At 42.0% G+C, this 72,089-nt stretch overlaps 1 protein-coding gene and 1 non-coding gene across 3 annotated transcripts; both read left to right on the plus strand.

The window, feature by feature from the left end:
• Positions 1–25,930: 25,930 nt before the first annotated feature.
• Positions 25,931–34,207, plus strand: LOC100523107 (melanoma-associated antigen D4). Of its 2 annotated transcripts, none has more exons than XM_021081427.2 (13): positions 25,931–26,081; positions 27,743–27,953; positions 28,261–29,100; positions 29,455–29,661; positions 29,766–29,829; positions 30,069–30,148; positions 30,570–30,661; positions 31,305–31,384; positions 31,468–31,510; positions 31,923–31,985; positions 32,942–33,056; positions 33,368–33,803; positions 34,005–34,207. In XM_021081427.2, exons 2-12 carry the CDS (start codon positions 27,744–27,746, stop codon positions 33,800–33,802), a joined length of 2,229 nt encoding a protein of 742 aa, XP_020937086.1. In that variant the 5' UTR covers positions 25,931–26,081; position 27,743; the 3' UTR covers position 33,803; positions 34,005–34,207. The 2 variants fall into 2 exon arrangements, with proteins under 2 accessions (XP_020937086.1, XP_020937085.1); XM_021081426.2 differs by lacking the exon at positions 25,931–26,081 and adding an exon at positions 26,651–26,766.
• On the plus strand, positions 32,571–32,699 carry LOC146394599 (small nucleolar RNA SNORA11). Its single transcript, XR_014835922.1, has one exon. It is a non-coding gene; the product is annotated as a small nucleolar RNA SNORA11 (small nucleolar RNA).
• Positions 34,208–72,089: the final 37,882 nt, after the last annotated feature.

Raw genomic sequence — 72,089 nt, forward strand, 5'->3', positions numbered from 1 at the left:
AGTCTTTGTTTCTTTTTCTATAGGGATACCAGTCGTAGGATTAGCGCCCACCCTAATTGAGTATGACTTCATGTTAACTTGATTACATCCGCAAACTATTTCTGAATAAGGTCACATTCATTCACAGGTACATATATTAGGCGAGGAATAACTTAACCCACAACAGTCTATAATGAGAATTTACTCTCTTTTTCTTCTTCCTCTAAGTAAATTGTCTGCTTTTTCTGGTTTCCTTTAAGATTTTATTTTTGTCTTTGTTTTTCAAGAGCTTCAGTATTATATACCTAAGTGTGTATTATGGGGTGTGTGTATGTGTGTGTGTTTTGAATTATTCATGCTTGGCATTCTCTGAGCTTCTCGAATCTGTGGTTTTGTGACTACCTTTAATTTCTGGTAAATATCATCCATTATTTCTTTAAATATTTTTTCTTTCCCATTCTCTTTTCTCTTTCTGTAAGTTCAGTTACATGTGTGTTCACTATTTCATATTGTTTCACATTTCTCGGATTCCCTATTCTCTTTTTATTTTCACTCCTTTTTTTTTATGGCCACACCAGCAGCATATGGAAGTTCCCAGGCCGGGGATTGAATCTGCACCTCCTCAGCAACCTGAGCCATTGCAGTCGGATTCTTAACTCACTACGCCACAGGGGAAACTTCTTTCACTCTTTTTTTTTTTTTTCTGCATAACAATTTGGGAAATTTCTATAGATCTTTTTTCAAGTTAATTGAATCATTCATTGGCTACATAAATCTACTGATAAATCTCTCAAAGGCATTCTTCATATGTGCTACCATAATATTTTTTATTTCTACAATTTTCTTTGGGTTATTATAGTTTCCATGTCTTTTCTGAAATCACCTCCTTTTGCATGAGATCAACTTTTTCCATTAGTCTTTAATGTATTAATCATATTTTAAATTCCAACATGCATGTAATATCTGAATCTGATTCTGATAATTGGTTTGTTTTTTCACTTTGCCATTTTTCTGTTTTTTTTTCCTTATGACCCCATTCACCCACTATTTAACTTTTGGTATTCATTGTAAATCCTTATTGAAAACCCGTTTTATTTAGGATGGTATATATGGAGGAAATAAGCTTCTGATGTGGGAATAAGTTATTTTTACTCTATTCGACCTCTTTTCTCACAATGGCTACCTGTGTTGAAATTTACTGTTGCTGTGGATAGTAGAGGCTTGAAATTCCTATGGGGTATTGTTTTTTTTTTCTCCAGTATTGGCTTTAGGTATTCTCTTTATCCTGCTCCCAAGAGAGAGTCTGTCTCTTGCAGTTCTCCCAGGTGTAATCCAATGTGACTGCTGAATGTTTTTTACTGTGGTGATAGGGTGTGGGGAACTGGGGGTGGGGATTATGAGATGTTCTCACTATGCCACAGTAGTTGGAGAACACAGTGAGTCTATCTCTTAGTGATGTGGCCTTTACAGGCTTTTCTATCACTTCTGGAAGCCTGTAGTTTTTAAAACCCTCATTTCTTTCCCCCACCTGAAGCAAATATCCACCAATATTCTCTGTCTACAGCTTGAGGAACTTCCCCCTACAGATTAAGACATTCATTAAATTTTTTACCTAGGTGAGATTATGGACCTGGATCTGGGCACATTTCCATTCCTCCAGCCACAAGAATATTTCACTAGTGCCCCTAGGTGATATTCTGCACCCTTATAATTAAGAGTTTTATTCACTAAGGTAAAGGGATCTGGGTGGATTTCCCAGTGACTTGCACTTCCCTGGTCCCAGCCTGCACTATGAGGGAGGGAGATGGTTTCTCTAGGTTCTTCTTGATCCTCATTTTCAGAGTAAGGTGGAGTTTCTCCAAAAACTTGCAAAATGAATGGGAAACTCTGTTGCTCAGGTCATTGTGTCTCACTGAAGGTGCCTCTCTCTCTCCAAATTTTGGCGTGGCTGTCAGTTCTGTGAATTCAGCTCTATGTCGGAATTACATAAATTCATTAATATACTGTTTATCCAGCTGTTTTTCTATATCTCTACACCTTTGAGCTGAAACTGGAAGTTTAGCCTTCATTTTTGAAAGGTACTTGTGCTGTGTGTAGAATATTGGTTTGACAATTTGGGGGTTTTTCTTTCAACAAGGTAAAGATGTCACTCACTTCACTTATTGTTTGAGAATCCTGCTATAATTTCCTCTTATTTTTTTTTGTAGGCAATGTTTCTTTTTTCTGTGGTTGTCTTCCTTACTTTGTCTTTGGTTTTCAACAGTTTGAATATCATATAGGCCTAGATGTGTGTGTGTGTCTGTGTGTATGTGCATGTGCATGCATGTGTGCTGGCATTTACCTTGCTTAGTGTTCTCTAAATGTCTTGGTTTTGTGGCTTGGTGTTCTGTTATTAATTTAGTTAATTTGTGATCACTATTCCTTCAACTATTAATTCTGATCTACTCCCTCTTTTCGTTATGAAATTCCAATTATATATATATTGCACTCTTTGATATTGTCCCCACAGCTCTTGAATATTCCATTGTGTTTTTTAACTCTTTTTTTCTTTTTCTATTTGAATTTTTATAATTTCCATTGACCTATCTTCAAGTTCACTGATTCTTTTATAGCTGGTTTGAGAATATTGATGAGCCTGTTGAAGGTATTCTTCATTTTATTTCTAGCATTTTATTTGTTTCTTTCTTACAGTTTTTAATACTTCTACGTAAACTATCTATTTGATCTAGCATGTTGTATACCTTTTCCATTAGAGATTTTAACATATTAATTATAGCAAGTTGGACATGTTGTATGGGATAGTAGATACAGAGGTAAATATTTTTACACTTGTATATGAGCTTTTCCCTCCTCTTGGCCTTTACTGTGGAGATGTGTTTTGATGTACTCAGGAGTTGCAGTGCAGTTGCAATTTGTTGTTGCTATGGTTACCAGTATTGAAGATTATTGTTGCTTTGGTTACCAATGTAAAAGGGGGATTTTTCTGTTGCTACGGGTACCAGAGCCTTAATATTCTTCTAGTAATTTCTTTTCTCTCTCACCATATGTGCTTCTCTCTGAAGTGAGTGTGTCTCTTACGGTTTTATTATTGTTACTGTATACTCATTAGCTTAGTTCTGGAGAGTGAGTTGGCAAGATTAATGTATTTGATCTTTTTTTTTTTTTTTTTTTTGCTTATTTTTAGGGCTGCACTTGCAGCATATGGCAGTTCCCAGACTAGGTTTCAAATCAGAGCTACAGCTGCCAGCCTACACCATAGCCACAGAAATGCAGGATCCAAGCCACGTCTTCGACCTACACCACAGCTCAGGGCAACACTGGATCCCTAACCCACAACCTCATGTTTACTGGTTGGGCTCGTTTCCACTGAGCCACTAAGGGAGCTCCTGTATTTGATCTTTTGATTTAGTCTTAGTGTTAGGCAGGGACTGTATACCTGAATCTCAAGGATATGGACTTCATAAGTGTTCTTGCCTCTCCTCCAGTTGCAATGATGGGCTTAAAAAACATTCCTTCCCCTCCCCCTGGGGAGAGCCTTGTTTCTCCCCATTACCTTACCCTATCTGCTGTGGGTTTCTACCGTGTCCTCAAATTGTTCTGATGTTCCCTTCCTCTTACATACTAAGGCTTTTGTTCCTTAGGAGAAATAGGGGAGATAGATCAGGGCAAGGTTTTGGTGGTGACCCATGTGTCCTGCCTCAGTTGCACTGGAATTCTATCAGGGTCCTCAGGATACAGGTCTTGATGTCTTTCCCCCTGCAGATTAATTTTTTGATTGAAATGGAGAGACGAGAGGTAGACTGGGTTGGATTTCATAGTGGTTGTTGTTCATTTCTCCCAGACAGCACAAGGAGGGAGTTTTTCTGGTTACTCCCTAAGGCTTCCCGTGAAATCTTGGTGAGGTTCCTTGAAGAGAAACCTGCCAAGAGTGAGGGATCCCCCATGCTTGTGGCCTCTAGTGGTTTTATACACTCAATCTTGTCCAGAGTAGGCCTTTAACAATTTGTTAAACTTCCTTACCCACTTTTATGGTATCTGGTGGCATATTTCCCAAGTTAGCAGATAATGAGGTACTGTTTCTGAAGATTCCTGTCTGTCTAAATTGTGAGTTTGCTTTTTGCTTTGTTTTCTAATAACTTTTTCTGTTTTCTGAGGAGTTTAAGATAATTTGTTAATCTGCAGTTCTTCTGCTGTTTTTTGCCATAATAATATTAACAGTGCCCTTTCAATTTTGTATACCTTTGAACTGAAAAGAGACGTCAACACTGTAAATCAACGATAATTTAATAAAAATAAAATGAAAAATGTGATCGCAGTCTACTTTGCAATAAAAAAAGAAGTCAGTAGATGAGTTAGCTTTACATCAGAATTTGGGTGTAATTGGTAAATTGTTATTTCTACATATGAATGAAAATATGAGACATTTGTGTTTGGCTGATGTCTCAATAAGTTTTTGAGACAATTGAATGAGAAAATATAATACCATGGAGTTCCCATCGTGGCTCAGCAGTTAACAAATCTGACTAGCATCCATGAGGATGCAGGTTCAATCCCTGGCCTTGCTCACTGGATTAAGGATCTGGTGTTGCCATGAGCTGTGGTGTAGGCCACAGATGCGACTTGGATCCCACATTGCTGTGGTTCTTGCATAGGCTGGTGGCTACAGCTCCGATTGGACACTTAGCCTGGGAACCCCCATATGCCATGGGTGTGGCCCTAAAAAAAAGACAAAAAGACAAAAAAGAAAAGAAAATATAATATCTGATAATAAATACTTGCTATGGTTTCTTTTAGATGTTGCACACACTCATTCTGCTGTTACCATTGCCCATCCATTGTCACACATTCACTCAGATATCAGTGGTGACTATTCTTACAGTGTACCCATGTGCACAAATTCATTCAGACATAAAAACCCATTGAACCCTCCTTTCTTCCATAACCCAGGGCCCAACATAAACACCTACTTCTCTGTCTCAAAGCTGCTGCTATTCTGTTTTCCAACTTAGTGAAAGGCACCAGCACCTCCACTTCCCAGTCACTGAAGCCACAAGCCAATCTGGAGCCATTCTTGGATTCCCTACACTATCTATCTCTCATCAAGAATTTTAAAGCCAACCTCTTTTGTGCATCTGTATGCTATTCTTTCCTTAGCAACCCAATTACCATTTCCTTATTTTAATGTTACTTGGGCCACTATACCAGCATTCTCACTGACATCCTTCTGACCCATCATCCATCCTATAACCAAATGGTCTTCATGATGTAAAAATCTGACCACACCACTACTTTGACTAAATACTATTTATTAATGCTTCCCAGTTCCACTTAAGATAAAGTCCACATTATTTAACATGGCTTTTAAAGCCTTTCTTGACCTAGTCTCTGCATATCGCTTCTCTTGTGTGTCTAGGTGTCTCTTCTCATATGGATGAGACAGGCCTACTAGCCAGTGACTCTGTTTTAGTTGCCTCTGTTTCTCTGATGACTAGCAACAGGTTTGGGATACAGGTCTTCAATAAACACAACTTGATGTTATACACTTACACATCACGCATAATATATTTCAGATATTACTATAGTCATGTAATCATAATACTTCCATTAGCACATTCCAAAATATACCCCAAATATGACAGAAATATGAATCAGGTTATGTTATACTTTTAACCTTGTTTTTTTCTATCAGAAGTGTGTGTGTCCCTCAGGTGTCATAAACAATGATTCCTTGTTTTTTATATTTGTCCAGATGTTACACACATCACACACATCCATTTAGATCATACTTATAGAGTGAAATGTCACACATAAAAGTTGTATACATTTTCACTGTCCTACAGTAGAGACACTCAGATGACAGAAACTCATACTGAGAAGCCATAAACCACTCAAAAATCACACACACTCACTCTAGGGTAACATATGTTTATGCACATTATATACACTTTAACTCAGATGAAACCCTCATCCTGATATTACCCAAGTATTGCAGTATTGCACATATACACATTTTTACCCAGTTTTTTCACACATTCCCTCATATGTTATGCATGAAGGTCTATACACCAATGTTACACTACAACTCTAATGTCAATATTAGAAAGCACTCTAAGTACACACTTTGAGAAACTTACCTCATCGGAAAACATAAATAGAACAAAAAATTAGGAGGTTAGATAAGAGAGTACAATCATTTAATCAATTGTGAAATGTATGGAACTCAGACATCAGCTGAGATCTCTATGCACCTTTAGAGTCATATAATATTGTTTTAAAAACTGCATTCAGTAGGTCATATGAGAATCACACCTTCTGCTTAAGGTTTCTGTGAATTTCCGGGAATATTGCTTTCCCATCATCACATTAGACTTTGAGTGTCTGCTTTCATTATCCCACCAAAATGTCAGTCCAGATTATGAACTCGAATCCTTTTCACAATTCCCTCAAAGAAGTGGAAGAAGTAATATAATTTAGTCATGATTTGGAGAGCAGAAAACAACTTCAGCAATGCAAATAATGTGACAAGGAGCAACTCTATCCAGGAAAATCTTTCAATAATTTAACTCCTGAAGATTTTTCTCTCCCCATGTTACCTCTCTCATTATGTTAGCAATACCTTAATACCAAATTAATCACCCCCTCTTCCTAGTCTCCCTATCTTCACTATAGCACATTCTTCTTATTTTGTTCCTCAGAATTAAAATTCTACTTGGCAGAGTAATTCATCTTTCTAACCTCTACTCTCAAATTTATCACTAGGCCCACTTTAGATCCTTGATGGTCCTCAGAAAAACAAAAGGACTACTGAATTATTTTAAAATATCCACCATCCTTAGAAGGCAAGGTTATTAATAAGTAGATTTTTTCCTCTCTGTTACATAAATATACAAAAGTAAATATTTTATGTACCAATACATATAAGTAAAAAGGAAATTTGAAAAAAGAACTGCAACTACAGTTGTAACAAACTCATAAATGACAAGTGTAAAAACACTACTCGAGGGATAAATAGAGGCTTACACACATAGAGAGGTATTTATTAAACAGGTTGTAGTCAGAGAAAAAAATCACACTAGGAATGCTCACATGATATTTTTTTATTGTGGTAAAATCCATACAGAAAAATTTAGTTTTCTAACTATTTGAAAGTGTATAAGTCAGTGTCATTGAGTATATTTGCAATTCTGTGCAACCATTATCACATAAGAAATTTAACATAGAAAATTTGGGGGAAAACTGCAAGAGCAAAAGATAAAGAGTGATATGCTATTAGGGAGCTTATGCTGCTAATGTCCTGAAAATATAGTTTTTGCACTTGTACTTATTTTATGTATTAACATTCTGTCACTGTAAGTTCAAATGATGCAAAGAGGTCCTTTTATAACCTGTGTTATAAATACCATGACAAAAGAATAAAGAAAAGTGAAAAGAGCCTAAGGCACTGATAAGACAATTTTTTTTTATTAAAAAAGGGACTCATTATTGTTGCAGAAAGAAAAGAGAGAGAAAGGATACTCAAAGTAATAATGGCTGAAAACTTCACAAATTTGATAAAATACATGGATGTATAAGTCCAAAAAGTTCAACAAACTCCAAGTAGCTTAAATCCAAATATATCCGTACTAAAACAAAATGTAATCAAACTGTCAAAAGTCAAATACAAAGAAAGCAGCAAGAGAAAAGTGATTTGTTGTGTACAGTGGATCCCGAATATTATCAGCAGATTTCTCAACAGAAAACTTACGATCAGAAGACAATGCGATGATGTATTTAAAGCGCTAGGGAAGAAAATCTGTCAACCAAGAATTATCTATCTGGCAAAACTTCCTTCAACAATGAGGGAGAAGTCAAGACATTCTCAGATGAACAAAATTTAAAGGAATTTTTTAATCACTAGAACTTCCTTACAAGACATAATAAAGGGATTCCTATAAACTGGAATAAAAGGAAACTATAAATTGAAGCCATATGAAAATATAAAGTTCTCTGGAGAGATAAATACATGCACAAATAAAAAACTGTACTCTTATAATTGTAGTTTGTAACTCAGCTTTTTATATTCCACAGGATTTAGAAGATGAATACATGAAAAAAATTATAAATCTATGTCAATGGATGTACAATATATAAAGATGTAATTTGTTTTTTTTTTATCAAGGATCTCATAGCTAACCCTTAACAACTGATTTTTTTTAATATATTTTTTTTAATTTTCCCACTGTACAGCAAGGGGGTCAGGTTATACATTACAATTACATTTTTTCCCCCACCCTTTCTTCTGTTGCAACATGAGTATCTAGACAAAGTTCTCAATGCTATTCAGCAGGATCTCCTTGTAAATCTATTCTAAGTTGTGTCTGATAAGCCCAAGCTCCCGATCCCTCCCACTCCCTCCCCCTCCCATCAGGCAGCCACAAGTCTCTTCTCCAAGTCCATGATTTTCTTTTCTGAGGAGATGTTCATTTGTGCTGGATATTAGATTCCAGTTATAAGGGATATCATATGGTATTTGTCTTTGTCTTTCTGGCTCATTTCACTCAGGATGAGATTCTCTAGTTCCATCCATGTTGCTGCAAATGGCATTATGTCATTCTTTCTTATGGCTGAGTAGTATTCCATTGTGTATATATACCACATCTTCCGAATCCAATCATCTGTCGATGGACATTTGGGTTGTTTCCATGTCCTGGTAAAGATGTAATTTGTAATAGGAGGAATTTAGCCCAAGATGGTGGAGTAGAAAGACCTTGAGTTAACCTTCTCTCATAAGCCCATCAAAACGACAACCATTTGCAGAACACAATCTAAGAAAAAGACCAAAACCTACTAGAGAAGATCTTCTACAACTGAAGATAATAAAGAAGAAACCAAAATGAGACTAGTTGGAGGGGAAGACTCATGATATAATAAAGTGCCATAACTCTATGCGGGTGACCCACAAACTGGAGAATAATTATAATGCAGAGGTTCTATCACAGTACTGAGAGTTCTGACCGCCTTGTTAAGCTCCCCAGCCTGGGGGTCCTGCACTAGGAAGGTGAGCCTCTAGAGCATTGGGCTTTGAAGGCCAGTATGGCTTAATATGTGGACTTCAGGAGATAGAGACTTCACCATTAAAGGGCACACACAAAATCTCATGTGTATTAGGACCCAGGACAAAAGCAGTAATTTGATAGGGGCCAGGACAAGACATACCTGTTGGTCTTAGCAAGTTTCCTGGAGAAGTAGGGGATGGCTGTGGCTCACCCTGGGGACATAGGCTTGCAGTATCCATATTTGGGAGCTCATTCTATCAGATGAAAGCCAGTGCTGGCAGATGCCATTAGCTCATTGGCACTGAGACCTGGCCCCCCTAAATAGCCTAGAGGTGCCAGTTCTGGGGCATTTCAGGCAAAACAACTAATAGGATGGATACACAGCCCCATGCATCAGCAGACAGGCTGCCTAGAGACTTCTTCATCCCACCTCTGCCTATAGAGATGCCTCTACAGAGGGCCACCCAAGGACCAATGTCTAGCATTCCTCACCAGTGGGTAGGCACCGGCACTGACCTCCAGGAAGCCTGAACCAACATCTAGACCAGGCTCACCCACCCAGAGGCAAACACCAGATGCAAGAAAACTACAATATCATAGCCTTTAGACCCAGCCTACCCAAAGCAGGTCAGATGCTACCCTGAGCCTAGCTGGGCCCTGAATGCACAATAGGAGGCCAAAAAAAAAAACACTTTGGAACACCCTGGGCCAAGACACAATTGTGTCAGGAACCACTCATCCCCTCAATTATCTGACAGCAGCTCTAGGATCCATGAAACCTGCAGCCAGACTCCAGGACCCAGCTCTGCCTGTCAGTACTTTGGCACTAATCACAAGAACTGGCTTCACCCACAGGTAGTTTGCCAACAGTCCTGGAGTCTTCTGGAACCTGACTCCAGTTATCAGTGAGTCAGCACTAGCCCTGGATAGTCCTGGGGTTCTGCAGTCAGCTCTCTCATGACCAAGCCCCACTAACCAGCAGTAAGTTCAGGAAACTAACCTATTACATATATAAAAATACCAGTAGCAATTTAGACAAAATGAGGCAACTGAGGAACATGTTCCAAACAAAGGAACAAGATAAAACCCCAGAAGAAGAACTCAGTTAAGTGGAGATAGGCAATCTACCTGAGAAAGAGTTAGGGTAGTGATTATAAAGATGATGAAAGAACTTGGGAAAGGAACAATGCATAGAATGAGAAATTAGAAGTTTTCAATGAAGAATTAGAATATATAAAGAACAACCAAAGAGAGATGAAGAATACAATAACTAAAATTAATAGTATTTTAGAAGGAATGAATAGTAGACTAAATGATACAAAGGAATGGATTAGTGAGCTCAAAGACAGAGTAGTGGAAATCACTGCCACTGAACAGACAACAGAAAAAATAATGAAAAGAAATGAAGACAGTTTGAAAGACCTCTGGGACAACACTAAGCACAATAATATTCACAGTATAGGGGTCCTAGAAGGAGAAGAGAGAGAGAGAACATATTTGAAAACGTAATAGCTGAAAACTTCCCTAACCTAGAAAAGGAAACAGTCACCCAAGTCCAAGAAGTTCAGAGTTCCATGCAAGATGAATGCAAATAGAAATACAACAAGACACATTGTAATTAAAATGACAAAAATTGAAAATAAAGAGAGAATATTAAAAGCAGAAAGGGGGAAGCATCAAATAATGTATAAGGAATTCCCATAATGCTATCAGCTGATTTTTCAGCAGAAACTCTACAGGCCATTAGGGAATGGCACAATATATTCAAAGTGATGAAAGGGGAAAACGTACAAACACAAATACTCTGTCCAGCAAGGCTCTCCTTCTTCTGTGTTGGTGAGATCAAAAGCTTTACTGAAAAGCAAAAGCTAAAAGAGTTCAGCATGGCCAAACCAGCTTTACAGCAAATATCAAAGGAATTTCTCTAGGCAAAAAAAAAAATAAAGACCACAACTAGAAACACAATTACAAAATGAAAAATTTCACTGGTAAATGCAAACATACAGTAAAGGTAGGAAACCATCCACCTACAAAGATAGTATTAGGGAGGTTAAAATACAAAAGTAGTAAAATCATCTATATCCACAATAAGCAGCTAAGGGATACACAAAACAATTAAATGTAAAATATGATATCACGAACAGTATTTGTGAGAGGAGAGCACAAATACTGGGTATCTAAAACAAATTTGAAATTAAGAGATGATCAACTTAAAACAATCACATATATAATATATTGACTGCTATATAAAAACTTCATGGTAATCATAAAACAAAAATTTTAAAATAGATACACACAAAAAAAGGAAAAGAGATCCAAACATAACACTAAAGATGGTCATCAAATCACAAGGGAAAAAAACAAAAGAAAGAGGGGGAAGACCTACAAAAACAAACCCAAAACAATTAACAACATGGCAATAAGAACACATATATAGATAATTACCTTAAATGTCAATGAACTAAATGCTCCAACCAAAATACATAGAGTGGCTGAATGGATACAGAAACAAGACTCACTTCATGTCTATGAGACACAGAGACTGAAAATGAGAAAATGTATTTCATACAAATGGGAATCAAAAGAAAGCCAGAATAGAAATAATTATTACATACAAAATAAACTTTAAAATAAAGACTGTTTAAGAGACAAAGAAGGATACTACATAATGATCAAGGAATCAATCCACCAAGAAGATATAACAATTTTAAGTATATATACACCCAACATAGGAGCATCACAATACATAAGGCAAATATTAATGGGCAAGTAAGGAGAAATATACATTAACTCAATAAATGCTATTGGATTTTCACACCTCACTTACATTGATGGACAGATCATCCAGAGAGAAAAATCAATAAGGAAACACAGACTTAAATGACACATTAGACCATATGATTTAAGGGATTTGTATAGCATTCCATCCAAAAGCAGCAAAATACATGTTCTCAAGTGCATATGGAATATTCTCTAGGGTAGATTATATCCTGGGCCACAAAATAAGACTTGGTAAATTTATTTATTTATTTATTTTTATTATTTATTTTTTTCCACTGTACAGCATGGGGATAAAGTTATCCTTACATGTATACATTTTCCCCCACCATTTTTTCTGTTGCAATATGAGTATCTAGACATAGTTCTCAATGCTACTCAGCAGGATCACCTTGTAAATCTATTCTAAGTTGTATCTGATAACCCCAAGCTCCCAATCCCTCCCACTCCCTCCCTCTCCCGTTGGGCAGCCACAAGTCTATTCTCCAAGGACTTGGTAAATTTAAAATTGAAAATCATATCAAGCATCTTTTCCAACCACAATGCTATGAGACTAGAAATCAAGTACGAGAAAAAAACCCTGCAAACAACTCCACAAACATGTGGAAACCAAGCAATATGGTACTAAACAACCAATGAAACACTGATGAAATCAAAGAGGAAATAAAAAATATCTAGAGATAAATGACAAGGAAAACATGATTATCCAAAACCTATGGGATGTAGCAAAAGCAGTTCTAAGAAGGAAAAATTTACCTCAGAAAACAGAAAAAATCTCAAATAAACAACCTTACTGTACACCTAAAATAACTCCATAAAGAACAAACAAAGCCCGAAGTTAGTCAAAGGAAAGAAATCATACAGATAAGAGCAGAAATACATGAAATATGAGACTGAAAATCAAGAGCAAAGATCAAGGAAACTAAAAGCTGGTTCTTTGAAAATATAAACAAAATTGATAAATCTTTTGCCAAATTCATCAAAAAAAAGTAGAGGGCCCAAATCAATAAAATCAGAAATGAAAAAGAAGTTATGACAAATATCAGTGAAATACAAAGATCATAAGAGTCTGCTATGAGTGACTGTATGCCAATAAAATGGGCAACTCAGAAGAAATGGACAAATCTCCTGAGATTAACAGGAAGAAATAGAGAATATGAACAGACCGATTACCGGTACTGAAATTGAATCAGTAATTTAAAAACTCCCAACTAGCAAAAGACCAGGATCTCACAGGTGAATACTACCAAACATTTAGAGAAGAGTTAACAACTACCATTATCAAACGATTTTAAAAATTGCAGAGGAAGAAACACTTCTAAACTCATTGGATGAGGACACCATCACCCTGATACTAAAGCCAGACAAAGTTATCACGAAAAAAAAGAAAATTACTGGCCAGCATTACTGGTGAATATAGATACAACTATCTTCAAAAAATGTTAGCAAACCAAACCCAACAATACATAAAAGAGTCATACACCATAATTAAGTGGGATTTATCCCAGGGATGTAAAGATTTTAAAATATCCACAAATCAATCAATGTGACACACCACATTAACAAACTGAAGAATAAAAACCATAATATCATTTCAATAGATGCAGAAAGAGCTGGTAACAAAATTCAACATCCATTTATGATAAAAAAAACTCTCTAGAAAGTGAGTATAGAGGAAACATAGCTCAACATGATAAAGGCCATATATGACAAACCCACAGCTAACATCATACTCAATGGTGAATAGCTGAAAGAAAGCATTCCCTCTCAGATAAGAAATAAGAAAAGTAAGCCTACTATTGCCACTTGTATTCAACATAATTTTTGAAGTCCTAGCCAGAGCTATCGGACAAGAAAAAGAAATAAAAGGAATCTAAATTGGAAAAGAAGTAAAACTGCCACTGTTTGCAGATGACATGATACATATATATAGAAAAATCCTAAAAAAAGGTCACACTTATCAATGAATTCTGTAAGATAGCAGGATATAAAATTAATGTACAGAATCTGTTGCATTTCTATACATTAACAAAAAACTATTAGAAAAACGAATTAAGGAAACAACCCCACTTAGCATCACATCAACAAGAATAAAATACCTAGGAATAAACCTACCTAAGGAGATATAAGAGCTGTACTCATAAAACTATAAGACACAAATGAAGGAAATTAAAGATGACACAAACAGATGGAAAGATATATTGTGGTCTTGGATTGGAAAAATCAGTATTGTTAAAAAGACCATACTAGTCAAGATAATCTTACAGACTCAATGCAATCTCTATAAAATTACCAATGACATTTTTCACAGAACTAGAACAAAAAATTTTAAATTTTGTTTGGAAACACTAATACTCCAAATAGCCAAAATAATTATGGGAAAGAATGGCTGGAAGAATCATGTTCCCTGACTTCAGACTATACTACAAAGCAACATTCATCAAAAGAATATGGTACTGGTACAAAAACAGACACATAGATGAATGGATCAGAATAGAGACCCCAGAAATAAGCCTATACACTTAAGGTCAATTAATTTATGACAAAGGATGCAAGAATATACAATGGAGAAAAGAAAGTATCTTCAACAAGTAGTGTTGGAAAACCTGGAAAAGAATGAAATTAGAACATTCTCTAACACCATATACAAAAATAAATTCAAAATAGATTAAAGACCTAAACATAAGACCAGATACTATAAAACTCCTAGAGGAAACTATATCCAGAACATTCTTTGACATAAATCCAGCAATATTTTTTGTATATGTCTCATAAATAAAAGCAAAAATAAACAAATGAGACCCAGTTAAATTTAAAAGTTTTGCACAGTAAAAGAAATAATCCACGAAACAAAAAGACAACTTACAGAATGGGAGAAAATACTTTCAAATGATATGACCAATCAAGGGTTAATATCCAACATATATAAATAGCTCATACAATTCAACATCAAAAAATAAATAAATAAATAAATAAAATAACTCAGGAGTTCCCATCGTGATGAAACAGAAACGAATCCAACTAGGAACCATGAGGTTGTGGGTTTGATCCCTGGTATCACTCAGTGGGTTAAGGATCTGGCATTCCCATGAGCTGTGGTGTAGGTCGCAGATGCGGCTCAGATCTGGCATTGCTGTGGCTGTGGAGTAGGCCGGTGGCTGTAGCTCCGATTAGATCCCTAGCCTGGGAACCTCCACATGCCACCAGTGCAGCCCTAACAAAGACAAAAGACAATAAAATTAAATTAAATTAAATTAAATTAAAAGATTAAAAAAACAATTTTAAAATGGGCAGAAGAACTGAATTTTTCTAGAGAGGAAATGCAGATGGCCAACAGGCACATGAAAAGATTCTCAACATTGCTAATCAGGGAAATGCAAATCAAAACCACAATAAGATATCACCTCACACTGGTGAGGATGGATATATCAAAAGAAATACCAAGAGCAACTGTTGGTGAGTATGTGGAGTAAAATGAACTCTCATACAATGTTGGTGAGAATGTAAATTGGTGAAGCCACTATGGAAAACAGTATAGAGGGTCCTTAAAATATAAAAATACTACTACCATATGACTCAGTAATTACACTGTTAGGTATATATTTGGAGAAAAACTAAAACGCTAATTCAAAAAGATACGTGAATCCCAATGTTCATAGCAGCACTGTTTACAACTGCCAAGATATGGAAGCAACGTTAAGTTTCCATCAGCAGGTGAAAGGATAAAGAAGATATGGTACATGTATACAATGGAATTCTACTCATCTCTTTTAAAGGAATGAAATTTTGCCATTTGCAGCAACATCAATGGACTTAGAGGGCATTATGCTAAGTGAAATAAGTCAAAGAAAGACAAATACTATATGATGTCATTTATATGTGGAATCTAAAAAATACAATAAACTAATAAATAAAAAAGAAGCAGGAGTTCCTTTTGTGGTGCAACAGGTTAAGGATCTGGTGTTGTCTCTGCAGCAGCATGGATTGTTGCTGAGACACAGGTTTGATCCCTGGCCTGGCACAGTGGGTTAAGGATCCAGCATTGCCGCAGCAGCTGTGGTGTAGGTTGCAGCTGAGGCTCAAATTCAATCTGTTGCCCCAGAATTTCCATATGCCATGGGTGTGGCAAAAAAAAAGCTGAAAAAAATGTAATTTGTGATATTAATAATGTAAAGGGGGGGACATGGAGCTGTAAATAGGTAGAGATTTGTATGTGATTGAAGTTAAATGCTTTAATTTAAAATATTCTTATACCTTTAGGATGTTATATGTAATCCTCGGGGTAACCACAAAGAAAATATCTATAGACTATACACAAAATAATGTAATTAGGGAATCAAGTCATGTCACTACAAAAAATAAACTAAACACAAAGGAAGGGAATAACGAAGTAAATAAGGGTAAAAAAACTGTAAGACATTTCAAAACAAATAACAAAATGGCAAAAGTCATTCCCTATCAATAGTTACTTTAAATGTGAATGGATTAAACTCCCCAGTCCAAAGGTATAGATTAACATAATGGATTTAAAGTCCAACTGTATGCTGCCTACAAAGGACTCATTTTATTTGTTTTTGTTTTTGGCTTTATTGAACTGACAAAATTAAAAGATACTTAAAGCATAGATCACAGTGATTTGTCATATGTCATTGTGAAAGGATTTCCCTCCTCTAGCTAATTAACTGATAAATCACCTCACATATTTATCTTTTTGTGTGTGTGAGAACATTTAAGTTCTATCCTCTTAGTAAATTTATTTTATTTTATTTTATTTTATTTTATTTTGGTCTTTTTTGCCATTTCTTGGGCCGCTCCCGCGGCATACGGAGGTTCCCAGGCTAGGGGTCTAATCGGAGCTGTAGTTGCCAGCCTGCGCCAGAGCCGCAGCAACGCGGGATCCGAGCCGCATCTGCGACCTACCCCACAGCTCACGGCAATGCCGGATCCTCAACCCACTGAGCAAGGGCAGGGATCGAACCCGCAACCTCATGGTTCCTAGTCGGATTTGTTAACCACTGAGCCACAAGGGGAACTCCGTAAATTTCAATTATATAGCAGTTATCAACTCTAGTCACTATGTTATATACATCAGAGCCTTAGATATTATTCATTTTACAGCTAAAAGTGTGTACACTTTCACCAACCTCTCCCTATTTCCCCCTCACCCAAGCTCCTGAAAATCACCATTATATTCTCAATTAGTTTGCTTTTTACTTTCCACATAGGAGTGGTACCATTTGGTATTTGTCTTTCTCTGTTTTATTTCACTTAGCATATTGCCTTCAAGCCCATCCATGTTGTCACAAATAGCAATGTATCCTTCTTTTTCATGACCAAATAACATTTTATTATATATGTATATACCACATCTTCTTTATCCATTCATCCATTGCTAGACATTTAGATTGTTTCCATGTCTTGGCTACTGTGCATAATGCTGCAATGAATATAGAAGTTATAGAAGTGCTAAAATCCCTTCAATATATCCTCTTTTCATTTATTTTGGATATACACCAGAAATGGGATTGCTGAACTTCCATACTGATTTCCATAGTGGCTGTACCAATTTACATTTCCATCAACATGCACAAGTGTTCTCTTTTTTCCACATGCCCACCAACTCTTGGTATCTCTTATAACAAAATGTTACATAAGGCCCTATGGCACAAGGTCCCAGGGACAGGAATTTTTCTAGCAGAGTACTATGGGTATTAATGAGTGTAAGTACTCCCATTTCTGTCCTTTGATTCTTGAACCTGTGGATCCGAGTTATGGTATAAACAATACCATACATTTAATGTTGATTTAGAGCATATACTGCCTCATAGAGGACACTGACTCAAACTTACAAGGTAATAGCACCTAAATGGCACTACAACTGAGTTTTCAAATGGTCTTTCCACAATCCTATCAAGCAAGTGCTTTCAGAGTGATGGGGAACTTGGAAAGCAGGGAATTCTATGAATATGAGCCAATAAGCTATTAAGTGAGTTCCTTAATCAGAAGCAAAGTTGAGTGGAATACTGTGATGGTAGGTATGGCATTCTGTAAATCTACAGATGATATTTTTGGGAAAAGAATTATGTTCAAGGAAGGCAAATCCATATTCACAGTAAGTGTCTATTTGAGTAAAAAAAGGTGTTGCCCTTTCTATGACAGAAGTAGTCCAAAAATAATCAATCTGCCACAGATAGCTGGATGGTCACCCTGGGGGATTGTGCCATATTAGAACTCAGTGATGGCCTCTGCTATCACTGAGACTGGGCATTCAGCTGTGGCTATAGCCAGCTCAGCCTTGGTGCGTGGAAGTCCATTGTTGCTAAGCCTATGCATAACCTCCATTTCTGCCACCATGGCCACTTTGTTTATAAGTGTATTGGGCAATGACAGGAATGTTTAGAGAAAGAATTACTAGAATAGGCAGAGAAGCTATTCATTGGATTATTGAAATCCTCATTTACTGATATCACTCTTTGATGGATTTTAATATGGGATACAATATATTCATATTATTTGCCAATTCATAGAAGTCTATCTACATATCTCTTCCTTAGACTTCCTTGTCATCAATTTTCCAAACAAGTTCCTTCCAAGTCTCTGAATAGCAAACCAAACCATTGGCTGTAGATCATGAATCAGTATTGACTCATAACTCCTTCCAAGCAAAATAAACATCCAGGGTCATTGCTCTAAGATCTGCCTTCTAGAATGATTTCCTTTCACCACTGCTTTCTAGGGATATCTCAGAAAGGGGTTGTATTGTTTGCTGCTGGTATCTCCTTTCATGTGGTGGCTGCAAACCATTCAGAAGTACCTGTAAATTAGTACTATTCTTCAGGAAACTCATGGTAGGGAACTCCCACTGAGATCATATATGCAGGTAGGGAGAAAGAAGGTAAAGTTCCAAGAGTATGGACCATGAGCATTTGGTCTACTTCCTCATGTCTCATACTAGTGCTTTCAGGCCCCACTCGATCCTGACTTGGTATCTAACACTTTCATTTCATGACAGAGTGCCTGTGTGCATGCCTAAATTTATGGCTTAGTGGGTCAGATAATACTCATTTCATGAAAGGCAGCTCAGGCCACATGGTAACTCGCTGGCCCATGGTTAAGCAATAGTCTCTACTAAGGCCCTGTAGCAAGCCAAAAACTGAGTGATTGTCTGTAGTAGTAAGCCGAAAGGAGAGTCATTATCTGCGGGGAATTTCAATATATACTCTAAAATCTTAAGGGCTTGCACTATAATTAATTTATAGGGAATTTTCCAAAGGCTCCAAATAGTATGTCTATCTGCTACTGACACTTTAAGCTCAATAGATCTACTGGATAGAAAAGATTGCATGGAAGCCAGGACCTGTTGCAGTGACCTTCTCTTATTTCCCCCCTTGAAACTAGTTGCTTTTTAGATCACTCAGTAAATGAATCAGAGTATTGCTCATACCCAAATGAGAAAAATGCTGCCCCCCAAATCCAAGGTCCATTGGATGTTGTATCTCTTTTTTGGTTGTAGGAGAGCAGATGCAATAACTTATCCTTCACCTTATATGGATATCTTAACTCATTGGATGAAGCTGACCCCAATTATTGAGAATAATCTTCACCTCAAGTCAAGTGAATATAGATGTCAGTAGCAACTACAACATACCTTCACAGCAAAATACAGAATGTATTTGATTGAGTAACTGGGTTTTATAGCCTAGCAAAATTGTAATGTAAAACTAATCATAACATATATTAGAGGGTCACTTTACTGTAGAACAAAAATTGGCACATTGTAAATTGGTTATACTTTAATAAAAAATCCGTAAAATGATAATATTCAAGCAGAAGTAAGCATAACTATAACCCTGAAAAATTAGAAACAAGATGGAATTATACATGTAATATATGATATGTAAAATTATTTAATATAAATAAATGATAATATATCAAAATAATCTTATAGAAATCAAGAGGAACACATGACTCACAGTACATATTTTTCAACTGCATAAAGAAAAAGGATACATATTAAATGAGAATACCTTGTCTCCACAACAGGCATAGAGTAGGAGTGAAAAATGGGAACAAAAAGGACTGAGTACATGAGTGATAAGTGAGGGTCTGGCCAGAAAGAATAATGACAGTAGTGATATGAGCTGGAATAAGATCCTTCTCAAACCTCTGACACTACAGCGTTCCCACCTTCCCTCTGTTTGGACTCACCTCACCTTCTCTTAGACCCTGCAGGGCCATACCTCAGGAACCCTGAAGTGGTAACCTTTTGTCTTCTGCTCCTCTTGTCTACCTCATGCTTATTTCTGAGGTCTCGGCTTAAATATCACTTCTTCCTGAAGGCCTTTCCTGGCCACAAACCACTTCAGCCTCAATTTAAATTACTCATCCTCCTCTTTCTCTTAGCATCGGGAAAACTTCTTCCATAACACTTATTTGTCATACCTCACGTATTTGTAGAGATTGGTTAGAGGGGTCCTTTTGAAGCACCTGCTGTCCTGTTCCAGTGCAAGCCCCATGGTGAAAGGTGTCAATGTCTGTTTTGTTCTCCACTGTGTATCCTGAGGGCCTAGTCCAGTGCCTGTTAGCTTAGAAACTCTCAAAATAAGTTTTTGGGAGGAATAAGTGAATGAACAAAAGAAATAATGAATTGCAAAATGGAAAGGAAAGGATGGAAGACTTGGTAGAGGGATTGTTGGATGGATGTATATACCCATGGTCTTCCCACAGATACGGCTCAGCATGGGGCAGGTAGTGGGGACACAGATAGGGATATGCGAGGGAAAGTGAAGAGGTGGAAAATACAGAGACTCAGAATATGGGATAAATGATGGAAGGGGAAGGAGGGACTGAATGGAAAAACCAATTGGAGGACTGAAAGGGCATAGGAAAGAGAGAGTCAGAGAGGTAGCAGCAAAGAGAGAGAGACAGAGACAAAGATGGGGGAGGGGTGGGAGGATGCAGGGGAGCTGAGGGAGATAGAGGAGAATGAATGAATTGCAAAATGAGGAATGGCAAATCAAAAGTACAGTGAGGTGCCACCTCTCACAAATCAGAATAATCATCATTAATAAGTCTAAAAATAACAAATGCTAGAGAGGGTGTGGAGAAAAGGGAACCCTCCTACACTGTTTGTGGGAATGTAAATTGGTGCAGCCACTATGGACAACAATATGGAGGTTCCTCAAAACACTAAAAATATAATTTCCATATGATCCAGCAATCCCACTCCTGGGCATATATCCAGACAAAACTGTAATTCAAAAAGATACTTGCACCTCTATGTTCATAACAGCACTATTCGCAATAGCCAAGACCTGGCAACAACCTAAATATCTATTAACAGATGGTGGATAAAGATGCAGTACATATACACAATGGAATACTACTTGGTCATGAAAAAGAATGAAATAATGCCATTTGTAGCAACATGGGTGCAACTAGAGATTCTCATACCAGGTGAAATCAGAAAGAGAAAGACAAATTCCATATGACATCACTTGTAAGTGAAATCTAAAGTATGGCACAAATGAATCTGTCTACAGAACAGAAACAGGCTAACAGACTTCTGGTTGTTGAAGGGGAGGAAGGAGGGAGTGGGATGGTCAGGGATTTGGGGGTTAGTAGATACAAACTATCACACTTGTAATGGGTAAGCAATAAAGTCCTGCCATATAGCACAGGGAACTATAGCCAATCACTTGTTATAGAACATGATGGAAGATAATGTGAGAAAAAGAACACACACACACACACACACACACACACACACACACACATATAATTGCATCCCTTTGCTTTACAGCAGAAATTGACAAAACACTGTAAATAAATATACACTAATTTAAAAATTTTTTGATGTAGTCTACCTATAGCTCAGTACCTCCAAAAAAAAGAAAAAAGAAGAAAGGAAGGAAGGAAAGAAAGAGAGAAAGAAAGAAAGAAAGAAAGAAAGAGAGAGAGAGAGAGAAAGAAAGAAAGAAAGAAAGAAAGAAAGAAAGAAAGAAAGAAAGAAAGAAAGAAAGAAAGAAAGAGAGAAAGAGAGAAAGAAAAAGAAAATGGAATGGAAAGGATGGAAGAATCAGTAGAAGGATTGGTGGATGAATGTATATATCCATGGTCTTCCCACAGATATGGCTCCACATGGGCCGGGCAGTGAGGAAACAGACAGGGATATGAGAAAGAAAGTGAAAGGGTGGAAGATACACAGATGAGGAATATGGGATAAAGGATGGAAGGAGAAAGAGGAACTGAATAGAAAAACCAGTTGGAGGACTCATGTGTGCATTGTTTTTGTAGGAAGGAAAAAAGAAATATCAATGGAAATTCTCCATTGTGGGGCCCTGGAAAGACATGGAATCCCCCCAGGGGCAAAACAAGAATTCCAGGTGGAAGTTGCCCTGCTGCTGGTACTGGGAATTTATTATATCAAAACTCTAAAATGAAATAGCGAATTTAGTACGACAGCCATGAAAAGGTCGTAACCATGATCACGTGAACCCAAGGACATTTTTGCAGGTGGTATTAGGTTAATGACTCAGTGGAAACCAACAGCCACATTTTGACATTTAAACGCTAATATTTTCCAAGCCCTATATTTTGTTACAATTCACCACATGCCTGAATGGTTTCCTTAGGCTAATAGAGGATATGGGCAATGTCCTGAGGACTTACATGGCCTTAGATGGAGAAGAGCTAAGCACACTGAAACCACTGTACCACATTGCTCTTAGTTTTGCCATAAAAATCTTCCCTCCCCTCTCCTGAGATGAGTAAAAGCTTACAATGATCCCAGTTTGGGTAGCTTTGTGAAATGGGTATGAATTCCAGTGCCATTCTCATACGAACTCAGAAAAAGAGAGAAGATACAGTAAAACCAATTAGAACAGAACTTCCCAGGGAGTGAATGGGGAACAAGCATTTCCATCTCCTTGGTAACCCTTGTAAAAGTCAGCATTATTTCTCACCAGTTTTTTTCTCAATGGGAAATTTAGGGACCACAGAGAAGAGCAAGCAGGATGAGAGCTTGTGAAAGGGCAACATGACTTTCCCAGTGGTTAATAGCACAAGTGCTTAGGGTAGCATTAAATATCCCAGGGCTGCTGTTAACCACTGGGAAAGTCATGTTGCAGTCTCAGAAGCTCTCATCCTGCTTGCTCTTTTCTCTTGTGAGGCTTATCCAGAGAGTGGTCTTCAAGGAAAAGTCATCCTAGAACAAATTCTTTTTATTCTCAGATCCTTTTTTTGTTTCAGGGATGAAGGTGGTGATTGGTGAGAAGCCAAAAAGAGTAGTGCATACCAGTGCCAATAAAGAACTTAATAGTAGCTGAAAGGTGTTTCCAAAAATAGTGGTAGTGATATTTTGCTATCTATTTCAACGCAATTGTAAAATGTGAAGTACCTCAAATAGTATTCTGTACAATAAAAGATAATAGTTAGATATGTGGAAGTAGTTCGCGAAGAGGATCTGAAACAGTCAATTTTAACTGTTACTGATACAACTAGGGAATAGCAGAAGCCAGTAAGTTGGTGAAGGGATGTGTTTGCTGCTTTGGACAGCTAAATGCCAAGGTCAAGGTACGGAGAGATAAAAAGAGGTCAAATGAGGACAATCTGCTTACTGTGAGAATGAGCTTAAGAATCAGAAACTGGCTTCATATTACGTGAAGTTAGTGCATGAATCTCTGAGGAAAAAAACAGATGTGAGGAACCAGTGGAATTCAGGAGGCCTTAAACAGACCTGCTATCAACAGACATTCTGGCTACCAGTAAGTAGAACTGCTTTTACACCACGGGTAGCCTTAGGAATGTAGAAGAGCACTGCTGTTCTGATACGAACTCAGGAAAAGAGAGAAGATACAGTAAAACCAATTAGAACAGAACTTCCCAGGGAGTGAATGGGGAACAAGCATTTCCATCTCCTTGGTAACCCTTCTACAAGTCTGCATTATTTCTCACCAATTTCTACAAGGTTTCTTGGTATTTCTATTCTTGCTCCGCTATTTTCTCCTACATTCTTAAAAAATTCTTTTTTAAAAAAATGACAATTAAAAACCAATATGATACTCCTTTGCTTAGAAAACTTGAATGAGTTTTTAAAGACTTAGATGAGAAATATGATTGTCCTCAGGGGGGAACAGATAAGGAAAATGTCACGAGTGCGCGTTCTGTGTTATCCGGGCATTCTCACTTAGATAGACATAGACATATGCATAGCAGAGTGGATACACCTCAAAAGCATAGTGCTCAATGAAAATTTTCTGAAAGTTAGAAAAATGTTAATACTATCAGGCCTCTGGCCATAGTGAATTAACAGGAATCCAATTTGCTCTCCCACCTAAAAATCTATAAATCAAAAAAGTTATAAAGCTTTACATCATGATCCGACAGGCCACACAGGACAGTGATCCACAAGATAAGGGTAACTAGCACAGTGACCTCTTGGATTGCGCAATCCTGCCCCACAAGTTCTCGCCTGGATGGAGTTCACAGGCTGCAGCACAGGGAGACCGGTCACAAAGAGAGCCTAACAGACAACCTGAGAGAAGGAGACAGAGTTGGGAATTCCAAGAGGCCACTGCGGCTCGAATGTTCTGGGAGTAATGGAGGGGAGACAGCTGCACGGAGAGGTAGTTCTGGAGAGCTGCACAAGGTTCCCATCTGGGTGCAGAGTATGAGAAAGCGTATGGAAATTGACTTCCTGGGGGTGTGAGAGGGTGGGAGGGGTGGATATGGGGCTTGAGACAGACGCAGTGCCAGGAGCCCCTGACACATCCAAGGGGAGAAGTCGTGTTGACAAATGAATGCATGGATGTGGACCTCAAAGGTGAAGTTCAAGCGGGGGTTGTATTTTGGAGTTATTCGCGTGTTCCCACACACCGTTATATAGCATAGCGCATAGAGAGAGGCAGCTACAAGAAGGAGCACAATAAAAGTTCTCACCACAAAAGGTTTGTAACTACACATGATGACGAAGGTTAACTGGACACATGGTGGTGATCATTTCACAATATATACAAACACTGAATCAGATGTTGTACAACAGAATCTAATACAATGTCTTATGTCAACTATATGTTCGTTAAAAAAGAAAGAGAAAAATACAGGGATAAAAACTAAAATGCAGCGAATAGAAGAGTCCACTGTGGATTTTGTAAAAAGCAGAGTCTCAGTCTGAGAGGGGAACATAGCGCTTTCTATTAGCATGTAGCGGTTTCCACCAAGCTTTCCTTTCTAAGGTCTGGTCACGTCCCACAGAAACGTGTTACACAGGAAGGGCTGAAGAGACACAGGCAGCTGACAGGGGAGGTTGCTATGCAACAGCTGAGGAAAGCCATGCAGCCAGGCAGGATTGATGTTGGTCCCTGGAGAGTAAAACTCTGGTCCTAGCAATAGCTTCCATTCAGACGCAGGGGTCCTGGAGAGGCTGGTATAAACACGAGCCCGAAAGGGCGCTATGGGTTTTGCTAAGAAACGCGGGTGCAGTTTGAGATGGGAAGACAGCATTTTCTGCCCTCCTTCCGGAAGCGCAGCAGCATGTGTGCCCTCGGGTCGGACCCCAGTAAGTGCTCCTTGTGCTTCCCACTTTCCATATTGAGAAACCAGGCTCAGAGAGGCCCAGCGACCCAAGTGGCCTCACCCAGCTAGCGACAGGCTGACCTGGCACTCCGTGCCTGGAATTCGGAAGTCTAGCCCAGCTTCTATCCACAAGACCACAGCTGCCCCAGGCCCCGGCCCTGGAAGGAACCAGGCCAAACACTGAGCCCGCATCCAGGCTTGCCATGGCTCAGACACACAAGCGCCTGATTGTCCTGGCCTCTCCAGCGGGCACCTGGAAGGCCTCAGGGGCAGCGTGTTTGCACCACACACAGCGAAGGGGCCTGACAGGGGGAGCAGAGAGCGGACCCCGTGGAGCAATTCCCACACCTGGAAGGACCCACCTAGAGCAGGCAGGGCGGAGGGAGAGCTGGGGTCTCTGTCTGTGTCCTCCCAGATGCAGAGCTCAAGCTTCGGCAGGGAACAGAAAAACCTTGCTTGTTTGGCACAGATGCTGACAGGGCAGGGGAGCTGGGGTGGATCTGTTGCTCAACCCGAAGAGGGGAGGGTGCCTCAGTCTTGGGGCCTGCTCATGGGTTGCTGGCGTCAGAAGACCTGGGCCCAAATCCCGCTCGTTCGATCCACTGGCTCTGTGGCCTTGGGTAGTCCATGCCGCGTGCCTGTCTGCGCCTCAGCGTCCTGATCTGTAAAGCGGGGATGCTGACATCCACCTCCCAGGACTGCTGTGAGAGGAAGGTAATGCCCGGTACAGATCCTGCTGCGCCACACAAGCTGCAGGAAGAGTGGCTGGGGAAGCAGATGTTCCCAGTGTGTCCGGGGGCCCTAGAGATGGATAATGGAGGGGAACACAAAGGGAACCAGTGTCTTCTGGCCACTTCCATTGCGCTCCTGGCAGACAGAGACTGTGGGCTAGAGAGCTCTGTTATCACTGACCTAGGGGTCACGCTGGGGAAGAGGGGCTTAGTGTACCCCAGACCACACTGGCAGAGCTTAGGGGAGAGGCACGGGGAGGGCAGGGCTGAGAAGCACTGTGCAAAAGTGGGGTGGGGGGGGATGGAGGGTAGATGATGGATGAGTGGAACCGCACTACAGGGTGTGAATGCGGGCGCCTGTGGTGGGGGGCGCGGTGGCGGGGGGCGCGCGCGGGGCGGGGGTTGGATCAGACCGGCAGGAGAAAACGCCCCCCACCCTGCCCACCCCCTCGCGGAGTCGCATGCGCACTGGGGACCTGGTGGAAAGGGCTTTTGTTGGGAGAGCTGGCGGGCTGGAGGGGTCTGCGCATGCGCAGCCTGCCCGGCCGCGGGGGTGCGCGGAGAAAAGGGGCGGGGTGGTCGGAGCTGCTGTGCTGGCAGCAGGAGGCGAGGGCGCGGCTGCGGGGTTCCTGGTGCTGAGGACGGACGCCATTGGAGCCCCAGGGAAGGTAAGGATCCAGCCCCAGACAGGACCGCGGGAGGGCCAGCGGGGCGCGGTACCCTGCGCCCTTTCCACCCTCCACCCCCGCCCCCGGATCTGAACAAAGCCCAAGCCCGCAGAAGCCGAGCCCCCTTAGACCCGCGCTCTAGATGGGAGCCGCCAGCAGCCCGGACACCCCACGCAGGCTCCTCGATCCTAGCCACGCTTAGACCGGAGCTCCCCATCGGAACCCCCCTTAGCACACCCGGTGCTCCGTGCTGAGCTTCCTTAGAGCAGAGGCCCCACCTCCAGCCCCAAGCACTCTGAGATCCCTCCAGCAGAGCTGACCTCTCTGCCCCCTTCCTGGGGTTGCGGTCCTGGCATTTGCGCTCTCCAGCACTCCTCACCTAGTCCGAGGACCCCACCCCGTCCACGCGAGCGCTCGCTCCTCTATGACCCCAACCTAGACCGTAGTCAGCTGAAGCCTTCCACCCAGACCTAGTCAGAGGGTCCTTGGGATTCATTTTCCCAGAGCTTCCTGGGGTCCCTGTTGTCTGAGCCCTCTCATGGCATTTGCTCCCCACCCTCCTGGCCCCCTGCTCCAGCCCTGAAATCCGGGCGCGTTATTTTTCCCCCTCTCAACACATGTCCTCTGGGACGCTTTAGACCCAAGCCCGCCAGTCCACCCCCTGCTCACATGTCGCCAGTGGGATGGGGAGCCTGCCTGTCCCAAACTCCCTTTTGAGTGCAGAGTCTCCTCCGACCTCCCCTATCCTTCGAGGGCCCTGTCTCCGAAGGCATCTACCCCAGCAGCCCTCAACACCCCCACCCCGCCCCGCCCCGCCCCATTCCCCTCCTGCTGCCTGGTAACCTGATGATTGCAGCCCCCCACCTCCTGAGAGGTCCCGCCTCCCGCTGGCTGGACCCCTCCCCCTCCGCCTGAGGAGGGCTCCCCCTCCCTCTCAGGCTGAGGTCTCTTCTCCTTGGGCCCCCCCCCCCCCCAGCATGGCTGAGGGAAGCTACCGCATGGAACCAGAAGGCTACAGTGTTGAAGACATGGACGAGGGGAGCGATGAAGTCGAGGAGGAAGAGATGGTGGAAGGAAACGACTATGAAGAATTTGGTGCTTTTGGAGGCTACGGAGCCCTCACCAGCTTTGACATCCGTATCCTCAGAGCCTTTGGGAGCTTGGGTCCAGGCTTTCGCATCCTAGCGGTGAGGCCCCTCGTTGGCCCCCTGCTAGCCCTGGGCCTTCTCCCCTGTGACTTCAGGGAGGATGGGAGGAGGGGGGTGGCTGAAGGCTGGGGGTGGGGCGGGGTGGGAGAGGGGCGTGGGGGTGGGGGTGGGGGTGGAATGGGCAAGAACAGCCCAGCTTCTCCAAACCTTCCCTCTTGTGCTGGGGGAAAGGGGCTTTGGAGGGTCTGGGGGCTGGTCGGGGGCTGGCCGCTGGGAGGAGCTGGGGCAGCCCAGAGTGAGTGTGCCTAGAGCTGTGTGCCTTCCCCTGCCTTCCCCGGTCTTGCAGAATGAGCCCTGGGAACTGGAAAACCCTATGCTGGCCAGGACTCTGATGGAGGCATTTCAGCTGGATTCAGAAACACTTGCCAGTGAGGCGGCGGCCCGTGCTGCCAACGTAGCCCGCGCCGCCTCCTCCAACCGTGCCGCTCGGGCCGCTGCCGCCGCTGCCCGTGCCACCTACAGTCAGGTGGTCCCTAACCACTCAGGGGCCACAGACCAGGCCTCAGCGGGCGATCCCCAGCCCATGACCTACGCTGCCGCCGCCGAGGCTCGGGCAGCCACCCCTGAGAGGGGCCTCGCCTCTCCGCACAGCTCCCAGATGCTGGCCAACAGCGAGAGGGCCGCCCCGGGGGCTCCAGCGGCCTCGTCCCCACAGCCCCAGACATCCTCCCAGGCCCAGGGGGCTGCGACCGAGGGCCCAAGTACGGCCTGCGCTTTCCCCCAGGCCCCGGGTGCCAGAGACATGGATGCCACCCGTCCCAAGGCAGCTTTCCTGGGTCAGAACGACGTCTTTGATTTCACGCAGCCGGCAGGTGTCAGTGGCATGGCCTTCCCACGCCCTAAGAGACCCGCCCCTGCCCAAGAGGCTGCCCCAGAGGGTCCCAGTGGTGCCTCCGGGGGGGCCCAGGCAGCCTCTGCCGGGGAGGGGGCAGCCACCCGCCCCAAGACGACCAAGTCTGGGAAGGCTCTGGCCAAGACTCGGTGGGTGGAGCCTCAGAATGTGGCGGCAGCAGCTGCTGCCAAGGCCAAGATGGCCACGAGCATCCCTGAGCCTGAGGGTGCAGCTGCCACCTCTCAGCAGAGTGCGGAGCCCTGGGCCAGGATGGGAGGCAAGAGGACAAAGAAGGTGAGCCCTCCCTGCTGCTGTCTCCAGCCCCCTCTGCTCCCCTGCTTTCTCTGCCCTCTGCTCTCTCTGCCTCCTTGGCTGCCCTCCCCACCCCTCTTCTTCTCTCAGCTCGTGCATGTCCCTCCCAGGCTTGTTTCCTAGCATGGTTTTCCTCCACGTAGTGGCTCTCCTTGGGCCGGGAGGGACTAGCGGTTGGCTCCGTGCCTGGCCCTTAGGAAGCCCTGGGCACGTGCCATCCGCTGGTCCTACTACCCTTATTTCGAAGCGCGTGCTCTGTCTGGGTAAGAGGTGTGCTGGGCGCCTTGGTGCGGGGAGCCTGGCAGCCCTGAGTTTCTCCTCCGTCTGATGCTACAGTCCAAGCACCTGGATGACGAATATGAGAGCAGCGAGGAGGAGAGAGAGCCTCCTGTGGTCCCGCCGACGTGGAGGGCATCGCAGCCCCCACCGACGATGGGCCGGGCGCAGATGGCTCCTCGGCCCCCCACGGCCGTGAGGTCCCAGGTACCCTCAAGGCACGTACTGTGTTTGCCACCCCGCAACGTGACCCTTCTGCAAGAGAGGGTAAGAAGCCTGCCCTTCCCCCATCTCCCTCCTCTCCTGCCTTGCTGGTCCGTTCTTCGAGGTCACCCACGCCTGGGTCTCCCCGTGTGCTCCTCCTTCTCCAGGCAAATAAGTTGGTGAAATATCTGATGATTAAAGACTACAAGAAGATCCCCATCAAGCGTTCAGGTGGGCAACCCTCAGGGCCGGGAGCTCTGCCCTTCCGTCCTGCCCCAGCTCTGCCCTGTGGGCCTCCCATCAGATGCCCTCGCCCGTCGGGCCCTGGCTGACGGCTCCGTGTGCAGGGTGTGGGGGTCTCGCCTGTGCTCTGCTCGCTGGGCGGCCGGCGGGGCTGAGCGAGGGGCGGAAGCTCTGAGGCCCCAGCTCAGCCCCGGTGCTTTGCCCACCCCTCCCCTCCCCTCCCGCAGACATGCTGAAGGACGTCATCCGAGAGTACGACGAACATTTCCCCGAGATCATTGAACGGGCAACATACACTCTGGAAAAGGTGGGCGTGGAGGCGGGAGCTGGGGGCAGGCAGCTCTGTGGAGCAGGAGCAGCAGGGAAGCCCTGCACCCTCAGTCCCTGGAAGCCCAGAGGCAGTACCTCCCGCTCTGGACAGAGGGAAGCCCTCCCTGGCCTCTCCGCCTGGGAGCTTCCTCTGCCTGCCCTCTGCCCTCCTTCCTCCCTCTAGTGCTCTCTGCGGGTCTGTCCTCTCCTGAGGTGGGTGCCAAAGCCCCAGCGGGCGTCAGCACTCCCAAGGGCGCCTCCCCCTCGGCCCCGCCCCTTCCGCGCCCCCACCCCCCACCCTGGGCTCCAGGGTGTGGGCTTTCCCACGGAGGAAACCTTCTACCAGGGAATTGAGTGACTGCCTACGGGACACCCAGCATGGACGTCTGATGTCACATTCTGCTTTCTCCCCCACGTAGAAGTTCGGGATCCACCTGAAGGAGATCGACAAGGAAGAACACCTCTACATTCTCGTCTGCACACGGGATTCATCAGCCCGCCTCCTGGGAAAGTGCGTGGGGGCAGGAGCAGGAGAGTGGTGGCCTTGCTTGGTGGTGCCTCCCCACTCCCCTGGCAGAGAAAGCAGAGAAAGGGGAAAGGGGGTTTAGGGGGCCCTGCACGCTCCCACCCCCAGTCAGCAGTGCTGAGCAGTTAAGGGCTGCAAGGGGCAGCAGCCTGGGCAGCTTTGCTCCCTGGGTTTCGGGCCTGCCCACCCTCCCCCACCCCCATCTTCTCAGGAAAGCAAGCTGCTTGTCTGCCTCTCCCTGCTCAGGTCCTGGCCAGGGCTTGGCAGAGTGGTCCTCGGGGGCGGGAGCAGGGGGCCCCCAGTCCAGTTGCGTTCCGGACGCCACACGCGAAGGGCAGGGAAGGTGTGGACCCGCCTCTTGACACAGCGAGTTGCCAAGCCTTGGCTCCCTGCCTGACCCCATCCTCGGCGGAGCCTTGGGAGGAGGTTGTTGGCATCCCCATCTGATGGAGGAAGGGCCCTACTCTCAGGTCGGGGAATGAATTGCCTGGACCAGGTAGCGAGCCATGCGGAGTAGGAGGAGCTGCCCCGTAGCCCAGCCGGCCGTCTGAGATAGGCTGGCAGGGAGAGCCGGCTGTAGCCGTCAGGCAAACAGCTGCTGGATGGGACCCCTCTTTCTACCCCTCAGGACCAAGGACACTCCCAGGCTGAGTCTCCTCTTGGTGATTCTGGGCATCATCTTCATGAACGGCAACCGTGCCAGCGAGGGTGAGTGGCTGGCCCTGCAGCTGGGGGCTGCCCGGCGTCTCCCCTCCCTGTGCTAAACTCTTGTACCTCATCTCCCCTCGCAGCTGTCCTCTGGGAGGCACTCCGCAAGATGGGACTGCGCCCCGGGTATGATTGGGGTCTCTCGGCTCCCACTCCTCAGTGTGTCCTTGGGCACAGGAGGCCCCAGGATGGCAACGGCCTGGTGGTCTGTGCGGGGAATGGCGTCCCCGACTAGGTAGAGAGCAAAGGGAGGGTCCTCCCGAGGCCCCTGGGGAAACAGCCCTGAGCTCCGAGCCTCTGCTCCACGTGCCCTCTCTGTTGCCAGATGAGAGCTAAGAGAAACCGTTGGAACCGGGGGCTCCGTCAGACCCCTGCCTGGGGCATCACTGACAAGCGGCCGTCTGGCCTCTGCCGCCTGCCCAGGGGTCCGTGGGGACGCCACGCAGGCTGGGAAGCTCTCGGTCCTGCCAGAGGGTGCTCCTGCCCACCCCGGGCACCGCCACCGTCTCTAGTCATGGGTTCCTTTCCTTGCCCTCAGGGTGAAGCACCCATTCCTTGGCGATCTGAGGAAACTCATTACAGAGGACTTTGTAAAGCAGAAGTGAGTATTGACTGAGGTCACTTGGCCTCCCACTCAGGCCTTCCTCGTGTGCTGGTCTGGCCGAGGAAGCCATTCCCCCCCTCCTAACGCCAGAGGGATGTATGAGTGTCTGGTGTGAGTGTGGCCAGGCGGGAAGGGGGCCTGAGTGTTGGTGCAGGGCAGTTCTAGGGAGGCTTGGGGAAAGGGAGCCCACACAGACTGGAAACACAGGACAGGGGTGGTACAGCCACCATCTGGTCTGGTACTAGCCCTGCACTCACCTGCCCTCTAGGCTGTAGGCGCACTTCCCCGGCTTTACCTCTCAGGAGCCTGGGCCTCAGTGGAAGTCTGAGCACGGCCCCGACTCATACAGAGCCCATCTGGGCTCTTTCCAGCTCAGGCCCACACCAGCCTTGGTGTTTGGAGATCTCACGCGCCCTCGTGCCCACATGCCCACGCACCGCCCTCCCCTGCCACACGCACAATAAATGGTCTGGAGGGCGTGCCTGGAGTGCACTGCCCTTAGTTGACTCTTTCTTCCCTGACAGTCATTCTCTGGGGAGGACTGTCCCAGGGCCCAGCCAGGCCACAGACGAGCCCCTTGGTGGAGTGTGCTCAGAGCAGGGGGCCGGAAGAAGTGGCTCCTCTGTTTCTAAGACACCCAACAAGGATCTGGGTTATTGTGACAAGGGGCAGTAATCGCGTGGCCTGGCTGTACATCAAGACCCTACTCGTGTGCCCCTGTCCCTCCACAGGGCTGCAGGGTAGGACTGGCGGGCTAAGCCTTTGAGGGCATCAGTATCAGGGCTAGCAACCCCCACCCCGACCCCCCAGCAAGGCGAAGGCTGGAGGCCAGGGCAGCCCCCTTTCAGGAGCCGAGCTGTAGCCTCCAGGCAGGAAGGCTCCACCTGGGAGCCACTGGGGCAGCAACTGGCCTCCCTGGCTGCAGGCAGAGGTTGATTTCCTCTCTCACTCAGGTACCTGGAATACAAGAAGATCCCCAATAGCAGCCCACCCGAGTACGAGTTCCTCTGGGGCCTGCGAGCCCGCCATGAGACCAGCAAGATGCGCGTGCTGAGATTCATCGCCCAGGTGAGGCAGAGCCGCTCTTCTGGCTGGCGCTCCCCCCCACCCAGCGTGTGGGTTCCTCGATGCCAGCCTTCTGCTGCTCTTTGTCCAGTGAGGATGCTGAGGCTGAGACAGGTTCCTAAGACACTCACGCAGGTTCACGGGCATAGTGAGTAGCGAGGGGCTGGGGGCCACTCCCGGATCTGGCCCAGACGAGTAAGAGCCCGATTCCAGGCGTGCTGCTCCTTATAGCGCTCAGGAGGGTGTGTGGCGGGGAGCAGGGGCTCGGCGAGGGTCGGGTAGCTGTTCCTATGGCTGCACTTATTCCATCGCAGTATCAGAACCGAGACCCCCGGGAATGGAAGGCTCATTTCTTGGAGGCTGTGGATGATGCTTTCAAGACGATGGATGTGGATATGGCCGAGGAGCATGCCAGGGCCCAGATGAGGGCCCAGATGAACATCGGGGATGAAGCTCTGATTGGACGGTGGAGCTGGGACGACATACAGGTGGAGCTCCTGACCTGGGATGAGGACGGAGATTTTGGCGACGCCTGGTCGAGGATCCCCTTCGCTTTCTGGGCCAGATACCATCAGTACATTCTGAACAGCAACCGTGCCAACAGGAGAGCCACTTGGCGGGCTGGCGTCAGCAGTGGCACCAATGGTCCGGCCAGCACCAGCATGCTCGATGGCCCTAGCACCAGCTCCACCATCCGGACCAGAAACGCCGCCAGAACCAGTGCCAGCTTCTTTTCCTGGATCCAGTAAGGTGGGGATCCATACAAGAGACTCTGAAATTGAGGCGGGGGGTGTGCCGAGGGTCGGTGATGCGTCAGGGGAAGGCAGGCCCCGGGGTGGGTGGCGTGCGGGAACGAGGAACGCGTGACTGGACACTCCGTTTGCCCTTTCTGGCCCTCCCGTTTCACGCTTCGGATGCTTCTGTTTTGGCTCTTGTGTCTCACGTGCCCAGGCAGCGCTGACGAGCTGCAGCGGTCCCCCAGCCAGCCGGAGTGCCTCTTCAGCCCCCTCCCCGACAGCACTCTAGGCAGCTTCTCCCAGTCCATGGAAGATGGCATGCAAGATGAAGCTCTCTCTGCCCTTCCTGCTTTCGTGTGTGCTTTTGTCGTGCCGTCGTGTTTTTGGTATCAGTGTTACATTAAAGTTGCAAAATCAGAGGGGCGTTTCCTCCTTTTCCGGGGCAGGGGTGGTTCAGAGTGGCCCGTGGTCAGACCCTCTGGGACAGGCGGAGGCCACCGCTGCCTAAAAGGTTGGGTGGGTGTGGGCTGGGCACTGGGAGGCTTGGAGCTGAACATGGAGACCACGAGTTTCCAGAAGCTCCAGTCCACGCAGTTTCATGATTCCCTGCATGGTGTGGCCCCAGTTTGATACCAGCAGGGGTTTCCAGGAGAAGGGATGGGGTGGAGGGCTAGGAGCTGGGGCCCCTGGCCCATCTTCCCTACCCCGCCAAGGGACAGCATGCACAGACACCCACCACCACCACCTTCCTCCTCCTCCATCCCATCTTTGGGGTCACTGTCCATTCCCCCCCTCATCCACACAATTTTAGGACCTCGTTGGGTCTTAAGGACGATGATTAGGTGGGCCTCCCAGTGACATCCTCACCTCTACTGACTGCAAGCAGAGGAAGAAGCCGTTATTGCCCAGAGAGCCGATTTAATTGAAAACAAAGCTACATACTCACCTGGAGAGCCCATGGCCCGGGACCGCAGCCAGAAGCCTTTTGGGATGCTCCAGGGCTCTGCACTGGAAGCAGGGCTCTCCCGGTGAGGCCAAGGCCAGCCTAGATGCAGGTGTCTCCACGGGCTGGGTGATCCCCACGGGGGTTGGCACTAGAGCTTCCGCTCCCCAGCTGGACAACAGGGCGGAGACACTGTGAAGGAAGGGCTCGGTAGCAGGAAAGGGCTTGTATGAGGCTTTTTCCAGGCTCCTTCATGTCCCCAGCTCGGAGGATAAGGCCCAGGTTAAGAGGAGGGAGAGTCGTGTAAGGAACCGTTCCCGCCCGTGGCTTGCCCCTTTGCCCCCAGAAGAGGTGATCCCCTCTCGGCCAGACCTGAATCCTGGCCCAGACCAAGGCACACCATTCGCCAGGCCCAGTGGAAAACAAAGATCCCAGTCACCTTGCTCAAAAGTTACTAAGAATTCCAAGGGAGCAACAGCAGAGCCTGAACCACAGGTGCAATCCTTCTGAGGGTCGGCCTGGGGCGCGCCCCCCCCCCCCCGCCAAGAAGCTGGCTCTGTATGGACCCCTCCCTTAAGATGGGCTTCAGGTGGGTTTCTACCTTATTGGCCGGTGCCTTGATTTCTGCCTCCCTGGCTGCTGGTCCACCCTGGGTCCCGTGGACCATGTGTGATTTGGGCAGAAATTCAGTTCCCTTTCAGGTGCGGGCTTCCAGATTTCCGGTCTGGGATTTGGGTGCCCGGCCTTGGCACGATGAATGACACGTGTATGTCTCTGGCACCGTCACCCTGGGGCCTCCCGGCACCTGCTTGTGCACTTGCCTTCTCATGGATGAGGGTGGGCGCTCACCACAAGCCACAGGCGTAAGCTTGAGCACTGTGTGCACAGGGCACTTGACACATGGCGGCTCCTCTGGAGAGGAGGAGAGAACAGCCCCCAGAGACAGGGCGCTGGGGATGACGCCACTTCCCAGGGCCTCCAGGCTTGCAGCCCCCTCCCCTTGCAGCCCCTTCCCTATGGTGGTCCTCACCTGGGCCTTGTTCCCCCACACACACTGTGGGGGCAGTGCTGAGAGCAGGGTGGGCAGGGAGGAAGAGAGCTGAGAGAAGCCTGGGGAGCAGGGAGGAAGGAGGGCCCTGGGGAACCCAGACAGACAGCGGGTCCCCCAGAAGTTGAGGATGGTCACCTTGGGGGGCGGCTGGACTCACTCACAGAACAAACCTGAGTCCAAGACAGGTTTCCCTCCCAGCCGCAGCCTCAGCCCTTCCACCACAAAGGCCCACAGTGGGTCTCAGCAAGTGTTTCCCGAGGCCCTACTATGCACCAAGGCCTTGGCTGGGGTGTGTGTGCACCTTTGCAGCTCCCACACAGCCTTCTCCCCAGCCTAGGCCTGTGCCCTCCGACCCCTCCCCTCCAACACTTGTCGATGAGCAAGCATTTCCCGATTCACTTGCTCTGCTTACTCGCCATGATGCATGAAGCTGTGGTGAATATTCACACACGCGGTCACTCGTGGGGCCTTGATTGCACTCTCCAGACAGCCCTGACAGGAGGGGGTGATCAGGCCCGCCCCACGGAGGAGGACACTCGGGCTCTGAGAGGGAAGACACTTGCCCTAAGGGCCACAGCCAGGAAGCGGCAGTGCTGGGCCTCGGAATCCAGGGTTCTTTGAGGCCAAATCTGGCCTCTGCCCACTGTCATCCGCTACTGCTGCCTTCAGGGGGCTTGCAGGGTCAGGGGGCCCTACGCCTCACCACTCTCTGAAGACACCTACCCTCCAGCTCACCCGGGCAGTCCATATAGCTCCCCATCTCCCTTCGCTGAGCCACAACCCCAACTCTCACGGCGTCCCTGACCCCGAGATCCATCCGAGGCTTTGAAGGCCTGCCACTGCCCACCCAGCCTCCTGACAGCCTCACTCCAGTGTCCTGGAGGGGCCAGCACTTCAGCATCCACATCAGAGATGGACTCTCACACCTGAGGGGGGACACACCAGTCCCTTTTTGAGCCAGTTGCCCTAGTCTGAAGGTCAACACACACAGGTAATTTACTGTGAAACACTTGACCCACCCACGAGTCACCAGGTTCAAAACCGAAATGGGGGGTCCACACCCAAGGACCGCATGAAGGAAGGAAAGTGAAAGATCAAGGATGCTGAGAATCGATGTGGACAGGGAGCAAAGGAACTCCCCTCGCTGTCCATGGAAGCCTTCCTTTGTACCAGGCCTCTGGACGAGGGGAGGGAGCAGAGCTTGTGCATGCTTCAGGCAGCCTGGGGGGAAGAGGTATCAGCGAGCAGGTCTAACCAGGGGAAAGGAAGCCTTCTGCAGGCAGAGAGGGAAGACGTGGGAAGATGTGGTGTCACTATGAGCAGCCCACTGCTTTTAGCCAGCCTTCTGAGAGAGCTGAGAACCAGATATCCTGTGCCTTTGGGCAAGGCAGCAGCTACAGATTTTCTTTCGCTTGTCTCTGAAGCTCTCTAGGTCCCTGTGGGTCCCGACCCCTGGAATGAGGACCCAGAGGGGGAGCCCTGGCATCAGGCCACCTGCAAAAACTCTCCTCCTCTTGATTCCTTCCTGAACACGGGAGAAAATCAGCCCCCGGGCACAAGGTGGGGATGCAGGAGGGACAAGGGCAAGGACAAAACTCCACCCAGAAGAGTGTTCCCAGGAAATGGTGTCCAACCTCAGCTGGAGTTTCCCATGCTGGTCTGAAGCACACTTTGCTCTTCTGTGTGTGGGTGGGTTGTGGAGGACGGCTGAGGCTGGCCAGAGTCCCCTGCTTGCTGCCCAGAAGGAGAACACTGCATGACTGATAAGGCCCCGGAAAATGGTCATTATCACAGGTCCACGTTTTGGGGGTTGCTCATGTGCAAACTGAGTTCCAGCAAATTTGACTGCTAGTCAAGGTTTCTCTTTATCACTTGTGCTGAGGTTTCATTTGCAAACAAAAATGTGTCCATTTAAGGGGACAGCTCCTTAAGGAGTGGGCAAATGCTACCATCCAGGTAACCACCCCCTCAGTCAAGAAAGAGAGCCTAGCCATCACTTAATAAAGGTCCCTCATGCTGATCCCAGTGACTCCTTACCATCCACATCCAGCCTTAGGCCACCACGGGTGTAACCTATATCGCTTCTAGGTTAGAATTCTCTTTCCTAGAGCCCGTTATACACATCACTGTGCAACACGTAATCTTTTGCGTCTGCCCTCCCCACCGCGCCGCTTCAGTGCTTTGGCAATTCATCCATGCTGTGGCACAAGTCAGGAGATTAAATCAAAACTTTCCCACCTCACAGAGGACCTGATTGTCTCTGTGGAAATCCCGCAGACATACCAAAATCTCCTAGAGCTAATATGTGAATGTGTCTAGAGTGCAAGGTACCAGGTGAAAACACAAACTCAATCATATTTGTATAGACTATCAAAGAAGAGTTGGAAAAACCTGTACATGAATGTTTACAGCAGCTCTGTTCACAATCAACAAAAACATGAAATAACCCAAATGTCCTTCAGCCAAGTGCAATATTTCCATATAGCGGAATATTATGCAGTGGTAGAAAGGAGCGAACCACTGGTGGAGTCAACCCCTGGGATGAAACTCTATGGCACTGCGCTTAGTGACAGAGGCCAGTTTCCAGTGACAGTTTAAATGACTCCACTTGTAGGATGGTCTTGAGGAGAGACTTCTATCATGACTGAGAGCAGATTGCTGGTGGCCTGGCCAGGTGTGGAGGTAGAGCATGACGACAAAAGCATAGCCCTGCGGACTTCCTGGGGGTTGTGGAAGTGTTCTGAATCCTGATTGTGATGCTAGTTACAAGAATCTAGACCTGCGACACAATTCCTACAACTGGATGTCCAGAAGGAGTCTAGGTCACTGAACATGAATTTAAAAATAAAATGAAAGAAATAGTGATGAAATAGTCTTTTTCAATCACACCAAATGCATCTCTTTAGGGTGAAGGAAACAAGGACAAAGATAAGCTCAGGTCAACACAAACGGACGAAAGCCTATAGAAATGGTGACTATGTAGGGAGAAAAAGGGTTTCTAAGGAATCACTTTCTTTAAACTTTGACGGAATGTTTTAAAGACTAATAACAATGCCTTATCTGGGATGTAATATATGTGTCAACGAAATGTGTGGAAACGAAAGCAAATGGATGTGATTATAAAAATAAAGGCATACTGGGTAAAGAATCTTATTATTTGAAGATGAAATGCCTAACTGTAAACCTGGAGAGTATAATCTCTACAAGAACCACCTAAATATAAAAAGGAATTAGTAATTAACAAGTACGTAGGGCAAAATGGAATCCCGAAAACTGCATCAGGAATGCAGAAGATGGCAAGGGAATTGGGTGAAAGAAACAAAATGACACAACAAATAAAACAAATACGCAAGAAGGAAGGAAGCAGGAAAGAAAGAATGAAAGGAAGGAAGAAGGAAGGAAGGAAGGAAGGAAGAAAAGGAAGAAAGGAAGCAGGCAACAGGCAAAGAAAGGAATCTACTTGAAAGGAGATGATGGATTTCAAGGCAATACTCTTTCTACTTACACCAAAAATAAATACTCTAAACTCCCAATAACATGCTGCAATTTCTAGGCGGGATGGGTGCATGGTACCATAATGTCCTGTTAAATAGAAACTCACTTTAATATAAGGACAGAGTATACGTTGAATGTGAAAGGATTGAAGAAGATGCAGTGTATGAAGATGAATCGTAAGGAAAAAAAAGAGCAGGGATAGTAACAGATAAGGTAGGTTTTAAGGTCAGGAGTGTTAACTAGTGATAAACAAGCATATTTAATAATGAACACAAGGGCTTATGACTCAGGAAAGCACAACGGATCTTAATGCCCTGGATTATGGGACTTTACATAAAAGGAAAACTGACTCACCTTAAAAGAGGTAGAGCAGACTAATGTATTTAAGAGTTGGAAATTTCAAACATTTCCTTCCTGAGATTTTGATATAGTGAATAGATAGAAGGTCAATAATATCAAAGAGAACTTCCACAACCCTATCAGCTACTTAGAACAATACATTCCACACCATAGCAGGAGAATACACACCCTCTTCAAAGGCACATGGGACTTGAACCAAGAATGAGCATATGGAGTTTCCCAGGCTAGGGTCGAATCAGTGCTACAGCTGCTGGCCTATGACACAGCCACAGTAACGCAGGATCCAAGCTATGTCTGTGACCTACACCACAGCTCCCGGCAACACCCGATCCTTAACCCACTGAGTGAGGCCAGGGATCAAACGCACAACCTCGCGGTTACTAGTCGGACACCTTTCCGCTGCGCCACAATGGGAACTCCACAGCGGGAGATTTTTAAAAGACTTCTCTCCGTAAATAATACAATGCACAAGTAAAAATTTGAAGAGACATGAGAGATTTGAAAGATACAGCGAACAAACTTGGAAATAGGTATTTATACCTTCATATCGGTGCACTCAACAACTGCAGGATACACAGTCTTTTCAAAAGCTAATGATCTTCACAAAAAAAAAAAAAAAAAGACCCCATGTTGACCATAAAGCAATTCTCAGCACATTAAAAGACAATGAAATAATAAAGAGGAGTTCCCGCTGTGGCACAGCGGGTTAAGGATCTGGTGTTGTCTCTGCCGCAGCAAGGGTTCAATCCCCGGCCTGGTGACGCTGTGGCACAGTGGGTTAAGCATCCGGTGTTGCCTCAGCTGTGGCAAATGTAGTCGCTGCGGCTCTGGACTGGCCACAAGTGTGGCCAAAAATTTGAAGAAAAGAAAGAAAAAAGAAATAATAAATTGTGTTATTATTCCCTGACCACAAGGTCCTTAAGCTATAAGCTAATAAACAGTGATAACTAGAAAATCCTCCATATATTTTTAAATTAGGAAATATCTTCCTAAATTATCCAGAGCGCAAAGAAGAAATCATCAATGACATTACAATATATTTTGAATGACTTATAATGAAGAGTTGTGGGATCCAGCTTAAGTACATACTACAAAAAGCAAAAGGAAAAACAATCAATGACATGGGCATCTATCGCAACGATGTAACGGGACAGCAGATTCCACTCAAAGAATGCAGAAGAAATGAAAAAGGAAAAAGAGCATTAATTCAAGATAAAATAGCCTAGGTAGGTTCTTGGTAAAGACACATCAATCGCCATCACCTTGGGTAGGCTCCAACAACAACAAAAACACAGCAAAGTCAATTTCCATATTTTCCATATTCTTTCTGATGACCTAACAATTAATTCCACAAAACTTTAAAGATGAAAGAATAGCAATCTTATATATTTACCTGGCACAAAACATAAGAAACAGAGATCACTTCCCTTCTTCTTCTATGAGGCCTAAACAGTATAAGAAATAAAATGTACAGGGCAATATTTCACGCAAACATAGACGGAAAAATCGTGAAGAAAACACTGTCAAAACCAATTCAGTTACAGGTTTCAAAAGGATAATACATCACAAGCAAGACAAGTCTACTCTAGAATCGAAGGAGTTCTTCGGCCCTTGAAAAATGAGTGTATCAACATATTAAAGAAACGAAATAGCATACTCCCTGCAGATGCAGAAAAAGCGCGGCAAGAATCTGATTTTTAAAAAATAATCACCCAAAGATATGGAGAAAAGGGAATCCTTGTGCCCTGTGTGTGGGAAGAAAATGGGTTCGGCCACTATGGAAAACCATATGGAGGGTCCTCAAAAATTTTAAAATAAAACTACCATTTGATCCAGCAATCCCACTTCTGGTATATATTCAAATGAAATGAAATCACTGTCTCAAAGCGATATCTGCACCCACATGTTCATTTTAGCATTATGCACAATAGCCGAGATGTGGAAACAACCCAAGTGTCCATCAACAGATGAATGAATAAAGAAAATACGAGATAATACAGATAATGGAATATTGTTCACTCATGACAGGGATGAGATCCTGCCATTTGTGACAATATGGATGGACCTCAAGGGCCTGATGCTAAGCGATATAAGTCAGAAGTAGGAAGAAAAATACTGTATGTTCTCACTTACATGGGGCATCTGCAAAAACCAAACTTGTGGAAACAGAGAGAAGAATGGTGGTAGCCAGGGGCTAGTGGATCATGTTTTTCAAAGACAACATCAGAGGCAATTCTTTTAACTAGAATTCTACTTAAAAGACAGATAGGTTCTGGGGATCTAATGTGCAGCATTGTGATTATAGCAAACAATGCTCTATTGCCTACTTGAAAGTTGTGGGGTAAATCTCACTGTGTTCTCACACTCAGACACACAGACACAGACACACAGACACACAGACACACACACACACACACACACACACACACACTCTCTTTAATTATGTGATGAAACAAAGCTATTAACTAACTTCGTCATGGTAATCATTTCACAATATACTCCTGTATATCATCACAATTTTACCCCTGAAACCCACACAATATTTTATGCCGATTATATATCAATAAATTTGGGAAATAACGGAAAGACGCAATGTAAAACTAAACATCCCTTTATGATACAACCTCATAGCAAACTAGGAATTAAAGTGAACTGCCTCAATCCAATTGGAGTATCTTTTAATTTTAGCAGATTAATTGAAATATAATTAACAGAATTCTAGAGATTTAAGGTGTACGTCTTGATTATTTTTAGGACCTTACTTAGGCTGGCCACCACTCCCAGGGTATAACTGACAAATAAAAATTGTGTACATTTCAGGCATACAAAGTGAAAATCATTGGACCATGAGTTTATAGAATTCTATATTCAAAGTACATAATGAGTTGTATAGATATTGTTAAATTGTAGTTGAAGCATCTAACAAATTTCTTTGCAATGTGGCAGTCCAGCTTACCCAACAACATTTATTTCTCCATCCATTGCTTCTTCTTTGTGCCTTTTCCACAGATTAATTGACTCCATGCGAGTGGGTTCTTTCTGGGTTCTCAGTTCTGTTCCATCGGTCTATATGTTTTCCTGCCAATACCACGCTGTTTTGAGTACCATAGCTTTATAATATAGGTTGAAGTCAAGGTGTTTGCAACTTCCAGCTTTGTTCTTTTTTTTTTCGATGATTTGCTTGGCCTATTTGTGGTCTTTTGTGTTTCCGTAACAAACATACTTATCAAAGCCAAAACATGGTGGGGAGAGAAAATTTAGGAGTTTGGGATGAACACATGCACCCCTCCATATATTAAATGGATAGTCAACGAGGACCTACCATATAGCACAGGGAAATCTACTCAATATTCTGTAATAACCTATGTGGAAAAAGAATCTAAAAAAGAAGGGATATATGTATATGCATAATTAAGTCACTCTGCTGTTTACCTGAAACTAACACAACATTGTCAATAAAATATACTCCAATATAAAATAAAAATTAAACTATAAAAAAGAAATTGAAACAGAACAGAGCAATGGAGGTATTCCGAGTTCATGCATGTCTGTATCACCTAAAAGAACCTACAAATTCAATGCAATTCCCATCAAAACCCCAAGGACATTTTCCACACAAGTAGAAAAAACGAATTCTAAAACATACATGGACTATCTTTTAAATGCCTACTCAAGAATTTGTAACAACCCATATGGGAGAAAAGAATGGATGTATTTGTATATATCTGACAGAGAGGGTTAGAGACCGCTGCTTTGGAGCTTTCCTCACTGCTGGCTCCTAAATCAGCTCAGTCAGATGGCACTCATCTCTCTGCATTCCACCCCCTAAGACTTTGTCTCCTCGTCCATCCTTTTTGTCCTTGTGGGGTTAGGCCCTGAAGTAAAAGTATCAAGCTGGTGATGGGGAGGAGAAAGAGATGGAGGAAAGAATGCGCAAGAGAATGGATGAGGGACATGAACGAAGGTGTCTCTGGGGAACATGGGAGCAGAAACAAGGATGCACTGACAAGGTGAAACAGAGTCCTACCTCGTTTGGTCTGTTCGTTAGTCAGATTCCAAGACGTGGAATCCTATCCCATTGGATTTCACATATATGCCTTTGAGAGTGGGCAGAACACCTGAGGTGAGAGTCCCATCATGCTGCAAACGATGGAAGAGGGTAGTTACCCCCAATGTTAAAGGGAAGGCAGTTGCCTCAGGAGGCCATAGGAGGAGGCTGGGTGGCAAAATGCCAAATGCCAATGGCATTTTCTCCACTGAGCCCACCATGAAAATTAGTCCCCTATTGTTCACATTCATCGCGCCTCGTCGTTTAGTTCCATAGCCCCTATCCTAATTTGCAGTGGAACAATGATGCTGGAGACTAATTCCTATGAGCCTGGAAGCTCCAAATACACAGCCTGTATTAGGCCAATAATAATTGAATAAATGTATTCTTAGCCGCGTCATACCTAGCTGGGTAGGGGAAGGGGTGGGAGGAAGAACAAAATAAGCAGAGAAGAAGGAAGGACAAAGAGCACAGCACAATGGAAAGCCAGCGTGAAAACCTAAGGAAGGAGAGAAGAGGTGGGGGATGGGGGAAGACTGGTGTGTGTGGGGAGGGGGGGCAAGTCGAATGACAGTGCAGGTAGGAGAGAGTGAGGAGGGAGAGGAGAGATGAGAGGGAGATGATGTATGTTGCAGGGATCACAGCACAGCCTCCCCCACAAGAATCCAAAGGGGCAGACAGCAGGATGCAGAGAATGACGTCTGTTTTTAATGTGTGTGTGCGCACATGCATGCACCTTTGTGTTTTCTGTGTCATAATAATTGCAGGGATCAATGTGCCTGTGGAAACAGTCAACTATGTCCATATAAGCACTTTGCTCAAATCTCTCTTCCCAAAGGCCTTTATGTCAGGACCACCTTTGCTTTCCTCCCACAGTCCAATGCATCACTCAGCGTCAGTTTCCATGGTAACCAAGGTATTGTTTCCTGTCACATCCAGGGAGGAAGGATGAGACAAAGAGAAAGGCACAGGAATGTGTGAGCTCTGTCTTCCTCTGAGGTACACAAGCTACTATTTAGGGATTTTTAAAGCACACTCTATTTAATTCTACCTTGCCCTGCGCCCACTGCCTGGTGGAGGAGGAGGATAGAAATGGTAGAGCAGCCCAGCATGAATCTAGAATTTCTACCCCTCACCATGCACCTACATGGTTGGGAGATGTAGGCTTCCTTGTCCCTCAGCCACCTTCTTACCAGCAATTTGTTTGACCTCCAAACCATGCCCATGGAATCCAGGACTCCTGCTATCCACCCCACTTCCCCTGTCCTCACCTCGTGGCCTCTATCATGTTATATGGATTCCCAGGAACCCCGATTTCCTAGCGCAAACCTCAGTTCCAGACAGGTTGCACAAGTGCTGCTCCCAGAAAAGGTCCATGATCCCAAGTAGGGGAATCACTCAGGACAGATAACTCCCTCCTCTCCTCCTTGGGCCTCTACCCAGACCATGAGACTGGTTGATAGGGCTCCCACTTCCCGCCCCACCCCTGTTCTACCAGGGCTTTGGGGAGGCTCAGAGGACAGAGGTCTCTGCCAGCCTTCTGGTCTGGGGAAGCAGCAGAACTATGCAAACACCACTTCTCTCCACCCCCTTACCCTAAATACCCAATTACCTCCTTTTCGGTTCAGAGACTGGACAAACACAGTCCCAGACAGGATGTGAGAAGTCCCAGGGAACCAGTTTGTGAGGAACGACACACAAATCCTGGGTGCATGTCCCCATCTACCTCTCCCTTCTCTCCCAGCATTTGACGATGTCTCAGCAAGTCCATTAGTCCAGCCCTACTGTCACTTCCTGGGTCCCATCCGCCTACCACCTCCTACGTACTGCAACCCCCCAGTCCACAAAATATCGACGGATTCTCATTTCCACTCCAATTGAATGACCCACACGAACAGAACCCGAAGGCTAGCCCATTCTCCTGACCTCAGGATCTTTTGCAGATGGCCCTCTGTCTTTGGAAAGGGGAGGGGGCTCATTTCCACTCCCTGTATCTACTTACCAGATACTTCTCTGTGTCACACTCCTCTCAGAGGATCCCAGATCTCTTGGATGCTGGCCTCTGCCTAGATGTCAGGGAGGAGAGCCCTTTGGAGTAGGACCAAAGAGGAACAGTAATGCAAGGAAGGAAGTGTTTTTTATTTTTATTTTTTTTTGTTTTAGCACTAGTTAATACTTTATGAAAACATACAATCTTGTTTAGAGTGAACAAATTAACGTATCTATAGGACTGTAAACAAAGTCCTGAATAAAGTTACAAATATCTATCATTAACAAACTAGAATATGTCTTCGACATAGCATTTATTTTTATTTTTTTTGTCTGGGTAGCTGCCTGTTTTAATTTATTTATTTATTTATTTATTTATTTATTTATTTATTTTGTCTTTTGTTTTTTTATTTCTTTTTTTTTTTATTTTCCCACTGTACAGCAAGGGGATAAAGTTATCCTTACATGTATACATTACAATTACTTTTTTCCCCCACCCTTTCTTCTGTTGCAACATGAGTATCCAGACAAAGTTCTCAATGCTATTCAGCAGGATCTCCTTGTAAATCTATTCTAAGTTGTGACTGATAGGCCCAAGCTCCCGATCCCTCCCACTCCCTCCCCCTCCCATCAGGCAGCCACAAGTCTCTTCTCCAAGTCCATGATTTTCTTTTCTGAGGAGATGTTCATTTGTGCTGGATATTAGATTCCAGTTATAAGGGATATCATATGGTATTTGTCTTTGTCTTTCTGGCTCATTTCACTCAGGATGAGATTCTCTAGTTCCATCCATGTTGCTGCAAATGGCATGATGTCATCCTTTTTTATGGCTGAGTAGTATTCCATTGTGTATATATACCACTTCTTCCGAATCCAATCCTCTGCCGATGGACATTTGGGTTGTTTCCATGTCCTGGCTATTGTGAATAGTGCTGCTATGAACATGCGGGTGCATGTGTCTCTTTTAAGTAGAGTTTTGTCCGGATAGATGCCCAAGAGTGGGATTGCGGGATCATATGGAAGTTCTATGTATAGATTTCTAAGGTATCTCCAAACTGTTCTCCATAGTGGCTGTACCAGTTTACATTCCCACCAACAGTGCAGGAGGGTTCCCTTTTCTCCACAGCCCCTCCAGCACTTGTTATTTGTGGACTTATGAATGATGGCCATTCTGACTGGTGTGAGGTGATATCTCATGGTAGTTTTGATTTGCATTTCTCTTATAAACAGCGATGTTGAGCATTTTTTCATGTGTTTGTTGGCCATCTGTGTATCTTCTTTGGAGAAATGTCTATTCAGGTCTTTTGCCCATTTTTCCATTGATTGATTGGCTTTTTTGCTGTTGGGTTGTATAAGTTGTTTATATATTCTAGAGATTAAGCCCTTGTCGGTTGCATCATTTGAAACGATTTTCTCCCATTCTGGAAGTTGTCTTTTTGTTTTCTTTTGGGTTTCCTTTGCTGTGCAAAAGCTTTTCAGTTTGATGAGGTCCCATGGGTTTATTTTTGCTCTAATTTCTATTGCTTTGGGAGACTGACCTGAGAAAATATTCATGAGGTTGATGTCAGAGAGTGTTTTGCCTGTGTTTTCTTCTAGGAGTTTGATGGTGTCCTGTCATATATTTAAGTCTTTCAGCCATTTGGAGTTTATTTTTGTGCATGGTGTGAGGGTGTGTTCTAGTTTCATTGCTTTGCATGCAGCTGTCCAGGTTTCCCAGCAATGCTTGCTGAATAGACTTTCTTTTTCCCATTTGATGTTCTTGCCTCCCTTGTCAAAGATTAATTGACCATAGGTGTCAGGGTTTATCTCTGGGTTCTCTATTCGGTTCCATTGGTCTGTCTGTCTGTTTTGATACCAGTACCACACTGTTTTGATGACTGTGGCTTTGTAGTAGTTCTTGAAGTCTGGGAGAGTGATGCCTCCTGCTTGGTTTTTGTTTCTCAGGATTGCTTTGGCGATTCTGGGTCTTTTGTTGTTCCATATAAATGTTTGGATTATTTGTTCTAGTTCTGTAAAAAATGTCATGGGTAATTTGATAGGGATTGCATTGAATCTGCAGTTTGCTTTGGGTAGTATGGCCGTTTTCACAATATTGATTTTCCCAATCCAGGAACATGGAATATCTTTCCATTTCTTTACATCTTCTTTGATTTCTTTGTTGAAAGTTTTATAGTTCTTGGCATATAGGTCCTTTACCTCCTTGGTCAGGTGGATTCCGAGGTATTTGATTTTGTGAGGTGCAATTTTAAAAGATGTCGTATTTTTGTATTCCTTTTCTAATGTTTCATTGCTGGTATGCAGAAATGCAACTAACCTCTGAATGTTAATCTTATATCCTGCTACTTTGCTGAATTTGTTAATCAGTTCAGGGAGTTTTGGGGTTGAGTCCTTAGGGTTTTCTAGGTATAGAATCATGTCATCTGCATACAGTGACAGTTTGATCTCTTCTCTTCCTCTATGGATGCCTTTTATTTCTTTTGTTTGTCTAATTGCTGTGGCTAGGACTTCCAAAACTATGTTGAAGAGCAGTGGTGAGAGGGGGCATCCCTGTCTTGTTCCAGATTTGAGTGAGAAGGCTTTCAGTTTTTCCCCATTGAGGATTATATTTGCTGTGGGTTTATCATAAATGGCTTTGATTATATTCAGGAATGTTCCCTCTATACCCACTTTGGCGAGGGTCTTGATCATGAATGGATGTTGAACTTTGTCAAATGCTTTTTCTGCATCTATTGAGATGATCATATGATTTTTGACTTTTTCTTTGTTAATGTGGTGTATGATGTTGATTGATATGCATGCATACGTTGAACCATCCTTGTGAACCTGGGATGAACCCAACCTGGTCATGGTGTATAATTTTTTTGATATGTTGTTGGATTCGGTTGGCTAAGATTTTGTTGAGAATTTTTGCATCTATATTCATCAATGATATTGGCCGATAGGTTTCCTTTTTGGGGGTATCTCTGCCTGGTTTTGGAATGAGGGTGATGGTGGCCTCATAGAATGTCTTTGGGAGTATTCCTTCTTCTTCAACCTTTTGAAAGAGTTTAAGGAGGATGGGCACCAATTCCTCTTTATATGTTTGATAGAATTCACCTGTGAAGCCATCTGGTCCTGGGCTTTTATTTGTAGGGAGTGATTTTATGACCTCTTCAATTTCATTTCTAGTGATCGGTCTGTTCAGTTGGTCTGTTTCTGCTTGATTCAGTTTTGGCAGGCTGTAAGATTCTAGAAAATTGTCCATTTCTTCCAGATTGTCAAACTTGTTGCCATACAGTTGTTCATAGTATTCTCTTACGGTTTTTTGTATTTCTGCTGTATCCGTTGTGATTTCTCCCTTTTCATTTCTAATTTTGGTGATTTGGGTTCTTTCTCTCCTCTTTTTAGTGAGTCTGGCCAGGGGTTTGTCAATTTTGTTCACCTTTTCAAAGAACCAGCTCTTGGTTTTATTAATTTTCTCTATTGTTTTTTGAGTCTCTATTTTATGGATTTCTTCTTTGATCTGTATAATTTCCTTCCTTCTGCTGACTTTAGGACTTCTTTGTTCTTCTTTTTCTAATTCGTTTAGGTGGAGGGTTAAGTTGTCCATTTGGGATCTTTCTTCTTTTTGGAGAAAGGCCTGTATTGCTATAAATTTCCCTCTGAGCACTGCTTTCGCAGCATCCCATAGGTTTTAAGAGGTTGTGTCTTCATTATCATTTGTTTCAAGGTAGTTTTTAATTTCCTTCTTGATTTCCTCATTGACCCATTGGTTTTTTAGTAGCATGTTGTTTAGTCTCCATGTAGTAGGTTTTTTCTCTTTGCTTTTCCCGTGGTTGATTTCTAATTTCATGGCATTGTGGTCAGAGAAGATACTTGAGATAATTTCTACGCTCCTAAATTTATTGAGGTTAGCTTTGTGTCCCAATATGTGGTCAATTCTTGAGAATGTTCCATGAGCATTTGGGAAGAATGTGTATTCTGCTTTTTTTGGATGTAGTGTCCTGAAGATATCAATTAAGTCTAACTTTTCTATTGTTTCCTTTAGGATCTCTGTTGCTTTATTGGTTTTCTGTCTAGAGGATCTGTCCAGTGATGTGAGGGGGGTATTTAGGTCTCCTACTATGATTGTATTCTCATCAATATCTCCCTTTATGTCTGTTAATATTTGTTGTGTGTATCTGGGTGTTCCTATGTTTGGGGCATATATGTTGATGATAGTAACATCCTCTCCTTGGATGGATCCCTTAATCATTAAATAGTGTCCTTCTTTGTCTTTCTTTATGTCTTTTGTTTTAAAGTCTAATTTGTCTGATATGAGCGTTGCGACTCCTGCTTTTCTGTCATGTCTATTGGCGTGAAATATTTTTCCTCACCGGAAGGCAATGTTTTGCTTGAATGTCCTGCCTCTTACCGCGCCACCCCCCACCCTGGCCCCCTGCAATCACTGTACACTATGTGGGGGAAGCCTATTTTAACAACATGTGAAAGGTAGCTGAGGGAATGATAATATGGAACAAAACCACTGGGAAAAGATGGCTAAATATCAATGTTTCTAGAGTCCAGGGAAAACCACCCATCTCCTGCTTACCTCAAAAGTTGAGGCCTTCTGGGAAGAGTCCATTCTAGGTTGGTCTCTATTCCTAGCTTTCCTTGAGGATTGCCTCTTTCTCCCCCTTGCAAAGAGGAAGTCCCCTCCGCTAATATCCTTCATCCTAGGGATTTCTTATTCTCTCAACAGTGGGCTCTAGCCACATCTCCACCCTCCTCTGAATATGCAAATGCAGACAGACACTCACACACATGCCATAGTATTATCAGTAGTATAGAATAATCCCTAACCCATACATTTCTCAAAATTTAAATTGGTAGTCTAGATTAATGTCCAGAACTTAGTCTGCATCTCTGGGACCTCCAACCTCATTTCCTAATTGCCTGGCCATTACTGGTGCACTAATCTCTCATTGTCAGTTGGGCCTTCCATGGGGATGTAGGTATCAGCACACTTTCAATAGTCTGAAGTATGCATTAAGTAGTTCGTAAATTTAACAAAGTCAGTGTCTCCAGTTGATCTAATCTTTACTCTTACCTTTTAAAAGATTTAACCCCTGCAGATAACTACTGTTTCTCTGGCATCTCCATATAATCCTGTCGTAGTGGTTGCCCTCATCAGCATACAATCAGGCTCCCCTATCCTACATTTTAAACAGTACCTTCACTCATTGACACTTTCCTACCAATTATTGTTCCATATGTCTGCTGCTCTTCACAGAAAAACTTTCATGATACAGTTGTCTCTCCCTCCACCAAGTCCTACATCACCTTCTGTCCTCTAAACTGCCTTTTTCTTGTTCCCCAATATCTAGAATGATGTCAAGTCAAAGTATCATTCCACTGCTCCTGTTTGACTTCTTAGTAGCATTGAATGTGCTGCCTACTTCTGCTTCCTTGAAATCTACTGGATTTCATGAAATCTTTCTTTCTTGCTTTGGGAATCCTACTCTTTTACTCTTTTTTTTTTCTCCTTACCCTCTAAATTTGTCTACAGTTTGACATGCTCTAGGCTGTGGCTTTGGGCTATACTAAATTCTCCAGGTATCATTTCTACTCTAGCAGAGAAATGCATTTGGGACTATATCATTTCCTACTAGAAACTTTATATTTATTTGTTTTATAAGTAATTTAAATACTGTACATGTTATACATAGTCATATTTTATATGCATGCATATAGGCATATGTAGGTAATCCTAGCAAAACATTCTGAACACTCTGGGTACCTTTAGAGATTTTTTCTTATTTTTATTTTTCTTATTTATTTATTTTTATAACTCAATGAATTTATTACATTTATAGTTGTACAGTGATCATCACAATCCAATTTTATAGGATTTCCATCCAACAACTCCAGCACATCCCCCCACCCCCAAAACTGTCTCATTTGAAAACCATAAGTTTTTCAAAGTCTGGGAGTCAATATCTGTTCTGAGTAATATTCCATTGTGTATATGTACCACATCTTCTGGATCCACTCCTCTGTTGATGGACATTTAGGTTGTTTCCATATCTTGGCTATTGAAAAGAGTGCTGCAATGAACATCGGAGTACATGTGTCTTTTCAAGTCGTGATTTTCTCTGGATAGATGCCCAGGAGTGGGATTTCTGGATCAAGTGGTAGTTCTATGTTTAGTTTTCTGAGGAATCTCCGTACTGTTTTCCATAGTGGTTGCACCAATTTACATTCCCACCAACAGTGTACTAGGGTTCCTTTTTCTCCACACCCTCTCTAGCACTTACTGTTTGTAGACTTTTGGATGATGGCCATTCTGGCTGGTGTCAGGTGGTACCTCAGAGTGGTTTTGATTTGCATGTCTCTAATAATGAGTGATGTTGAACATCTTTTCATGTGTTTTTTGGCCATCTGTATGTCTTCTTTGGAGAAGTGTCCTTTAGATCTTCTGCCCATTTTTTAATGAGGTTGTTTTTTTTTTTTTTTTGGTATGGAGCTGCAGAAGGTGTTTATAAATTTTGGAGATTAATCCCTTGTCAGTTGATTCATTTGCAAAGATGTTCTCCCATTCTGTGGGTTGTCTTTTCATTTTGCTTATATAAATTTTGGAGATTAATCCCTTGTCAGTTGATTCATTTGCAAAGATGTTCTCCCATTCTGTGGGTTGTCTTCTCATTTTGCTTAGGGTGTCCTTTGCTATGCAGAAACTTTTATGTTTAATTATGTCCCATTTGTTTATTTTTGTTTTTATTGTCAATACTCTAAGAGGTGGATCTGAGAAGATGTTGCTGTCATTTATGTCAGAGAGTGTTTGGCCTCTGTTTTCCTCTAAGAGTTTGATAGTGTCTGGTCTCATATCTAGGTCTTAGATCCATTTGGAGTTTATTTTTGTGGGTGGTGTTAGGGAGTGTTCTAATTTCATTCTTTTTCTATGTGGCCGTCCAGTTTTCCAAGCACCACTTATTGAACAAGCTGTCCTTTCTCCATTGTATATTATTGCCATCTTTATCATAGATTCATTGGCTGTAGGTGCATGAGTTGAATTCTGGGCTTCCCATCCTGTTCCACGGATCTATATGTCTGTCTTTGTGCCAGTACCATATGGTTTTGGTGATTGTTGCTTTGTAGTATAGTCTGAAGTCCGGGAGCCTGATTCCTCCAGCTCCAGTTTTCTTTTTCAGGATGTCTTTGACTATTCTGGGTCTTTTGTGCTTCCAAACAACCTTTAAAATACTTTTTTTGAGTTCTGTGAAAAATGTTCTTGGTAATTTGATAGGGATCACATTGAATATGTAGATAGCCTTGGGTAGTATAGTCATTTTGATAATATTGACTCTTTCAGTCCAAGAGCATGGTATGTCTTTCCATCTATTTGTGTCATCCTTGAATTCTTTCATCAGTGTCTTATAATTTTCAGAGTACAGGTCTTTTGTCTCTTAATGTAGGTTTACTCCCAGGTATTTTATTCTTTAGGATGCAATAGTAAACAGGATTGCTTCCCTAATTTCTCTTTCTGATCTTTCATTGTTGGTGTATAGAAATGCAGTTGATTTCTGTGTATTAATTCTGTGTAGTAATTTTGTATCCTGTGACTATGCCAAATTAATTGATGAGCTCTAACAATTTTCTTATTTTTAAAAAGCAAATTTATTAAGACATAATTCAAGTACCATGAAACCCACCCTTTATAGTATACAAAATCTTGTTTTTTATATACACAGAATTGTGCAATCTCAACAAAATCTAATTTAAAAGGGTTTTTACCTTTTTAGAAAATTTTTTGTTACTATTTTCCCCAACACACTTTTTTATTCCACTGTACAGCATGGGGACCCAGTTACACATACATGTATACATAATTTTTTCTCCCATTGTCGTACTGTGTTGTCAGTATCTAGACATAGTTCTCAGTGCTACACAGCAGGATCTCATTGTTAATCCATTCCAAAAGCAATAGTTTGCATCCATTAACCACAAGCTCCCACTCCCTCCCACTCCCTCCCCCACCCCCATGCAACCATAAGTCTCTTCTCCAAGTCCATGATTTTCTTTTCTGAGGAGATGTTCATTTGTGCCCTATGTTAGATTCCAGATATAAGTGACATCACATGGTATTTCTCTTTCTCTTTCTGACTTAGTTCACTCAGTTTGAGAGTCTCTAGTTCCATCCATGTTGCTGCAAATGGAATTCTGTTGTTCTTTCTTATGGCTGAGTAGTATTCCATTGTGTATATATACCACTTCTTCCGAATCCAATCATCTGTCCTTGGACATTTGAGTTGTTTCCATGTCCTGGCTATTGTGAATAGTTCTGCAATGAACATGCGGGTGCATGAGTCTTTTTCCAGGGAAGTTTTGTCCAGGTATATGCCCAAGAGTGGGATTGCGGGATCATATGGAAGTTCTATGTGTAGATATATAAGGTACCTCCATACTGTTTTCCATAGTGGTTGTACCAGCTTACATTCCCACCAACAGTGCAGGAGGGTTCCCTTTTCCCCATACCCCCTCCAGCACTTGTTATTTGTGGACATATTAATGACGGCCATTCTGAATGGTGTGAGGTGGTATCTTGTGGTAGTTTTGATTTGCATTTCTCTAATAATCAGCGATGTTGAGCATTTTTTTCATGTGCTTGTTGGCCATCTGTATATCTTCCTTAGAGACATGTCTATTCAGGTCTTTTGCCCATTTTTCTATTGATTGATTGGCTTTTTTGCTGTTGGGTTGTATAAGTTGCTTGTATATTTTAGAGATTAAGCCCTTGTCAGTTGCATCATTTGAAACTATTTTCTCCATTCTGTAAGTTGTCTTTTTGGGTTTTTTTATGGTTTCCCTTGCTGTTCAAAAGCTTTTCAGTTTGATGAGGTCCCATGGGTTTATTTTTGCTCTAATTTCTATTGCTTTGGGAGACTGACCTGAGAAAATATTCATGAGGTTGATGTCAGAGAGTGTTTTGCCTGTGTTTTCTTCTAGGAGTTTGATGGTGTCCTGTCATATATTTAAGTCTTTCAGCCATTTGGAGTTTATTTTTGTGCATGGTGTGAGGGTGTGTTCTAGTTTCATTGCTTTGCATGCAGCTGTCCAGGTTTCCCAGCAATGCTTGCTGAATAGACTTTCTTTTTCCCATTTGATGTTCTTGCCTCCCTTGTCAAAGATTAATTGACCATAGGTGTCAGGGTTTATCTCTGGGTTCTCTATTCTGTTCCATTGGTCTGTCTGTCTGTTTTGATACCAGTACCACACTGTCTTGATGACTGCAGCTTTGTAATACTGCTTGAGGTCTGGGAGAGTTATGCCTCCTGCTTGGTTTTTGTTTCTCAGGATTGCTTTGGCAATTCTGAGTTTTTTGTTGTTCCATATAAATTTTTGGATTGTTTGTTGTAGTTCTGTGAAAAATGTCATGGGTAATTTGACAGGGATTGCACTGAATCTGTATATTGCTTTGGGTATTATGGGCATTTTTACAATATTAATTTTTCCAATCCAGGAGCATGGAATATCTTTCCATTTCTTTACATCTTCTTTAATTTTCTTTGTGTGTGTGTGTGTGTGTGTGTGTGTGTGTGTGTGTGTGTGTGTTTTCTTTAAAATTTCTTTTTTTTCCCACTGTACAGCAAGGGCATCAAGTTATCCTTACATGTATACATTACATTTTTTCCCCACCCTTTGTTCTGTTGCAACATGAGTATCTAGACATAGTTCTCAATGCTACTCAGCAGGATCTCCTTGTAAATCTATTCTAAGTTGTGTCTGATAACCCCAAGCTCCTGATCCCTCCAACTCCCTCCCTCTCCCATCAGGCAGCCACAAGTCTATTTTCCAAGTCTATGATTTTCTTGATTAATGTTTTATAGTTCTCAACATATAGGTTCTTTGCCTCCTTAGTCAGGTGTATTCCAAGGTTTGATTTTTTGGGGTGCAATTTTAAAAGGTATTGTGTTTTTGTACTCCTTTTCTAATATTTGTTAGTATAAATAAATGTTACTGATTTCTGAATGTTAATCTTATATCCTGCTACTTTGCTGAATTTGTTGATCAGTTCAAGTAGTTTTGGGGTTGAGTCCTTAGGATTTTCTATATATAGTATCATGTCATCTGCATACAGTGAGTTCACATTGTGACTCAGCCGAAATGAACCTGACTGGATTCCATGAGGTTTTTACCTTTTAAAATGAAACCCTATATCAGTACATCTAAAATACCTACAATCCAAATTTGAAATCAGCTAATACCAGATCTTCAAAGTACATGAATGAATTACTGACAATAATAAAGGAATAAATGGACAAATCCTCTCTCATTATTGTGGACCTTTAACATCTTTCTGCCAGATATTTACACTAGACAAAAAAATCACAAAGGATATTAAGTTGAACACCAGCAAACAACTTGACCTAACTGATATTCATGAAACCTAACACTTACCAAATTCAGAATATACATTCTTTGTGAGTGCACATGAGCTATGCACCAAGATAGAATGATTTCTGGGCCACAACATAGCTCAATAATTATCAGAAGACTGATATTATTCAGTGAGTATTATCCAGCCAGATCATTATTAAATGAGGTATCTATAATAAGAAGATATCAAAAATACCAAAATGAAACAATATATTTCTAAATTATGCATTCAGGAAGAAATTACAAGAGAATTTATAAAACATTTTTTAATTTTATTTTTTATTAAAATACAGTTGATTTACACTGTTGTGCCTATTTCTGCTGTACAGCAAAATGACCCAGTTATACATATATATACATTTTTTTCTTCATATTATCTTCCATCATGTTCCGTCCCAAGAGACTGGATATAGCTCCCTGTGCTATACAGTAGGACCTCATTGCTTATTCATTCTAAAGGTAATAGTTTGCATCTACTAACCCTAAACTTCCAGTCCATCCCACTCCCTTCTCCCTTGGCAACCACAAATCTGTTCTCCATGTCTGAGAGTCTCTTTCTATTTTTCATATAGGTTCTTTTGTGCTATAGTTTAGATTCCATATATTAAGTGATATTATATGGCAATTGTCTTTCTCTTTCTGACTTACCTCTAGTATGAGAATATCCAGTTATATCCACGTTGTTGCAAATGGCATTATTTCATTATTTTTGTGACTGAATAGTATTCCATTGTGTATATATACCACGTCTTCTTAATTCAGTCATCTGTTGATGGACACTTAGCATTGTGAATAGTGCTACAATGAACATAGGGGTGCATGTATCTTTTTGAATTATAGTATTGTCTGGATATATGCCCAAGAGTGGGATTGCTGGATCATATGGTAGTTCTATAATTAATTTCCTGAGGAACTTTCATACTGTTCTCCATGGTGGTTGTTCCAATTTACATTTCTACCAGCAATATAGGAGGATTCCCTTTTCTCCACACCCTCTCCAGCATTTGTTATTTGTAGATTTATTAATGACAGGCATTCTGGCCACTGTGAGGTGGTAGCTGATTGTAGTTTTTATTTGCGTTTCTCTAATAATTAATGATGTTGAGCATCTTTTCATGTGCCTATTGGTCATCCATATGTCTTCTTTGGAGAAATGTCTATTTAGGTCTTCTTCCCATTTTTCAATTGGGTTGCTTATTTGTTTGGTTGGTTTTTCTTTTTATGGCCACACTCATGGCATATGGAAGTTCCCAGGCTAGGGTTCAAATCGGAGCTGCAGCTGAGGCCTATGCTACAGCCACAGCAAGACCAGACAAGCTGCATATGAGACCTACACCACAGCTTGTGCCATTGCCAGATCCTTAACCCATTGAGCGAGGCCAGGGATCAAACCCACATCCTCATGGAGACTACATCTCTTCCTTAACCTGTTCAGCCACAATGTAAACTCTAAGTTGTTTGTTTTCATTGTTGAGTTGTATGAGTTGTTTCTATATTTTGGAGATAAAGCCCTGGTTGGTTTCATCGTTTGTAAAGATGTTCTCCCGTTTGCTGCATTGTCCTTTTGTTTATGGTTTCCTTTGCTGTGCAAAAAAATTGGGTTTAATTAGGTCCCATTGGTTTATTTTTGTTTTTATTGTCATTATTCTAGGAGATGTAACAAACAAGATATTGCTGTGATTTTGTCAAAGAACGTTGTGCCTATGTTTTCCTCTAGGAGTTTTATAGTATTTACATTTAGGTTTTTAATCCATTTTGAGTTTATTTTTGTATATGGTATTAGAGAATGTTCTAATTTCATTCTTGGTTACATGTAACTGTCCAGGTTTCCCAGCACTACTTATTGAAGATACTGTCTTTCTTTTACTGTATTTTCTTCCTTCTTTGTCTTAGATTAGTTGACCATAGGTGCTTGGGTTAATTTCTGGGCTTTCTATCCTGTTCCATTTATCTATATTCTTGCTTTTGTGCCAGTACCATAGTGTTTTGATGACTATAGCTTTGTAGTATAGTCTGAAGTCAGGAAGCCTGATTTCTCTACTTCCTTTTTGCTCTTACAATATTGCTTTGCCAACTAGGAGTCTTTTGGTTTCTATACAAATTTTAAAATATTTTGTCCTAGTTATTTGACAAATGTCATTGGTAATTTGATAGGTGTTGTGTTGAATCTGTAGATTGCCTTGTGTAGTATGCTCATTTTGACAATATTGGTTCTTCCAATCCAAGAGCATGGTACCTATTCCCATCTGTTTGTGTCATCTTCGATTTCTTTCATTGTTGTCTTATAGTTTTCAGAGTATAGGTCTTTTGTTCCTTAGGTAGGTTTATTCCTAGGTATTTAATTCTTTTTAATGTGATGGTAAATGGGATTGTTTCCCTAATTTCTCTTTCTGATCTTTCATTGTTATTATATAGAAATCCAATATATTTCTGTGTATTGATTTTGTATCCTGCAACTTTACCAAATTAATTGATGAGCTATAACATTTTTCTGTAGTGTCTTATATGTGGAATCTAAGAAAAAAACTAATAAATATAACAAAAAGAAAAATCTCACAGATATAGAGAACAAACTAGTGGTTACTAATAGGAAGAGGGAAGAAGAGGGGGAAAATGGGGTAAGTGATTAAGGGGCACAAACTACTATGTATAAAGTAAATAAGCTACAAAGACATATTGCACAGCACAGGAAATATAGCCAATATTTAATAATAGCTATAAGTGGAGTATAATCAATAAAAATTTTGAATAACTATATTATAGAACTGGAACTAATATCAATTTTAAATCAATTCTACCTCAATAGAAATTCTAGTGTTATAACAGTAAGCAAATAAATGCCACTTTAAATAATATAACTCCAAATATCTAAGAATAAATCTAGTAAAATTGTACAAAATTACAATACCAAAAACTACAAAATATCACTGAGAAATTTTAGAAGACCTTAGTAGATGCAGAAATACTAAAAAACTCAATAGTTTTATGTTAATTCTCCCCCAAACTGATCTATAGATTCATTTTGATCCCTATTAAAACTGCAGCAGACTTTTTGAAGAAATCGACAAATAGATTCAAAAATTACATAGAAAAAAATTAGATGAGTCAAGATAATCTCAAAAATATCACTTACATTACCCTACTTCAAGACTTGCTAAAGTTGCAGTAATCAAGACTAAAAGGGATTGACATAAGAGTAGACAAATAAATAAATGGAAAATAAAAGAAAATAATGGACTCTAGAAATAGACCCACATTCATGGTCAACTGATATTCATCCAAGGCATTAAGCAAATTCAGTAGGTCACAGTGTCAGTATCCTCTAGCCAAAGGCTTCCAGAAACATGCCTGTAATCAAACAAGTTGCAACAAGTGAGAAGACACAAAATGGAGAATCATGGGTTGTATCAATAGGCGAGGGTTTAAAAGAATCTAAGGATTTGAGCTTTGGTTGAATGATTTGGAGAGTGTCTAACAAAGGGAAGGTTCAATCTAGATTGAAGATTGGAAGACATGGGCAATTTTGTGATTGGATATCTCAATACAGGTTATATATAGGGAGAAAAGACCAGAAGGAGGATAAACTTCTAATTGGCAAAGGAAAGGTAATCATTTATTTTGGCCAAGAGAGGGAGGGTATAATATTTTATGGGTGGCACAGGGACATGTTTTCCTTGTGCTTAGACGATTATGGAGCAACCATGCTTTATCTCATTGTATCATGGTATCAGAGTAACATTGTCTGAGACTGGTATTTGTTGAAAACGCTTTTGTTTGTTAGGAGAATAACATAGCTCACCTGTGAATGCCAGGCCAGCTTCTGGATGTTAGGGACTCTTTTATCATTCTCAAGGAAAGCAGTTTTTTAATGTAAATAATCTTTTGGGGTGAATAATTTTAGACTGATGAAATAAAATTTCTATTTTAAGGCAGAACAAGAAAAAATTAAACACAAAATTCTGTCTTTGTGTTTGGGCCTTCTCCCTCCCTAATGAGCAGTGTGCATCTCCATTATACATTAACCACAGCTCCTCAAAAATGGGAGTGCCTGCTCAACCGTAAAGGTAAATTTTTTCCTGGAAAAGAATAGAGTTCTTTCCCAACTCCATAAGGGTTGATGGTGACTTACTGTTCTTTTTATATGTGTTTACAATTGAGCAGGCACTCCCAAATATCTTCAAATCCCAGGACCACCAAATTTAACTGGAAATTCTTAATTTTCTGACATTGAATTATCCTAAACAAGAACAAATGAAAATTTTCTATTTGTTTGAGTTTACTTTGTGTTTTTTACAAATATTAGTAATATTGCTCAGTATATGTAAAAAGTATTCCTTTTTTTTTATTTTCCCACTGTACAGCAAGGGGGTCAGGTGATCCTTACATGTATACATTACAACTACATTTTTCCCCCAGCTTTTCTTCTGTTGCAACATGAGTATCTAGACAAAGTTCTCAATGCTATTCAGCAGGATCTCCTTGTAAATCTATTCTAAGTTGTGTCTGATAAGCCCAAGCTCCCGATCCCTCCCACTCCCTCCCCCTCCCATCAGGCAGCCACAAGTCTCTTTTCCAAGTCCTGGAATCTAATATCCAGAAAAAATGAACATCTCCTCAGTAAAAAGTATTCCTATGTATCTTTCCTATTTTAAATGTATTTATACTCAACCCCAAAACTCCTTGAACTGATTAACAAATTCAGCAAAGTAGCAGGATATAAGATTAACATTCAGAAGTCAGTTGCATTTCTGTATACCAGCAATGAAATTTTAGAAAAGGAATACAAAAATACGACATCTTTTAAAATTGCACCTCACAAAATCAAATACCTCGGAATCCACCTGACCAAGGAGGTAAAGGACCTATATGCCAAGAACTATAAAACTTTCATCAAAGAAATCAAAGAAGATGTAAAGAAATGGAAAGATATTCCATGTTCCTGGATTGGGAAAATCAATATTGTGAAAACGGCCATACTACCCAAAGCAAACTGCAGATTCAATGCAATCCCTATCAAATTACCCATGACATTTTTCACAGAACTAGAACAAACAATCCAAACATTTATATGGAACCACAAAAGACCCAGAATCGCCAAAGCAATCCTGAGAAACAAAAACCAAGCAGGAGGCATCACTCTCCCAGACTTCAAGAACTACTACAAAGCCACAGTCATCAAAACAGTGTGGTACTGGTATCAAAACAGACAGACAGACCAATGGAACAGAATAGAGAACCCAGAGATAAACCCTGACACCTATGGTCAATTAATCTTTGACAAGGGAGGCAAGAACATCAAATGGGAAAAAGAAAGTCTATTCAGCAAGCATTGCTGGGAAACCTGGACAGCTGCATGCAAAGCAATGAAACTAGAACACACCCTCACACCATGCACAAAAATAAACTCCAAATGGCTGAAAGACTTAAATATATGACAGGACACCATCAAACTCCTAGAAGAAAACACAGGCAAAACACTCTCTGACATCAACCTCATGAATATTTTCTCAGGTCAGTCTCCCAAAGCAATAGAAATTAGAGCAAAAATAAACCCATGGGACCTCATCAAACTGAAAAGCTTTTGCACAGCAAAGGAAACCCAAAAGAAAACAAAAAGACAACTTCCAGAATGGGAGAAAATCGTTTCAAATGATGCAACTGACAAGGGCTTAATCTCTAGAATATATAAGCAACTTATACAACTCAACAGCAAAAAAACCAATCAATCAATGGAAAAATGGGCAAAAGACCTGAATAGACATTTCTCCAAAGAAGATATACAGATGGCCAACAAACACATGAAACAATGCTCAACATCGCTGATTATAAGAGAAATGCAAATCAAAACTACCATGAGATACCACCTCACACCAGTCAGAATGGCCATCATTCATAAGTCCACAAATAACAAGTGCTGGAGGGGCTGTGGAGAAAAGGGAACCCTCCTGCACTGCTGGTGGGAATGTCAACTGGTACAGCCACTATGGAGAACAGTTTGGAGATACCTTAGAAATCTATACATAGAACTTCCATATGATCCCGCAATCCCACTCTTGGGCATCTATCCGGACAAAACTCTACTTAAAAGAGACACATGCACCCGCATGTTCATAGCAGCACTATTCACAATAGCCAGGACATGGAAACAACCCAAATGTCCATCGGCAGAGGATTGGATTCGGAAGAAGTGGTATATATACACAATGGAATACTACTCAGCCATAAAAAAGGATGACATCATGCCATTTGCAGCAACATGGATGGAACTAGAGAATCTCATCCTGAGTGAAATGAGCCAGAAAGACAAAGACAAATACCATATGATATCCCTTATAACTGGAATCTAATATCCAGCACAAATGAACATCTCCTCAGAAAAGAAAATCATGGACTTGGAGAAGAGACTTGTGGCTGCCTGATGGGAGGGGGAGGGAGTGGGAGGGATCGGGAGCTTGGGCCTATCAGTCACAACTTAGAATAGATTTACAAGGAGATCCTGCTGAATAGCATTGAGAACTTTGTCTAGATACTCATGTTGCAACAGAAGAAAGGGTGGGGGAAAAAAGTAATTGTAATGTATACATGTAAGGATAAATTTATCCCCTTGCTGTACAGTGGGAAAATTTTTAAAAAATTGTATTTATTGTAATTCTTTGCAATCTCTAATTAGTGTTTTTTTATATAAAAGCTATTAAAATATTTATGGTAACTTACTATCTGGCTTATCGTATTGAACTGTCTTCTCGTTTGAAAAAATCTTATCATTGATTCTGTTGAGTGTTTCAGTTATATGAACATATCCTCTGAAAATAGAGGTAGTTTTTGTTTTGTTTTGTCTTTTTGTCTTTTCTAAGGCCACACCCGCGGCACATGGAGGTTTCCAGGCTAGGGTTCTAATCAGAGCTGTGGCTGCCGGCCTATGCCAGAGCCACAGCAACGCCAGATCTGAGCTACGTCTGTGACCTACACCACAGCTCACCGCAGTGCCGGATCCTTAACTCACTGAGCAAGGCCAGGGATCAAACCTACAACCTCATGGTCCCTAGTCGGATTTGTTAACCACTGAGCCACGATGGGAACTCCATAGAGGTAGTTTTAATTTTTCAAGTTCTTATACCTCAAATTGATCTCTAACTGATTTATCTAATTGCATTAGTTAATACCTCTAGGGGAATAATGAATATTGAAGGGGTGTGCATCCTTTCCTTTGTCTTGATCTCTTAAAGTCTTTTTTATGAGTTTCATTTTTATTCATTTATTTACATTTAGATTTCACCTGTAAGAGAGATATATGATATTTTTCTTTGTCTGACTTATTTCACTTAGCATGATGGTCTCGATGTCCATCCATGCTCTCAAAAGTGGAAATGTCAATTTTTTCTATGGCTAAATAATATTCCATTCCACAGTTTCTTTATCCATTCATCCATTAATGAACACTTAGGTTGTTTCCATATCATGGATTATGTAAAATGGATTCAGTGTATCAATACTAAGAAAGTTGATGAATTTAGTACAAAGTGTGCATTTGTGTGTATAATACACAATATTTATGTATTATGAGTCTGTATCATTCTTTTTGGTGTTGTATTATTAAGTTTAAGTATCAATGTTTTAGTGGCCTCACCCCAAAACAATTGTGCAGTTTTCCTTCATTTTCAATGCTCTGGAACAGTGCTAGAGCACTGGGACTATCTGGTCTTTGAATATTGGGAGATTTCCCCTTTGAAATCATGTAAGCCTAGTGCTTTCTTGGGATAGTTATAATTTTATTTTTTTCTTTCTATAGAAATTGATTCCTTTCTGCTTTCTATCTCTAATAGATTCAACTGTAATAAACATTGTTTTTCTGTGGAATCATACATTTCATCTAGGTTTCAATTTCATATATATATATACATAGTGCACAGAAAGATATTTTATTATTTTTTTAAAATACTACTGTTTCAATGGTTATCCCTTATACTGTCTTAGATTGTACATTTGTAATTGCTATGTTTTTATTAAGTTGTCTATTTAGTGATTTTTTTTACTGAAATCCTATCATTTTATTAACTAGATCTGGCATTTATCTCTCCTTTAACTCATTATTTTCCCTTTTCTTCTTTACTTTCCTTCTTTGGCTTTCTTTTCATTTATTTTGCTGCTCTTTTTAAAATAGATTTTTAAAAATTCCACGTGGAAGTCCTTGTGTGATTTCATGTTTTATTTTTAATTTATAGTCTTATTACATTGTAATCAGATACTGCTGTTTGTCATACTTCTTTAAGGAATAAGATGAAGTTTTATTTGTAAGCTAAAGATAAAGATTTTTAAGCAAAGTCCAGATAGCCAAAAGGGTTTTTTAAGTTTATATATGTGTATATGCAGGCTATAAATGAAAAAATTGAAAATAATTTTATTTTTTACCATTAACATGAACTTCTGTTTATCAAAAGATACTATTCAGAGAATAAAAAGGTAAGTCACAGAATGCTATGCATAGTTGCAATACAAGTCTGCTAAAATGTTATCTTGTTTAATATATGTAAAGAACAATAAAAATTAATTTTAAAAAACAAGACAGATAAATCAATAGAAAAATGCAAAACTGTGGACTAGGTACTTCACAAAACAAGATTCCAAATTACTAAAAATTATATGATAAAAGGGCTTGATATCATTATGCAAGAGGTATTAAACCTATAATGACACGCCTATGGCACATCTTACATGACAACTTTTTTATTGACGTATAATGGATTTATAATATTGTGTTGTAAATCAGATGTACAACAAATAATTTGGGGGAGATTTTAAGATTATATTCATTTATACGTTATTACAAGATATTGGGTATAATTCCCTGTGCTATACAGTAAGTCTTTTTTGTTTCTCTACTTTATGTATAGTAGTTTATATCTGTTAACCCCATACTCCTAATTTGTCCCCCACTCCCTTTCTCCTTTGGTTACTATTAGTTGGTTTTCTACATCTGTGAGTCTGTTTTGTAAATATATTCATTTGTATTATTTTTTAGTTTGCACATATAAGTGCTATCATATAGTATTTGTCTTTCTCTAACTTATTTCACTAATCATAATATGGCTGAATAATATTCCATTGTATGTATATACCATATCTTCTTAAGCTAATAGTCTATTGAGGGGCATTTGGGTTTCTTCCATTCCTTGTCAATTATAAATAGTGGGGCTATGAACATTGGGGTGCATGTACCTTTTCAAATTAGAGGGTTTTTTTTCCAGATATTTATACAGAAATGGGATGGCTGGATCATATGGTGGCTCCATTTTTAGTTTTTTAAGGAACTTCCATACTGTTTCCATAGTGGCTGCACCAATGTACATTCCCACCAAAAGTGTAGGAGGGTTCCTTTTTCTCCACACACTCTCCAGCACTCATTATTTGTAGACTTTTTGATGGCCGTTCTGACCTGACATGGTACATCATTGTAGATCTGATTTGCGTTTCTCTAATAATTATCAATGCTGAGCACCTTTTCATGTGATGGTTATCCATTGTGTATCTTCTTTGGATGTCTATTTAAGTCTTCTGCCCATTTTTTGATTGGGTCATTTGCTTTTTTTTAAACTGAGTTGTGCGAGATATTTGTATATGTTGGAAATTAAGCCCTTGTTGGTCACATGGTTTGCAGATATTTTCTCCCAGTCTGTAGGTTGTCTTTTCGTTTTGTTTATAGTTTGCTTTGCTGTGTAAAGCTTTTAAGTTTGATTAGGTCCCATTTGGTCATTTTTGCTTTTATTTCTTTTGACTTAGGAGACTGACCTAAGAAAGTATTAGTATGATTTATACCAAATAGTGTTTTTTCTATGATCTCTTCTGGGAGTTTTATGGTATCATGTCTTACATTTAGGTCTTTAAACCACATTGAGCTTATTTTTGCACATAGTGTGAGGGAATATTCTAATTTTATTGTTTTACATGTGGCTGTCCAGCTTTCCCAACCTCACTTGTTGAAAAGACAGTCTTTTCTCCATTACAAATTCTTCCATCTTTTGTCATAGATTAATTGACCATAGATGTGTGGGTTTATTTCTGGACTTTATCATGTTCCATTGATCTATATGTCTGTTTCTGTGCTGATACCACTCTGTTTTGATTGCTGTATCTTTATAGTATAGTCTGAATTCTGGAAGAGCTATATATTTAGCTTTGTTCTTTTTTTTCGAAACACAGCTGCTATCTATGCCACACCTGTGGCAATGCCAGATCCTTAATCCACTGTGCAGGGTGGGAGAATAAACCCATGCCTCAGCAGCAACCCCAGCCTCTGCAAAGACAATGCTAGATCCTTAACCCTCTGTGCCACAGTAGAAACTCCCCAGCTTTGTTCTTTTTCCTCAGTATTGCTTGGAAAATTCTGGGTCTTTTGTGGCTCAATATAAATTTCAGGATTAATTTTTCTAGTTCTGTGAAAAACATCATGGGTATTTTGATAGGGATTGCATGAAATCTGTAGGTTGGTCCGGGTAGTACAGTCATTTTAAGAATATTAATTCTTCCAATCCAAGAGCACAAGATAGCTTTCCATTCTTTGAGTAACCTTCAATTTCCTTTATTGTTTTAGTTTTTAACATATAGGTCTTTCCTATCTGCCAACTTGAATGGCTCAAAACAGAAAAAACAATGCCCACTTTTGATGAAATTGTGAGGAAATTTGTATTGTAATACACAGATGATCAAAGTGTAAATTGACATGACTGTTTTGGAAATCTCTTTGGTAGCATATAATAAAGATGAACTTATGCAATTTTCTGTGACATAGAACTTCCACATCTGGATAAATACTCAGGGAAATCCATATACATGAGTATAATTATCACAGAAAAATACAAAATTGTCCCTACAACACAATACGAAATATCCCAGATGAAAAATAAATACTTGAATGTCCATAATGATTAAAATTTAATGAGTAAATTATACTCTATTCATATGATGGAATACAATGTAACATTATAATGATTGAATAACTACCAGACCCAGGAGCATGGATAAAACACAGGAAAATGATGTTAACTGAAAGGATCTAAACACAAAAGACGCTACAACATATGATTCAATTTACATAAATTTAAAACCAGACAAAACCGAACCATGATACTGGCAGTGTGGATTGTGGTTACTTTTGCAGAAGAGGAATCAGGATGACTGGAAAGTGGCACAGAGGGCCTTGTGGGGAGTTATAAAATATACTACCATTTGTGATGAGTGGGATTTACATAGGTATGCTCACTTTGTGAAATTTTATGGAGCAGCACACTCATAATTTCTATACTTTTCCATATGTTTGTTATACTTTAATAGATGTACATATGAAAAAACTGGGAGATGGAGGAGTGTATAGCAGGAAGTACAATGGAGTTATCCTGAAATTTGATTCTCCAGACCAGGGAATTTCCTGACTCTAAGAAAATTTAAATATGCAATTAAAAATAATTATGGTTTCAAATATGTAGTGTTTTGAGATTATTTTTCCTTAACCTTGGATGAATCTTCTAAGAATGAATATCTCATCAGTTAAGAAGAAATTCAATTAAATCATTAACGAAAGATGCACTTCTTGGAGTTCCCCTTGTGGCTCAGCAGTAATGAACCCGACTATGATCCATAAGTATGTGGGTTGGATCCCTGGCCTTGCTCAATGGGTTAAGGATCCAGCATTGCCGTGAGCTGTGGTGTAGGTCCCAGATGCGGCTTGGATGCCAAATTACGATGGCTGTGGCATAGGCAAGCAGCTGCAGCTCCTATTTAATTCCTAGCCTGGGAACTTCCAAATGCCACAGGTGCAGCCCTAAAAAGGAAAAAAAATGCATTTCTTTCTTGTTCCCATTCCTTTGTCTTTTCATAGTCTAATAAAATGAAATCTAATACTTTTTATTTGACTAGCCCGTATGGTATACTATCATTGTAAACTACTGTCTGTAAGTTAGCTCCCTTTCTGGTTATCCACCTTCCAATCAATCAATTTATTTCATAAGTAAAAAGAAAGATGTTTACATGTAGTGATTTTCAACCACTGTCAGAACTAGCTAATTCTGAATGTTGCAAATTTGATATAATATATTGTCTACTTTCATATTTTTATAGCTCTTGATTTCTTAGCAATTGCTATTTTAATAAATTTATGAAATAGTTATTTTTCATTTATTAATTCACATAAATCTCCCCCTGTTATATTCTGTAAATATGTCTTATGTTTTCAACCAAACTATGCAATCAATTTACACCGTGATTACAAGGTGTTTTTTTTTTTTTTTCTGTCTTCATAGGGCCACACACAAGGCATATGGAAGTTCCCAGGCTAGGGGTCAAAACTGAGCTACAGCTGCTGGCCTGCACCACAGCCACAGCAATGCCACATCCAAGCAACATCTGCGACCTACACCACAGTGCACGGCAACACTGGAACCCCACTTAACCCACTAAGCGAGACCAGGGATTGAACCAGAGTCCTTATGGTTACTAGTCAGATTCATTTCCATTGAGCCACGATGGGAACTTCCACAAGTTTTTTTAATAATCAGTATTTTTATGTTGAATTTTATTTATCATCAATGAAAATTCACTTCTGTAAATTCACAATTGTTTTTCTCAAAAGGCCCACACTTTCAAGTTTCCAGAATTGACCCATTTGAAATTTTTAACAGCAAAATCAGTGTTTACACATGACCTACTTTATCTATGATCAAATCAGTTTCTCCATGGTTCTAGATCACTGGGGGTAGGGCCAGGCTTCTCTTCCCACTACGCAGTCTAGAAAATATCCCTTCTCCCACTCTTTCCTCACTCCTCCTTTAGAGAGAAGACCGATGTCATGGGTCAGACTCCAGAACACTGTGAGCAGTACCACTGTGCACCGGGATGGGACACCCATGCTTGGAGGACATGTCCATGCCCTTCTTTCTCTTATGATACTAAGTGCCAGGTAAGCTGAGCTAGTGCCTACCTGTCGAGGTGGGTGCTCTCACATCACTCTCTCTTGCTTTCTTCTCACTGAAGGTCTTGGGCTCTGCCACATTTGCACATTAGGGGTCAGCTGGTGGTAAGAGGTAGAATTAGAGTCAAAAAGATCCTGCTTCATTCTTGAGCCCAAGCCTGTCCTTCGCCCCAACTCAACCAGAAGGTGCTACACTGAGGGGCACTGGGAACTGGCCCAGGGAATGATAGTCCAGATTCCTCTGTGAATGTCTCCTTTAGGCAAAGGCCTGAGAGAGGGCAGAGGGGCAGCATCAGGTAGAAGGAGCGCACTATCACTCTCAACAAATACTTGTCTGAACAAATACTTGTCCCCTAATGACAGGTTCTCACCAGTATCTCTTCACCTTAACACATCTCTCACTCTATGGCAGTTGGTGAACACAAGTACCCAAATATCATAACCCACATTGAAATGTCACAGGTACCCATTCAAATAGACATGCCCTCAGGTGTTGCCATGCTCTCATCCAGAGGCCAGCACTTGGTGTTTGCAGGGACAGTGTGGACTCAACTCATGAACAGATCAGGTAAATATCTGATGATAGTTAAGGCCTCCTCTATTCCAGTGGTTTCCCAACACCTGCTTTCCATCAGGGGCTCATGCACCAATGTCAGGTACCATGAAGCCAGTGTTCTTGTTCTTAAAATGGTCCCACTGTTACATGTTGTCCTTGTTTAGACCTCATATTATCTCTTTGCATTTGGGCCTTGACATTTATACTATCCAAACTGCAAACACATTTCATGGCCAGCTCTATAGCTTCTGCCTGTTCTCAGAATTGGCCAATTCCAGTCATCTTCAGTAACTAATCCCATGTATCTAGTTACTATCTTTTCTTGCACACAATATTGTTTTCCTCACATTGTGCAATTACCTTGAGGTAGATAACACTTGTCTCTACTGCTATTAAAAAAAAGTGCCTTTCAGTTGTCACTACGTTGTATATTTAAAATTTTTTTCTTTAGTAAAGTTTTGCAGATGTCCTGCAGCATCACTACCACTTACTAATATATATATTTTGTTCATTGCACAAAAATCTCACACTTCTAGGTCCATGTCTACTATGAATAGAGTCAAAATGGAATGGGATAAATTTATGCTGGGTGATCAGTTTCCAAGTATGCTCCCACACGAGCAGGTGGAGTCTCCTCTATAGTCTCTATAATCCTTCTAAACTGAGTGTTCCAAAACAGTTTCTCCAACACTGGAAAATCAATTCTCTGTTCCCATAGACTCTCATCATGCCCACATTCCTCTGCCACCCTAAAATAAATTCACTGCTGACATCACACCCATATCACATGGTACTATCACTCAAATTGAACCCTAGTGAAAAAAATGGTCACACACAAAATACTCCCTAACTCATGCTTAGGAACTGAGAAAGAAAGTCATTACGGCAAATTTAAGATTGATGTGGTACATGGTTTCAGAATGGGAGAGACTTTTTCCTTTCAGTTCATCTGAATACTAAATATCTTGGATAAAAGACTCAGTAACAGATAATACTACAAATACCAGAACATCGGAGTTCCTGTCGTGGCACAGCGGAAATGAATCTGCCTAGGAACCATGAGGGTGTCGGTTCGATCCCTGGCCTTGCTCAGTGGGTTATGGATATGGCGTTGCCATGAGCTGTGGTGTCGGTGGCAGACGTGGCTCAGATCTGGCATTGCTGTGGCTCTGGTATAGGCCGGCAGCCACAGCTCTGATTAGACCCCTAGTCTGAAAACCTCCATATGCCATGGGTGTCCCCCTAAAAAGACAAAAAGACTAAATACCGTAACATGGAGAATTTTAACACAACGCATAACTTGAGAAACATTTCAAAGTTGGCAATTTATTTTTTATCACTCACTTTGGTGCTTAATAGTCATGGTTGTCAACATTTATTTATTCCAGAAGACAAACTGTTTCACGGCTCTTGAATATAAGTTCCCTATTTAGTAGATTTATTTTTATCTAACAAATTAAAAATATCAGCATGAGCAATTTTGGTAAGAGGATTAGATAGCATCCCAGTATTCCAGAGAGGGGCATGGGTACTTCATCATGAAACATTTAAAGAATTTCCAAAGGAAACTTTTAGCAATGACAAATACAGCAGTTTATACTATTCACTACATGAAAGAGGAGGCCTCTATAATTCCTGTCTGTTCATTTTTAATGTATTTATTTTTCATTGTGGCATTTTTTGTAACAGTGAAAGTTTTTTTTCTATTTCTAAAAGTTGAAGTATAGTTGATGTACAATATTATATAAGTTAGAGGTGTACGATATTGTGATTCACAATTTTTAAAGTTTATACTCCATTTATAATTATTATAAAATATTGGCTTATCTCTTGTGTTGTATCCTTGTAGCATATTTTATACATAAGAGTTTGAACCTCTTAATCTCCTACACCTATACTGCCTCTCCTAAATTGCCAATTCTTCCCTCTCCTCACTGGTAATCACTAGTTTGTTTTCTATATCTGTGAGAGTCTTTCTTTTTTGTTATATTCAATAGTTTGTTGTATTTTTTTTTTAGATTCCACATGTGATATCATAAAGTATTTGTCTTTGTCTGACTTATTTCACTTAGCATAATACCCTCCAATTCTATCCATGTTGTTACAAATGGCAAAGTTTCATACTTTTTTGGAGTTCCCTGGTGGCCCTAATGGGATCTGGTGTTGTCACTGCTGTGGCACCCTAACCCCAGAACTTCCTCATGCCACAGGCTCAGTTAAAAACAATTTAATTCTTCTCAATGTCTGATTAATAGCCCATTGTGTGTGTGTGTGTGTGTGTGTGTGTGTGTGTGTGTGTATCACATCTTTTTTTAGCCAATTGTCTGTTGATGAACACTTAAGCTGCTCCCATATCTTGGTTATTGTAAATAATGCTACTATGAACATTGGGATGCATGTGTCTTTCTGAATTAGTGTTTCAGTTGTTTTTTTTTAATATATAGCCAAGAGTGGACTTGCTACACCACATGGTAGTTCTATTTTTAGTGTTTTGAAAAAAT

Source organism: Sus scrofa, chromosome X (genome assembly GCF_054392235.1).
Source record: "Sus scrofa isolate SSC_HxYL_T2T_F1_AM1 chromosome X, Sscrofa_HxYL_maternal_Yorkshire_Landrace_v2.0, whole genome shotgun sequence".
Taxonomy (NCBI): domain Eukaryota; kingdom Metazoa; phylum Chordata; class Mammalia; order Artiodactyla; family Suidae; genus Sus; species Sus scrofa.

Excerpts from the sequence above, each read along its gene's own strand:
- LOC100523107 (XM_021081427.2), top strand. The coding sequence starts at position 27,744 with ATGGCTGAGGGAAGCTACCGCATGGAACCAGAAGGCTACAGTGTTGAA. Across the intron at positions 30,149-30,569 it reads CAACATACACTCTGGAAAAG|AAGTTCGGGATCCACCTGAA; the intron begins GTGGGCGTGGAG and ends TCCCCCACGTAG. Across the intron at positions 33,057-33,367 it reads TGCTGAGATTCATCGCCCAG|TATCAGAACCGAGACCCCCG; the intron begins GTGAGGCAGAGC and ends ATTCCATCGCAG.